Genomic DNA, 66,467 nt, shown 5'->3' on the forward strand with positions numbered 1-66,467 from the left:
GTAGGAGAGATGCTCCAGTCCCCTCATCATCCTCGCAGCCCTCCTCTGGAGTCTCTCCTGTAGCTCCTCATCTTTCTTGAACTGGGGAGCCCAGCACTGGACACAGCACTGCAGATGGGGCCTCACCAGGGCAGAGCAGAGGGGGAGGAGAACCTCCCTCGACCTGCTGCCCACGCTCCTCTGGATGCACCCCAGGATCCCACTGGATCATGTTCTCTTCCTCTCATTTGCACAGATGAGATATGTTTGGGGGCTTGCAGAAAACACAGGGGCTTCACTGAATGAATCCTCTGTGCAATTTGTTGTGGGAAGAGACAGGGCACAGGGCTGAGCGAGGTGGTGTTGCCTACGGGAAGGCCCCAAGGTGGAGCAGAGCCTGGAGGTGGGACAGGTGCTGCAAGGAGGAGCAGGGACAGCTTGGCTCAGTGTCACCAGCCATCGGCCAGCATGGATGTGTCTCCCAGGCTCGTGTGATCGGAGGGGAGATGCTGTGGACAAGCTGTGTCTCTGCATGCTGGGGGACAGCCAGGGGTGGCTGGTGGGGAAGATTTAACAGTCCAACCTGTCTAATGCTGGATGAATAATTCACTGTGCGAGGCAGGGTGCGGTGATCTTCGCCCCCTCTTGCATATTAAGTGCTGCAAGGTGCAGAGAGCTGTCACTGGCATGACAAGCAGGGAAGGGGGACAGGATGGTGGGGACGGTCACGGCGGAACTGTGGTCCCTTGGGCACAGCTGCCCCTCTCCTGCCGGTGCCATGGTCCGGTGTGCCAGGAGCTGGGTGCTGCAGGGCGAGACGCCTGTGGGCACGGAGGCGTGGGGTGATGAACGTCTCTGGATCCGTGTGCCAGGTAGAGATCTTGTTTCCAAACAGTTTTTCCTTCCGTCGGGGACGTGGGTGGGTTTGTTGCCTGCAAAAGCGAGACACTAATAACGCTGGCCGGATGCCAGGTGCAGCATCAGTTCTTCGCTCCAGCGCTGATGCTCCCCAAAATGCTCCCACAGCCCCACTCTGTGCCAGTCCCCCACCCCACAGCCCCCCCCGGGAGCAGCCCCGATTGCACAGACCCCAGCACCGAGTTATCAACAGCCGAAGGAGAGTGTTTCTCCCGCAGCCCCCGATGCGCTCACGTCTGGAGGAGGCTGCCAGCGGTGCTGTAATTACCTGCCTGGCTGCAGGCAGCCGTTAGCGGCGAAGCCAATTCCCTCAGTGCTGAGCTGGAGGAGTCGCTTCGAGCCCCGGGGCTGTGTTCAGCCCCAAAGCGTCACTCGGCATCAGGGCAGACAGAGCACCCTGGCACCCGCTCCTGGTCCCCCGTGGCAGGTAGAAGGGATGAGGAGGGATGTTCTGGCAGGCGAAACATTGCCAGCACTGTGGAGCTTCATGCATGGGCCAGAAGAGGCTCAAAACAGCTGGAAACAGCTGGATTCCCCAGGGCAGGAACTGCCATCTTCCAACGCCCCTGGAGACCAACACATGGAGGGGGGATGATCCCACTGGGAAATTTTAAGCTGTTTCCTATTAAGAAGTTTCCTCTTTAAAACCTGTTTCCTAACCATGACGGCCTCTCCTCCCTGTCCTGCAAAAGTCCAGCACTTCGGCAAAGGCTTTAAGCTGGTCGATACTAATGTGCTCGTCAAAGAAAAGTTAGTTTCCCAAGTCTTCCCGGTTACTAAAGAATTCGTCAGCTATCTTCCATCTCAAATTAGACCTTGCAGACCCACCTGGCTTATGAATCAGCTCTACCATCGCTTGCATACCAGCATAATTTGTCGTGTCTTTCAATATAACAGCTCTCATCCCACTCAGAGGACGTGGAGCAAAAGCAGGCAGCCAAAAAAAGCAGGACCCTGTGTGCTGGGCTCGGCAGAGCAGTAAAAGACCGCAGCTGGGGGAGTTTCTTCCCTCATCATCTGGGTTCATGTTCTGGACGTGGTACATGTGGGAACAGGGAAGATGGAGAAGATTGCTGGGGGTGGCACCGTGCTGCGATGTGACCTTGACCCATGAAAAGGACTGAAAACGGCCCAGGTGGGCAGAGATGGGGCACAGCAGAGTGAAGAAAACCTGGAAAGCCTTCTATAAGAAAAAGGCCAGAGAAGTGCCTTGTCACCATCGTCACCTACCAGCTACCTCTGGACGCGGCAGAGTAGGAGAGGAGCTGGGCAGCTGCCTGCTGGGAGGGAGGAGGTCACCGAGCCCAAGCCGGTGCATGGGTGGTCTCCTCTGCACGCTTGGTGCTTAGAGCCAGTTCCTTCCAAACAAGAGGAAAACCCTGGCAATGCCTGGGGACGTGTCCCAGACCAACTTACTCCAACGTGCAGATTTTCTCACAGGCCAGTGTCTTGAGGAGTGACCGGTGGACCAGAAAAGCTGCCTAATTAAGAGTGAGCTATTAGAAATGGGTGAGGAGGACATCTCCTGGCCCATGCTCCCAGCAGACCCCCAGGTCCCCAGCCCGGGCAGTGACCTCCCTCCTGCCTGCGTTGCCAGCACCCGAGGTCAGCGAGCACGCTGCGAACCTCAGCATCCCTGCGCGGGAACCGGGCAAGGGGCATCCCGCAGCAGAGGTGGGCACAGCTTTTGGGGTTCTATTGCCGCTGCGCTACACGCTCCGCTCACGCGGCTCTGTTCAGACTGGCTGGGGACAAGGCTGCCGTGACTCGTCTGCAGCAGCCCCATCACCGACCGAGAGCCAGCAGCTCCCAGAACTGTGAGCAGACACAGCCACGGCTTGAGCTGATGAATGAAGCAGAGGAGAACCAGGTCTATCTGCATTAAGCGTGAAGACAGACGCTGGGGTCGCGGGGCCATGGGGCAGAGAAGGCACTGGGGACAGTTTCCGTCTAGCAGGTGCCAACGCCGTGTTTGCCGTCCGCGGCACCGCGGTGCCTGGAATCCTAATCGCCTGCAAAAACAGCTCTAATGATATTTGGCAATGAGCTTGGAGCTGCCGGGAGGGGATCGATGCCACGCTCAGATAAAGGCAGGCAGGACGCGCGCGCGGAGGGAGGGCGAGGAGACGGGGGCGGGGAGCGCGTTTTGCAGATGCAGCTGAGTGAAGGGAAATGTGGGCTGAATTTCATCGGGAGCAATTTCCTAGCAGGGAGGGAGCGAGCAGGCAGCGGAGCGGCCGCCCCCAGCTCTCTAACAGCGGGGAGCGCTGGGATCCCACCGGGCAGGGCTCTGGTATGAACCCCTGCACTTGTTCAGGGATGGAGAGGCGATCTTGGACCCTTCCAGCAGCCATCGTTGTCTTTGCCATGAAGAAAGGAGGTGAAACAGGCAGCATCTTGCAAAAAACTGCTGTGCCAGCACTGGTCATCACCCCTTCTCCTGCCCGTCTGCAGCAGGACGGCCACACTGACCTGCAACAGTGCCCCAGCAGACCCCAGCCCACATTTTGGCCAGTTCTACCGGCTGCATGGGCAGCTGCTGGATTTGCTCCTTGAGCAAGGATGGCATCTGCCACCTCTGAGCGGAGAGCCCACATGGCTCTGCTGTTACAGAGCCATGGCCGATGCTTTGGGAAGGGACGTGCACTGCCTGTTCACTCTGGTGCGGAGTGACTGCAGTGCTGACTTCTGTGCCCAGCCCTTGGGGGACCCCTGAGGGACCCAGTGCTGTAGAAAGATGTGGTTTGGGTTTGTCAGCAGAGACAGGTGAGCTGGGAGAAGCATTTGGAGCGGCCATGCCTGGCTCTCTGCCTGCCCTCACCCTGCAGCCCAGCCACCGTCTCCCCAGATGCCCCAAGCTGTGGTCATGCCCTGCTGCTGTGGGCAGCTGCACTCAGAGGTGGGTTTAGAGCCTGAAATTTCCTGCTCCCCGCTGCTTTTGGGTCAGGTGGGGATCCCCGCACAAGGTGGTTCCCTGGGCCTCAGCAGCTGGGGACCCTCGGGGACGTGGATGGCTCTGCAGTCCTGCGTGGCTGGGTCGGGCTGGGCAGCAGCAGCAAACCCCGCTCCGGGGCTGAGGATCACAGCGGGAAGGAGGAACCAGCGCAACTCAGCTGGCGGTGATTCCACTGTTGATGTATCCTGGTACCCACAGCACCTTCCTGGATTAGCAGGGCAAACAGAAACCTCTCAGCTGCCAGGATGAATAAATGAGGTGGGCAGTGCCAGGCTCACCTGCAGAGGGGAATAAATCATCGGCCCTGGGCTCTGGACTCAGCTGCCGGCTGCAGCGGGGCTGAGAGCTGAGCACCGGGGGTGAGCAGCCCTGGGCTGTGAGCACACAGCACCCGGAGCACAGGCGCTTCCACGCCGGGCAGCGATCAGCTCCGTGAGCAGACATCGGGACGCGGGTGCTGTGCGAGCTCTCCTGCCCCACAGCAAAGCGGCTGCGGAAGCGGTGGCCTTGCAGAGGGGACCTGGAGCGGGCTGAGCCCCACCACGAGCATCTCACCGGGTGCCGGGGGGGGAGATGCAGCCTGTGCTGGGGAAACGGAGATAATTTGCTTTATCCTTCTTTGCAAGGGCAATAGGTGTGCTGGGTTTGAGGGCTGCTGTGCGTGCGAAGCTCCTGCTGAAGCCAATTGCCACTGGTGACTGGTGGCTCTGCAAAACTGGGCCACGGACCTTAAAAAAGGAATTGGGGTATATCTTCCTGCTTCGGGAGTTTGTCGCCTTGGGCTGACTTCACTGCCAGAAGGGACACCTTGACCTTGACATAGCAAAAGGGATGACTTGGGGGCTGCTAAAGGCAGCCGGGAGCGAGGGCAGGTGAGGAGCCGAGCGCCAGCTCTCACCATCTCCTGTCCACTGTCACGGGAAGCCCTGGCAGTCGGAGGGGGGAAAGGTCCCTCTCCTTCCCGCTCAGATTAAAACCTTTCGCCTGATGGTGTTTCTGCTGGGGACAGCTCGGAACAGCAGGTGCTTGGCCAAAGAAACTTTCATTGTAGTTACCAAATATTTATTAAAAGTAACTAGGATTAGTCATCGGCTCAGGCTGTGTTTGCAGAGAAGGGACGTATGTCCGGTGCTTTGTAGGTAAATACAAGGGTGAGATGTCTTCCCTCAGGGGTTCGTGCTCTGAAGCAGATCAAAGCCTCAGACACAGCAACATCGGGGTCAGGGCAGAGGGAGCTGGAGCAAACGGGCTTTGTAGGGAGAACAACGCCGGCTCCGTGAGGAGGAGGTCACGTACGCCGCTTGCAGTGCGGCACCAACCCTGACCCGAGCTCCCCAGGAGCGGGGGCAGCTGGCCATGCCTCTCCATCTGCGTGCTGGAGTCTGCCCAAGTGGCACAGGCTGCATTTTGGGGTGCCGATGGGGGACCTGGCCAGAGCGAGCCCATGGGACCTCGCAGCTGGGCGGTGCAGGGTCCCACCCTGGGAAAGGGTCGCTTCAGGCTGGGAACCTGTGGATGGAGGTGTGCTCCTCCAGCCCTTCCAGCCAAAGGAGAGGACAACATGGGGCGGTGTCCCTGGGGCACCCAGGCCTTGCTGCCTCCAGCCATGCGGTGTCACTCTCCACTCGTCTTTGGGTCCCTGAGAAGCCTCCAACCAGCACAACTACCAGGAGAACAACCTGGATGCCCCAGGAGCCATCAGGCACCCAGGAAAGAGGCACCACAGCATGAACCAGGGCATGGTTCAGCTCCGGCAGCGTCCGTCCCAGGGGCACAGGTCCTGGGGACGGTGCTGTCCCCAGTGCCTGGGGTTTGGCTGGCTCTGGTGCTGGGGCATTTTGGGGCTGGGGGGTATCGGGGCTGCCCTCCAGCTGTGCCGTGGGGATGGTACCCTGCCAAGCAACCACTGGATCCCCAGCATCCCCGAGCCCTTACGGCATCCGTCCGGTGCCAAAGGAGCGCTTGGTGCGCTCCCCAGCCACCCAATTTCTGCAGGGTCAGACACCGGCTCCTTCCAGATCCGCCATGAAGACCACGAGCCCTCCAGCTGGCTCCTTCTAGCAGTTCGTCAAGGTTTCTGTTAGTCAAAACTGATGGCCACCAAGAGTCTGTAGTCATCACGTGGCTCCCACTGCTGCATCTTTGGAGGGGGAAAAAAAACAGCGGCTGTCAGCGGAGCTGGCAGTGCCGGAGTGCTGTGTTTGAGCTGGCAGGGGACCAGGGCGTCCGGCAGCGCGGGGGGCTGGCCCGGGCCCCCCGCCTGCAGGGAGAAGCCCTCACCCCTGGGTGCAGCAGGGAAAGCTCCCGTGCTCCACCACGGGAGAGCAAACTGGGAGCAAAAGGGAGTTTACCTCTCTGTTTATTGGACAGTATGGGGGTTTTTTTTTCCCCTTGGCACATTTCAGCCAAAACCTCTATGGGATTTTGAGCGTGTGCCAGCACAGCTGTGAGTTTTTCATTTCTCTCTCGAGTTTGGGGTTTTTTTTTTAAAAAAATCATTTTGCTGAGTCCGTGTGAAAATGCCCCAGAAAGCAGCAAAACTTGTGAAGACGCTCCCAGCGCCGGCTCGCTCGGAGCAGCCCCTAGGAAGGCAGAGCCCTTCCCCAGAGCGTTGCGTGCCGACAGCCCCAGGGCCCTGCCGCTCCCGGGCTTTCACCCCCGAGGTGGGGACGGGGACACCTGGACCGGAGGAGGTGACGTTGGGTTCCCCTCGGAGGTGACATTGGGGTTCCCCTCGGTTCACAGGGGAGAGCTGAGGCCCGGGCAGCCCCTCTGTGTCCCCAGTCCCGATGCTCAGCAAGAGGCAGAGTTTGGAGGGATGTGGTTTTTGGATCCCAATCCCAATGGCGGGGGGGGGGATGGGTGTATTTTGCGCAGGGCCAGGCTCTTGGGACAGGGGTGGCAGGTGGGGGTAAAGTCCAGGGGACCTAAGGAGGGGACCAGGTCCCATCTCAGCACCCCAAATGCCACAACCTTTGGCAGGGAGCTGTCTCTGGGTGCGCAGAGAACAGGGGGGCCACTGGCGTAAGATTCTTTTGGATTAATCCTAATATTGAAACCAATTTTAATTAATTGGAGAGCAAGACCTAGGGATACTGCCCCTGGGCTTCTCCCATGTCTAGCGCGGGGCTGCAGAGCTCCAGCTTGGGGAAGCAGAGCCGTTAACCTCAGCCTGGCAGCTTTTCTCCACATCTTCGTCCTGTTCTTTCATTAAAGCCCAAAGCGATGCCAAAGGGGCACCAAAGCTACCGGGAGGAGGTGGCAACCGGGGTGCACCCAGAGCAGGAGCCGGGCCGAGCTAAAACCCACCTCCAGGGCTTTAGCCACCACTTGCCTTGTCCCTCTTCCTGGGCAAATCACTTGCCCATGCCTTGGTTTCCCCCAAAGTAAAATAATGGTATGAGGGGGACACGGCAAAACATAAATTAATTTGTTTTTCTGGGAAGAGGCTTGGGGAGAGGACAAGGACAAGGTGGCCCCCTCTGACCTGGGCTCCCCCAGCTCCCCCCGCTGCAGTGCCAGCACTTGGCCCCCCCAAAACCAACGCTAACCCTGGCCGGCGGCAGGAAAGCATCTTCCATCAGACAAAATCAGATCAGCGCTTGGCTCCCAGCGGCAGGAGCACGAGCCGTCTGGATGGAGCAATTCCCCCTGTCCCTTGATTAATAACAAGGCAGGCTGGCGGAGCGAGGGCGGGGGGGATGCTGTTTAATTGACTCCGTGTTTTTGAAACAACAGCTTAATGACTGGGTTCAAATTAGCCAGAATCACCTTTTCATCCTGAGAAAGTGAAATGAAATGTGGATTGCTCCGGCACTTCCCCACCCCCACCCCACCCCCCTGACGCCGGCCTCTTAAAAATACATCTCCAACTAAACCACTTGCATTGCTCATGCTGGGATTTTTCATCTTTTATTAAGCAGATAAATCGTTATTGTTTAAAACAGCTACGAAATTCCTTCACACCGTGTAAATCTCCTGGTTTTAGCTGCAGATCCACGGATAAGGCTGGGGATGAAACTCCAATGGGAAAGCCTGAGACGCTTGTGCCTGCAATGAAATTATAAATCCACATCCCGGAGCAAACGAGCAGTAGGAGGCAGCCAGAAATCTCCATCAGCAGAGGCGCTGGGCTGCAGCAAGGGATGGAAGTTGCAAGTGGAACCGAGCAGGCACCCAAGCCGGGAGAGCTGTTGGCATTTCTGCTGGCAACACCCTGCACAAACGGAGCTAATTCAGGCGAGAGCATCTAATACGGGAGCTCACGGCATCAAAGCAGCCTGGGATTCAGTGCCGTGCCCTGCTCCTTACCCCTGATTTCTTCCCTCAGTTTCCCCATCTGTAAAATGGAGGACACGCTGCCAAACTCTGCTTGAAAACCGCTGTCAGATGCAGAAAATGTAACCGAATCGCTCGGGTGATGCTCATTGGCTGTCACGCAACAGATCAAGGGCACAGGACACTCCGCTCCGGCAGCCCGCGTCCCCTAAGCCCTGGGGCCACCAAGGCTAACCCCAACCCGGACCGAGCATCGATGGATAGAGCAGAGCAACAATTCTGCCCTGGAAGGAAGTCAGCCCTAACGAGGGAGTTGACCTCGCTCATCCTCAAACCCTAATTAACCAAATCATCCTCATTTGTGGGAGCAGAGAGGGGCAAGCAGAGAGCACTCGGGGAGTAATGGCTGATGGTGAGTGCTGTCCCCACGCGGGGTGTGGGTGCTGGTGGGGTGCATAGGTGGATCGTGATGTTGCCCTGTGAGCTTGGCATCGTCCCAGCCCTGCTGTGGCTGCCCGGGAGCTTGGCACCGCTGCGAGGGATGGCGGGGCTCTCTGTGGGGGGCACAAAGGCGGGGGGCTGCACACGTTCCTGGTGTTCCGGTGCTCTTTGTGCCCTGTTTGTCCCAGTTTCCTTGTTTGAGGGGGGTGATGGCCGTGCTGGTCCATGGCCACGTCCGTGGGGTAAGCCTCCAGCGCAGAGAGGGGAGCTGGCAGCGAGGTGGGCACCCGGACCCTGTCCCAGTGCAGGGTGACACGGGGTGGGGTGCGCGGGGTGCCAAGCAGGCTGGCGTGGGGCGGGGGGAGCCGGGCAGGGTGGCGTGGGGGTACCCGGCCATGCGGGCGTGGGGTCGGGGCCCCAGGCAGGGTGCTACAGGAGCTCCCCCCCACCTTGGGCACGGCAAAGCGGGGAGGGGGGGGTGGAGAGACCCCCGCTCCCTCCCCTGCGTTTCCCCGCCGGCTCTGCCCGTTCCCCCGCCCGCAGCGCAACCCCGGGGCGCGCATCGTCCCCGTCCCTCCCCCGCGCTCCCGGGGCGGGGGGCGACGGGGGGGGGGGCGGCTCCCACGCGCGCCACCGCCCCCGGGGACGCGCCGGGGCCGGACCGGGGTCCGACCGGAGCTGGGGAGCCGGGGTCTGACCAGAGCTGGGGGGCCCGGGCCGGGGTCCGACCGGAGCTGGGGGGCCGGGGTCCGACCGGAGCCGCCGCCGCTGCCGCCCCCGGGGCTGCGGCTCTGCCCGCGCCGCCGCCGCGCCATGGGCAGCCCGGGAGCGGGAGCCGAGCGGTGAGTGCGGGGTCCCGGGGGGCGGGGGGGGGGGGGCACAGCCGCCGGGCCGGGGGAGGCAGAGCCCGGCGGGGCGCACACGTGGGCGGGGGGGCTCGGCGGGGTCAAGGCCCTTCCGCTCCCCGCAGCTTCCCGAGGTGGGGGGGGTGTGCTCGGTGGTGGCGGGCAGGGCTGTCGCCCCCCGCTCCGGGTTGGCACCCGGGGGGTTTAAACGGCCTTGAAGGCGGAGGGCTGCAGCGGTGGGGGGGGGGGTTTCCAGCCTGAAGCTGCCGGGCTCCATCCTCCGCCGCTCGGCCCCGGTGCTCCGGGGGGGGTGGGGGGGTACCCGCAGTCCCCCCCCTCTGCCGGGGCCGCTGCTCGCAGCCCCGCGCAGCCTTTCCCTGGCAGACCTGAGCGGGTCTGGACATCGGCAGGGTCTTCCTCCACCTCGTATCGCTCCTGCTTCCCCCCCCCCAAGACCTGCAGGTCCTCGCTCCTCGCCACCCCAGGGCCCTGCAGCCGCCCTCGCAGCATCCTCGGTTTTTAGGGCTGGGCGGATTCTCCTGTCAGAAATCCCAGGGCTGGCTGAAATGTCAGTGTCACCGGGTTGTGTTTCTCGGGGAAATGGGAGCAGGCAGCAGTCGCAGCGTACGCGGCTCCTGTCGCCGTTCTGGAATAGCTGCCTGCCTCTTCCTACTCCAGATCCGGAGTACTTTGGTGCCAGTTTCTTAATCCACTTGCAAAGTGGATTGAGCTAAAACCTGACAAAAGGTGCTCTAATTCCCACAGCGCTCGCGCAAGGGAGCGGTTGCAGGAGAGCAGCTGCTCTTTAAATCGGTGTCCAGCCTTACGCCGAGATGAGGTTTTAGGAAGGAGAAGAGCAAACAGGAGGAGAGAGGATAAGAGAAGCAGGCAGAGCACCTGCAAAATAGACGGAGAGCTGCTCGGTGCGTGGATCCGCAGCCTGGGCAGCACCCAGAGCATGAGCCCATCCCTTCGGAGCGAAGAGCATCCGCTGTGCCAGCCGGAGAGGCCGGACGGGCCGGGATTGGGGATACTTGGTGAGGACCAGCCTGGGCCTTGCAATGAGCTCCCACTTGCTGCTTAGTTTCGTGGCTCAGTCTGGGCTGCCAGCGCGGTGCTGCCCGCTCTCGCCCTGGCTGGGGATGCGGTGCCGGCGGGCAGGGGGCTGTCCCGCCCGGAGCAGAAGGGCCCCACGCGTGCTGGTTTGCCCAGGTCCAGCCCCGCTGCCAGGGAGTCACCGTGAGAAAAGCCGCATCCAGAGAGGGAGAGGTCTTACGAATGTCTCTCTTAATCAAATCACAAGGAATTAAAAAAAAGAGCAGAGTTGCCCAGCAGCTTCCAGCAAGCGAAGCAGCTGCTCAGTGCGATATATTCCTGTGTGGCTTTAAAGCCAGGGCCGGGTTCTGTTGCTGGCCTTAAAAATGCAGAAATGCAGGTGGTGAACCCCACGATAAGCCCTCGGTAAAGGGGGTGGCTTGGGGCTTTGCACCCCAAAGCTCTGCTCTCCGCTGCTGCTTCATCATCCCTGACGCTGCAGGGTGGAGACGGGGGGATGAGGTACCCGCTGCCTGCACCCCTGACCCCCCCGCGGGGCATGGCAAGAAACGGGGCGCGCGTGCTTTAAACAGGAGAAGAATCCAAGACGTGCTGGGGAGCTGCCAGTTTGCCAGCCTGGGACTGATCTGGTTTGATCTCAGCTGATGTGTTTCTCATCGGCGTGTCTGTGGCGCGTGTTAAGGTGGGGGGGAGGGAGCAGAGTTGCTGCCTCTTGCTGCTGGAGGACTGGCCGTGCCGGGTGAGTTTTGGCCTGGGCAGCTGGGAAAGGTGGCTTTTGACCCCCCTCCACATTTCTCGGGGGTTTTCAGAGGTTCCAGACTCTCCGCTGAATGTCTGCAGCCTTTCCCAAAGCCCGTGGTCCCCGGCTGAGCTGAGCTCGGGGGAAGATGCTCTCAAGCACAGCAGTGCCCGCGAAACAGCCAGAGAAGCACCCCGAGAGCAGGCAGCAAACGTTCCCACGGCCGCGGGGAAGCAGGAGGCAAAGCAGCTTCGCAAAAGAGCTGGGGTTTTTGGCTTAAAAATCAGCAGATTTTGCTTTTATTCTGCCCTGTTGGGAGGAGGGGGCTGAAGGACCAGAGAAACGGGGGCCGGGTTGCATCTCGCCCCTCTTGGGCTGCGCTTCTGAGCTGCCCCTTGGCATCGATGCCTGGGGTGGGAAGCGGCCGCGCCAGGCTGAGCAAGGGTCTCGCTGCGGTGCCAGAGCCGGGGCATCTCCCAGGCACGGCCGGATCCTGCACCACCTCGCGCTGCTGCCAGGCTCAGCCCTGCCCGGGGGACGCGCTTGTGCTGATCCCTCACTGAAAATAGCAGGGCCGGGGGCTTTTTTTCCTATTTTTCTTCTTTTTTTTTTAGTGTTTTGAGCTCAGGATTGTCTGCTCTTATTAGCTGTGTTAATCCTGCATCGCAAGATAACGCATCCCTCGCTCCGAGGCCCAAACCTAATCACTGAACTTTCCCTCCGAGCAGCAGCATGGGCCCAAATTAAACGCTGAATTTGAAGCCCGACGGTACGGACAGACAAGAGCACCCGGCTGTATTTGTGCTTGGCATTTAAAGGCTTAAAGTTGATGCTGTTGGAATCGATTTTTATTTTTTTTTTTTTTTCAACTTCTGGTTGTCGGCTCACCACCTTTTCGCCCGCGAGTGTCCCAACGGGGCGCGGGTGGCCCCTGTCCGCTCAGCGGTGCGGGGAACCGAAGCTGCCATGAGGCAGAAGGAGCAGGCGGTCGTGGAGGAGCTGAGCTGCTCCAGCAGGTACGAGCCACGTCGCTGTTGTGTTCGCGGCCCCGGGACGGGAGCGAGCTGTTGCCAAACCCCTGGGAAATAACATCGGGAATGCAAAGCGCGTGGACGGACGCGTTCTGCGTGGGCAGTGGTAATTCCCGCGCTGCCGGCTCGCTGCGGTGTGGGCAGCCCACGTGGGCTCAGCAGCATCTCCCCGAGTGCCAAATCCCACATCTCGGAGCTAAGGGAGCCAAGGGCCGAGCAAGACTGTCCTTGAGCTTGTCCCCTGCCGTGCTGAATCCCCAAGTGGCTGTAAAACATGCAGCCCCTGCCTCAGTTTCCCTGTCTGTCAATGGACGTAGTCCAGAGGTCTGGGCTTGTAGGTTTCTGTGCGCTCTCAGCCGGCCAAAATCCTGCTGCCTGCCTGTGTCTGCAGCTGCAAAGCAACGATCGAGTTGGCAGAGAAGGGCGGAGGGGCCATCACGCAGCATCTCTCCCGTCCCCGGGCAGGGGCTGCAGCGCGGGGGCAGACGGAGCTGCCGACGGAGCCCGAAGGGCCGTTCTGTGAGTCCTGGAGAAACACCAAAACGAACAGGCGAGGGCAGAAATGTTCAGAGCGGAGATCTGAGAGGAGATGAAGGAAAGCAATAAAACTCGCGAGAACGTTTGGAAAAGATGCCGAGAGCCGCTCCGGCTCGCCGGCCGTGATAGGGAAATTGCTTGGGCTCCGGGCGTTATCGGTTGACTTTTCTGGGAGCGTGGGTGGCAGAGCGGGGAAATGGCGCTTGTCATCGGAGAGCAGAGCCCTCCCCACCCCCGAGCAGGGGCTGCCCTTCCCTCTGCTCTGCAGAAAACGGGCAGACTGAGGACAGGAGCGAACTCACCCCGGTGCGGTCAAATAACAGGGACTTGGGTGGATAATTTGGGCAAACTGCAAGAAACGGCTTCCCTGTGGATGAGTTTTAAAAAGCTAGCCACGAAGGGTCTCGGGTGCAATCCCCGGGCTGCCACAGTGCTTGGGCACCCGGTGGCCGGGATCCGGGGTGCCAGGCTGGGGAGCAGAGGCAGCGTCCGTCTCGCCAAGCGGCGATGTCGGCTGCAGCCCCGGCACGTGCCCTGCTCCTGCCTGCGCCGTCGGGCTCAGCCCAGCTCTTTCCTTGCCCCCCCCCCGCCCTGAATTTTTCACGCCACTGTGAGCTTCGCTGCAGTTCGCAGCCCCGTCCGTCATATGGGTTTGTTTTTTAAAGCCGCGTCCCAGCTCTTCACGGCTCGGATCTGGAGCGCCGGGGCTTCTTGTTCTGCTCCCGATGTGCCAGCCAAAATAGCAGCGGCCGCGCAGCGTAGTGGAGAGGAACAAGTGTCACTGGGAATTAAAATGACAGATCCCAGCATCAAGGTCTCCGAGGGTTGGTGCTTTATTAAGCAACAGTGAGTTCATGGGAAAGGACTTTCACCCGGAGCACCGGTTGTGTCTCCAAGAAAAGAGAGCCGGGGACTATATTTAGGCTCAGGCGTGTGATGGGGCAGCAGGGCCAGGCGCTGCGGAGGTGAGCTGGGCATCCTCGGCCCCGCGAGGGTGAGCCCTGGCCCTGCCGAGCCCGGGGGGGTTTGGGGGGGATGTGGGGACCCGGCGATGGGAACTGCTTGGCTTGGAGATGCCGCAGGGGGACAAACCGTGGTGTTGGGGGGCAGGAGAGCCGGAGGGTTCCCCTTGCCTGTGCAATGGCCTGTCTGGGGTCTTGCATGCCCAGACCCAGCCATGGCCAAGCGCACGTAGCGTGGCCAGGAGAGCCCCTCCGAGCAGGATTCACCCCGCCAGCAACTTGCTCATGCTCAGCATCCGTCCTGCCACCGGCTTAGGAGAAAAGGGGGGGCTGCGACCCTGAGCGTGAGCTGATGTGTGCACCCGTCAGTCCCTGCCTGATGCTGCATGGTCCCTCCCGTGGTTCCCTCTTCCGAAAGTGTGGTTTCGTGGTGATGGGGTTATTTGATAGATCAACGTTTTATCTCTTTGCCTTAGGGTCTCCTTCTTCCCACCATCCCCTCCTAGCAAAAATTCATTGTTTCTCCCAGATCCTGTTGCTAGAGGGAGGCCGGGAGAAATAAAGCAGGTTCTTGAAAATGAGGAGGGAAAATATTTAATAGGAAAGGAAGAGAAGAAACGCTTGAAACAAACATTGCCCCTCTTTCCCCCTCGCTGCCCTGGGCACGTTGGAGCTCAAGCGCTGTCCCTGCCACATCACAGGACCCCGATGCTCCCAGCAGACTGGAGGAGGTCGGGTGGTGGGGACAGTCCTGCCTCTGCCAAGGAACCCATCGCCGGGGGGGTGGCCAAGGCCCCGCTGGCTTCAGAGCTTGGGGACGTTGGGGCTGTTTCACGCAGCAAACGAGAGCAGAGGGAAGAAGCAGTGAGAACGTGGACCTGCAGCGAGGCGAGGGATGCGCCTGTCCTCCGGCTTGTCTCCCGTCCTCAGCACCACCAGAAATAATCCCCCGGAGACCTCCCTCGCTTGTCCTGCTTGGCTGGGACGCTGTCTGGGTGTGGGGGGATGAGAGGGTCCATGGGCAGGCTGAAATAACGTAGAGGGGCGTTGGTGGGCTGCACGCAGCGGGGCCAGCTCCCCTGGCCCTGCGACTCGAGGAGCTTCGGCTGCAACGCGGAGCCGTCGGGCAGCTGGAAAGCGGCTGGAGTCACCGGAGCAGCAGCGTGCCGCTCGTGGGGACTGACCGTGGCTGGGACGGGGAGGACCCGGGCGGGCTCGGGAAGGTGCTTTCCGTCTTCGAAAGGCCCGACGAGCGCGGCTCTCACGGGCTGTAAGCAACAGGGGTTTGCGGCATGGGGTACCCAAAGCCGCTCTGGCCAAGCATCCCGACCAGACTCCATCAGCCGAGCCTCCGAGGTGACTCTGGTTTGTGGATACTGTCACACCTCAGATTAGGTGGGTGGTTCTGGTTCCCCTCGGGGGAGCGGGAGGTATTGGGCTCTGTGCCCAGAGCCGTGCCCTGGCTGTAGTTTTAGACCCAGTACCGGCGGCACGGCCAGAGGAGCAAACAGTGAGGGTGGTTGGGGCTTCTGCCCTCTTTTTCCGGAGGGTCACCCGGTCTGACCTTCCCCGTGCTCAGGCCAGCTGGGCACCAACTCATCAATAGTGCCAGAATGAGCTATTTTGTATTTTTCCATTTAAATCTCATTGCAAGGGAAGTCCATCTGGTTCCCTTCGTGCTGCCAGAGGAAAAAGGCTGCTCTCAGGTCAGCTTTCTGCGGGGCATCTCCTGAGGGATGATGTTTCTGAGGGACACTTTCCCTGATCAGTTCAGGGAGCGGTTTCTCTTCTTACCTTCAGGGTCACTGTCTTTGCATCAGGCACCAGCCCCTGGACGGGGGACAACCATGTGGCAAAGCTGTTTCCAGCTTACGAGGTGTCCCAGGACTCGGGGAGTGCCCACCGCAGCATGCGATCGTGCCGTCGCTGCCTTGCTCAGCCTGGCACCAACATCTGGCAACCTCTGGAAAGTCAGGCCCAGGTTGGTGGTTGTGGCAAATGGGGTTGTGACCTGATGGATCAGTCTCATCCATCACCGGACACACTCCTGCCACGCCTGCCTGGGGTTTTTTTTTATTTCCATGAATTTGCCCTGAAGTTCTCGCTGGGTCGCGGCGGTTGCTGGTCCCTGAGTTACGGCACGCACCGGGGTGTGGGCAGAGACTGCTCGATGCCAGGCTGGGCTCCGACGGTGCCGCTGGGATCCAGCTCGGCTGTCTCCATCTCAGTGGCTTCCCACTTTCCCAAGACTCCTAAGAAACAGGTCTTTTCTTTCTTCTGTTTCATTTTTCAACAGCTCCGTCCTGTCTCTTCATTTCTCTCCCTGGGATCGTTTCTGGCTGTGCCCCCCTGCCAGAAGCCGGGAGATGCCGTGTCCTTGCTGGGCCGCTGCTGTGGACGGATGGAGCTGAATTTTTCCTTCTTCCCCAGTGCTTTTCCAAATTTTCCTGTTTACTTTTGCAGAAAGATACCCTTTGGGGCCACGTCACTAGGAGAGAGGATTTCACTGAGGCTTTCAAATGAACAGCCCGTAACACCCCCTCCACGATAACGCATCGGGTTTGTTGTTCGTATTTCCATAACTAAAGGTCAGCCCTGCCTGGCTGGGAAGTCTGATGGTAATTACACTAATGAGCAATAATATCTGGCTTGCTGCTCTCTTGGATGCTGGGGCGGCGTGCGGTTGGCTTGGCCGGACCCTGGGTACCGTTGGGTGCCCTGCAGCAGCTTGGGGGTGTTGAGGGGCTCCTCGGGTCCAGGTGCCGTGCGGGTTCGGGGGGGCTGCAGGTCTCATGCTCTGGGAGGAGCCGTGCATGTCTGCAGGCTCTTGCTGGGAGAGCTGGTCTGCACATCCCAAGGGATGCTCCCGCCCCAGAAGAGCTTGGCTTGGGCGTGCTGGTCTGGTCCTCTGACGGTACAAGTGTCTCTGCTGATTGCACAGGACCCTGGGTCCCAGCTGGCCTTTGGATTTGCTGCCAGTTTTCTTCTTCAAGACGCTCCCGTGCACAGAACTTGCACTGGGGCCTCCTGATGAAGAGGTAGGTCCCATGCGGTACCTGGGGAGAGCAGACTCGTCACCCGGCCCTCCATCAAATGGCTCGAGAAAAGAGTTAAAATACAAGTTTTAAGTATATATGCCTTAAAATACAAGGCACAAGGGCTAGAGGGTGGCAAGTGGTCTGGTGGTACGAGCACACGGAGGGCTGGGGAGTTGTGCCGATGGCAGCGCGTGGGACCAGAGGAGGTTTTGGGCCACTTCACCCATGTGCTGGTGGGTCCTGTTTCACAGAGATTAAAATGTATTTGCTGAAAAAAAACCTGAAGTAACCCGAAACGGGTGTTGCTAAGTGACGCAGGAGCTGCCAAAAGCAAATGCCAAGACCATCAGCTGAGACCCTGCGCGTCCAGAGGGCTGGGAGTGACGGGCTCACGTAACACCTAGAGGGGTTTGATAAGCCGAGCCCAGGCAGTGTCTCAAGCGAGCTTAAACGCTGCACTCGACAGCAAAGTGGGCTCTGTGCAGGCAAAGCCGCTCCGTGCTTCGCTGCCTGCAGGGAGGGCAGGAGAGGGGCCGGTACGTGCAGGGAGTTGAGCAGATTTTGGTTTACTGCAATTCGGTTGCAGCATGTTTGCAATAAATATATGGGCATGTCTATGGAGTTCAACACGGGCAAGGGCAGGGTCCTGCACCTGGGGAGGAACAACCCCAGGCACCAGGACAGGCTGGGGCTGACCTGCTGGAGAGCAGCTCTGGGGAGAGGGACTGGGAGTGCTGGGGGACGACAGGGTGACCATGAGCCAGCAGCGTGCCCTGGGTGACAAGAAGGCCAATGGCATCCTGGGGTGCATGAGGAGGAGCGTAGCCAGCAGGTCAGGGAGGTTCTCCTTCCCCCTCTGCTCTGCCCTGGTGAGGCCCCATCTGCAGTGCTGTGTCCAGTTCTGGGCTCCCCAGTTCAAGAAAGATGAGGAGCTACAGGAGAGACTCCAGAGGAGGGCTGCGAGGATGATGAGGGGACTGGAGCATCTCTCCTACGAGGAAAGGCTGAGGGAGCTGGGCTTGTTCAGCCTGGAGAAGAGAAGGCTGTGAGGGGACCTTAGAAATGCCTCTAAATATCTGCAGGGTGGGTGTCAGGAGGACAGGGCCAGACTCTGTTCAGTGGTGCCCAGCGACAGGACAAGGGGCAACAGGCACAAACTGAAGCAGAGGAAGCTCCAGCTGAACCCGAGGAAGAACTTCTTCCCTCTGAGGGTGACGGAGCCCTGGCCCAGGCTGCCCAGGGAGGCTGTGGAGTCTCCTTCTCTGGAGATATTCCAGCCCCGCCTGGCCGCGGTGCTGTGCAGCCTGCTCTGGGTGACCCTGCTTGGGCAGGGGGTTGGAGTGGGTGACCCCCAGAGGGCCCTGCCAACCCCAAATATTCTGTGATTCTGTGATTTGTATTAAATTTTGCTTTGTCTGTTGCCGGTAGCTGGAGCCTGGGCTTCAGGAGCAGCAAGCCGAGCTGCTCCGTTGCGGTTGTACTTCACTTTTGGATGGCAATGCCTCCGAGCATCGCCTGCCGTGCCTCCCTCGCCCCTGCCGAAACGCCCGGAGATGCTGGAGCATGCCAGGTCCTGCACACATTGCCGCAGTGCAAAATAAATCCACTTCCCTCCCAGTTATCGCATCGCCTGGGCGTTGGAGGAGCCTCACCTGCTCTGCAGCTGCCAGCACCCTGTAGCTGACACAGATATTTACGGGTTGACACCGTGAAGGCTGCAATCCCTCGAAGCACATACGCTGGATTGACTCACTAGATAAAACCTTGGCTGAATTGCGTCACATCGTAGCTGCTGGTGGGGCTGCAAACCTCCCCCCGCGGGCGCTGAGGGCAGGCTGTATCCCCACAGCAGGGCTTGGTTTGGGTTGCGCTCGTTTTTATTTAAAGTACGGGGTCTTCTATTGAATTCGTTGTTCCGAGTCGCCTCCGCACGCGTGCGTCCATCGGCCGCCCGTGCTGCAGGGTCCTGCGCGGGGACGTTTCCCGGCTGGGGAGGTGGGATCGTGCCCAAGATCTGCGCTGGGCTTTTCCCAGCCTGCTGCCAGCCCCGGAGCGCTCGCTGTCCCTGCCGTCCCAGCCGTGCTCAGGCATCCCCTGGCTCCACCAGCAAACCCCGGCACGTCCACGGCGGGAGATTTCCTTGCTGCGATTGCTGGTGGGGGGGATTTTTAGCACTGCTCCTGCTTTGCTGGGGCGCATCCTTGCCGGGGCCCTGTGCAACGCACAAACTGAATTGGGTGAGTGTGCGTTCCCACTGCTGACTGCAGAGCGAGAGCGTGGGGAGGATGAGGCGAAGGGCTGAGTGTATCGCTGGTGATGCTGTGACCTTCTGGCAGCTGGAAACGTGGGTGCCTGCCTCCCCCGGGGAGAAGCCAAGGCTTCTCAGGCAAAGCAGATGAGAACAAGGTCTGCTGGAGCAGGGGACGAGGTGGGATTGTCAGTCACCGGTTGAAGCCCTGCGGCCTCGCGCTCCCCGAGGGGCCGTACGTGACCCCAGCTTAGGGGTGCCCATGGAAGCAGAGCCCTGAGCTGGCCAGGTTTTAGGGGAATCCCTCCGCCTTTTGCATTCCTGGAGGAATTTTAGCTTTCCTGAAGTGCTGCGTGCTGTCAATTCTCCGGGGACCCCAAAAGTGAGGTTTTGCCCACCCATAAGCAGCACCTGGATGGCTCCAAGGCAGGAGCATGCGGGGAGTCTGTGGGGGACAGCCCTGCCCAGGCAGGGTCACCCACCCTCCTGGGGTGGTCTCTTGGCTCCCCAGTGTCACCGGGGATGTCCCCCCCAAGCACTAACGGGGTGCGAGTGGCTGCAGAGCCGGCTCCTGGTTTCTCCGCCGAGGGAAAGCTCCTTTGGCTAAGGCTCCCCAAGCCTCTCTCAGCAGGAATTAACCTCCCGGCTGCTGCTGCTGCCCTTGGGCAGCCCTGGGCAGAGACGGCTCGGGGTCTTGAGCAGCGATCAGAGCAGCTGCCGAGCTGTAACAGCATCGTCTCTGTGCCGGTGTAGCTGAACAGGACCTGAGCCTGGGACCGTTTGTGGTCTGTTAACCAGGAGGAGCTGGATTTCCCCCGAAAAAGGAGGTATTTAAATTCCCTCTTTCTTTGTTTCAGACAAATTAAAACCTGATCCAGAGAACTCAAAACACTTTAGCAAAACTGTAGGGAATCATTTGCTTGCAGGTGAGTGTTCTGCGTCGCCTGCACCAGCCCTCAGGGCTGGGAGCGCATCCCTCCACCCCGCAAAGTGCCCGTGGAGAGGGATGCAGGACGGGGGGTCTGGCCAGCTGCACTTCTGCTTCCAAATTTAGGTCAAATCTCCCAAAATAAGAGGACTCCTGGAGAGCTGGCTGTGGGCACCCGCTGCGTGGGAGCAAGACTAAGGATGCTTTCCCTCTCTGGGAGGTGTCTGGGTGCCATGTCCTTGGGCATTTATTGGGATTTCTGTGCCGGACACTGTGGAAAGGTGATTTACAGTCATCTCCTTGTGCTGTTTTGTCCAGAGGAGCCGAGGCTGGCTGTGCCGGACACTTTGCCATTTAAATATCCCCGGTCTCAGATGCCACAGCAGACCCAGATGTCGGTGCGGCCCCGGACCTGCAGAACGGTGAGCGCTCCCCGGGCTGGAGCAGGGCGAGGGGGAGGTTGGCATCATCGCTGCCCTCCCACCCGGTGGGGTTTGTGTATTGGGACGCTTGAAATCCAGCTCCTTTTTAGCTCCTGGCCATGCCTGCTTGGTGGCATCAGCTCCCTCCTCATCCCCACCCTTCTTCTGCAGCGTGGAGTGCTTGGTACCGGCGAGCGGGAGGTTTCGTGTAATGGCAGAGAAATCTCTTGCCTGTTGCCACAACCCCCAAAATGAGCAAGAAATAACTCAAGCGGGGACGTGATGCGAAGCTCAGGGCTTTTAAGCTCCGGTACTTGCTCCGAGGTTGCTGGCAGACAGCGGCAGGGACCCCAGCCTTGGCCGCAGCGGGACGCGTGCGCAGCATTGCTCTGGGGAGCGGCGGTTCGGGGTTCGGATGGGTTTCGTGGAGAGGGGGTGGGGATTCGGGCATCCGCCGGCTCAGCCCTGGGAGAGGGGCTCTGGAGGCTTTGCCCTTGCTCTGCTGCCGAGATGCCGGACAGGGAGTTAAGCAATTTGGCCTTGCCATCCCCTTCCCCTCCCGCCACGAAGACTCACTTTTGGAAGCCTCTTTGGGGCTGCACATGGAAAAGGAGATGCTCTCCTGGTCCCACAGCCACAGCTGATGCCCCGAAGCTGTGGATCTGGGGACCGACGCCAGCGTGTCTCGCTCCAAATGTCACCGCTCGCTGCAGTCTCCAGCCTGGAGGAGATGTGGGGGAGGCACAGCTGGACCCCCCCGAGGCCAGGCTGTCCGCCTCCGAAACCTGAGCGGCGAGGCTGGGAGGGCTCTGCTCTCCGTGGGGCTCTGCTCTCCGTGGGGCTCTGCTCTCCATGGGGCTCTGCTCTCCGTGGGGCTCAGGCAGGGCTGGGATGAGTGCCCTGTCCCCCTCCCCTCTCGGGGGGTAGTTACAGCAGGGGGTTTGGTCTCACTCCTGCCTGGCAGGACGAGGTATAGATTGCAACGTCAAGCGTTATTTCACCCTGTAATAGCATTTTGCTTTCTTTGCTTGCAGCTCCCATGATCATAATTGAGATGGCAATAAAATTTCCAATGCAGCAGCTGTAGACAGGTCTTAAAAAATGCATTCAGCCCAGAATTGATGCTGAGCAGAGCTGAAAGGCAGAGGAAAGGCTGTCGCCCCGCGCTCCCTTTGCCTGGGATTCCCACTCCAAGCAGGGTTTCCAGCGGATCAGGGGCTCCGTATCTGCACCTCTCAGCCCTCTGTACCCGCAGAGGTTTGCTCACAGAGCTGCAAGCTGCTTTTCCTGCAGAAAGCTGAGCAGTCCTGCCAGGACTGGGTTGTTTTCCACCCATGGCTGCCTCTCCCACCCTGTCCTCGGAGCAGACATCTGTCCATCAGTCTGGCCTGTCAGTCTGTTCATCCTGCCCACGTGTCCAGCCGTCCGGTTGAGTTAAAGCCTCCCAAATGATGCATCGCCCTCGCGAGGTGCGGTGCCCGGGAGCTGGCAGCAGCCTGGCACGGGTCTCTGGGCTCCCTCTCCGGAGGGAAGCTGGGCTCGCCAGCGTGCTGGGGACCCCTGCATCCCCTGCTGTGCACCCCATGGGACCGAGCCCTCAGGAACAGGATCCTTTCTGAGGGTCAAGCTTGGAAATGGCTGTCGTTTTATCCGTGAGCCTCGGAGAGGTGGCTGGGACTGCCTTCATTTCGTGCAGCGCCTGGCACCATGGTGGGTGCACCAGGGTTCAGGTAAGGGATTAAGAGTAGACTTTGCCATCGAAGGTCCAGCGCTGGCAACTAGAGGCATCGATCACGGTGTGATTTATGTGCCAGCCCCCCAGGGGCCTGGGGCCAGCATCACCGAGATGCTGAGCTTAATGAACGACTTAATCTAACGAGCGCTGGCGTGCTGGACGAGGTGGACAAATGAGGTCGTTTGCTGGGGCGAAGCCTGCGGGGAAGCAGCTGGCACTCGGGCTGCTGCGAATCCCTCGGCCGGCGGCGCGGGGAGGGCTGTGCCGGGGGCTGCTGGCCACACCGGGATCGGGGCCGGGGGCGGCTGCGCGTTGCCAGCCCCAGTGCTCCGCACGCCCCCGAGCAGCGTCATCAATCAGCTTGCCAAAAGGTGGCTAATTACAGCGTATGTTATGATTATTAATCAACCTGCTCCTGTAGTTCATCTATTGCGGAGCCGCCTGGGTTAGAGGAGCGGAGGCACGGGGTCCCTTCGTGTGACGAGGTGGCACCTTCCCCCTGCTGCCTGGGAGCCCCTTTGGGTGATGTGTCTGCATGACATGGGTGCTCCCAGCGTGGGGGGACAGCACGGGGCGTCCTGTGCTCTGCCTGGGGGTGTCCTGCTTGGCCGGGCTCCAGTGAGCCCCCCTCGTCCCCTTCCTCAGGGCCCCAGCCAAGCGTGGCACGCTGGCTTTGGTGCTCTCCTCCGCCGAGGTTTTGCTCCCGGGGTGTTGCTCCCAGGCTGCGTTTTGGCAGCCCTGGCGCAGAAGGGAAGTGATGAGCTCGTAAAGCGGCCGCGTGCTCCAGGAGGCAGGAGGGGGAAGCAGCTGCGGGAGAAGGAGCAAATTCCCCTCTCTCATTTAATGATCTTTATTGTGTCTCCGTGGGGGCAGGAGCCCTTGCCAGGAGCGCAGCCCTGTTTTCCGAGATGCTCTGCTCGTAGCCAGGATACGTGCGTGCCTGACTGTGGCATCTGTGCTGGCCGGGGCTGTTATGGGCTTGTGTTGTGTCAATCTCTCGGCAACGTCGCGGCGTGGGCTTTAAAACCGACAGATGCCAGGGGACACTTCCCGGGGGCTCAGGTCCCTGTCCCTGCTCCCGGAGATGGGCCGGGAAGAAACCTGAATACAGGCAACCCTTGGGCCCTGGGTTGGTTCAGAGCGGGGAGCTCTGGTTCAGAGCGGGGAGCTCTGGTTCAGAATGGGGAGCGTTGGTTCAGATGGGGAGCGTTGGTTCAGAGCGGGGAGCTCTGGTTCAGAACGGAGAGGTCTGGTTCAGACGGGGAGCTCTGCAGAGCCCAGAACCCGTGGGCTGTGTCCTGCCCTTCGGTGGGAGAGGAGGAGGGTGGTTTTACAGGAGGAGTCTCCTAGACCCGGGCTGCCTCTGAGCTCGTTGCTGGGTCCCCTCCCAGCTGCGTGGGTGCTCGGGGACAGGGACACCACAGGGGTTGTGGCCAGCAGCTGGTCCTGGTGACAGAGAGTGATGGCAAAACAGCAGGGGGAAGTCCCGGGGATGTGGGCTGTCAGCCTGCATTTGCCTTCCAGACCCTCATCGCCTTGCCCACGACGTTAACGGACTTCTGCAAATGAGAAGTTCTCACTGTGCAGCAGAAAGTCGCTGGGAATCCTCAAAAAAATAACCGCCGGTGCCCGTCCGGGGACCACTGCCACTGCCTAAAGCCAAGTTCAGCTCAAGTGTTTCTGGTGGGTGCTGGTGGAACAGCTCGCTTGCAACAAGGTGGTTTTGGGCCCAGTTGAAGACAGGGAGTGGAGCTCAGCCTTAGTTCCCAGATGGCCTGGCAGGTACTGAAGTTGTTGAGATCCAGGTCAGGTTTGCTCTCAGCCAACATTTCCCAGCAGCAGCTGAAATTCAGATCTGGCTGGAGGAAAAGATGGTTCTGTCCAACTGCTTGGGGCAAAATAAGAGTGTAGGACCCACTGCTCCCCCTTTGCTTGTTTTAGAGGAGCTGTTCACCTTGATAGAGGAATAAAGATGCTCATGGAATATTAAATACCTCCCCAAAGCCACTGTTGCTGATGAGTAGCTTCTGCGCCTCGTTCCCTAGTACATGCAGTGACCTTTTAGAAATGTTGTACGTTGTGGTCGTATCTAAATGTCTTCTCTCCTGGGAGCATCTTGTGGAAATAGAGATTCAGACATGATGTCTATCAAGAAGAAAAGCAGATTGCGGCCAATCTGTGGCTGCCTGCGCAGTATTGCCTGGGCCACGTGCTCGAGAATCATAAGGTTGTCTCTAAAAATAAGCGGTGGCTTCTTTTGAGTTGTCTCCTTGGTGTCTTTGCTCATTAGGGAATCCTCGTTTCTGGGTTTTCACAGCATTTGCGAGGGCTGGGAGTTTCCATGTGGGAAGAAAGTGGAGAGTCCTGTGGTCGCCGCTGCTGAGGACTCGGCTAGGACTCAGGATGGGGTCACGGGGTGGGAAGACGACTCCGTGAAGACATCAGTCATGGCTTTTTGTGGGTAGAAAGGGTAAATCTGCCTCCACTAAAAGCTCACACAGTCTTGCTGTTCCAGCATCGTCTCGGCTGACCCCGAGACCTGGGGGGCTGTTGGGCAGGGGAAGACGCGTGAGATGCAGCAGCTGCCAGTCACCAAAATAACTCCCTTCTATATGAGGTGCTCGTGTTTTTCAAGCTGTCCCTTCAAGTTGTGCTTCGGGACATTTTCTGCAGTGCCCTGGCGGGAGCCTATCTCCTCGCACAGACATCTCTCCTTTTGTGCTTTCTCTCCCCGTTTCTGCGAGCTGTCAGGAAAATCTGCGTCTGCTTGAGCCGGCTCGAGAGGGACACACAAGGGTGACTGTGGGGAGCACAGCGGCCGCAGGTCCCAGCCCTGCTGCTGGGCTCTGCCGTGGCTGGTGGGTGCAGTCGCTCGCCTGCCCGGTGCCCCGGGGACCACTGGCCATCAGGTCCCGCAGGCACGAGCCGCTGCGGGGTGGGGGGCCCACGGGACGGAGCCTGCTGGGTGCCCGCCGCCCACCCAGCCGCTCGGTTCTCCCCTCCACTCCTCCAGCCTCCGCCTGCCCCAGCTCGGCTTTGCTGGGAAAGGAACCGGCCCAGAAAAACCTGCTCCGGGTGTGCCGAGAGTGGCAGAGCCGGGAGAATTTGTTTCCCAGCCAGACTCTGATGGGATTAGGAATAACTCTCAGCTAGATAATTCTCCATTAGGTTTGGTGATTGATTTTCTTCCTTCCTACCCCCAGCTCTCTCCTCCTCCCCCTGTTTCAGCTGGATTATTCTCACGCTTGGTTTGCTGGTTGCCTGATCACCAGAGCCTCGTCGGAGCGAGGTACAGGCACATCACTGGCCTCTGACCCTCCGAGGTTTTTGCCTCTTTGTTTATGCCTCAGCTCTGATTTAATCTTCCCCACACCCCCGCATAAGCTGGGTTGTTTCTGCTGCCCTAAGCAGAGGAAGAAACCTGCTGGTGTCACCCCCGGAGCCAGGGAAAGTCCTGGGGATGGCCCTCAGCTCCTCCCCAACGCCTCCACCCTCCCCATGCCCCCTGGTCTCTTCTGGGGCCTTTCCAAGCTCAGCGTGGCCACTGGTTTTGCAGACTTGAGGCAATGGAGAAAATAAAGCCGCAGGAGTCACAGGTTTATTTCTGGATGGTGGCACGAGAAACCTCAGAGACGCTGAGCAGCACAGGGCACCTTTTTGGTCCTCATTTCAGGGCCCCCAGAAAATGTCCCTGGTAACTATGCTTTGCTGTGAGCAAAGCCACCCACAGCGGTGGCTGGAAAAACAGGGTTCAAATCCCTGACTTCACATTTGGGTGTGGAAATTTGCTCTGTCAGCCCTGAAAAATGCCTGGAAGTCCCCCCGCACACCCGCATCGGCCCATGGGTGCTGCTGGTCGGTGTCAGCGGCGTCACCAGCGAGCACTGAGCTTGACACAGATTTCCCAGGGACCCTGTTTTTCTCCTTTTGCAGCCCAAAAACCATGGGGAAAGGGCTTTGGTTTTGCGAGTTGTTGCATGGCGTCATCCCGCGTTTGGGGTTTTCTGGCAGGGAGGTGGGAGCAGACGTCTGGACAGGCTTTGGCACAGGGCTGGCGAGCTGGGCTCGTTTTCTGGTCCTGAAGAGCTCTGTCTCGTGGCAGCTCTGGCTCCGGGCTTCCCCTGAGACCCGAGCCAAGGCTCCCAGCCTGGGGGTAGAGCCTGGGGCCAGAGCTCAGCCTGGCACTCACCCGTGGGAGTTGTTGGCGTCTGCATGCAGGGCGTCCGTCCTCTGCTCCAAGCCCGTGCCAGCAGCTCCAGGTGCTTCGAGTCCCAGATGAGCCATCGAGCCAGCTTGATGCAGTCATATTCCCATTCCTGGTAATCGAGACCTCGTCCAGTCGGTACCCCGGGATGGGGGAGCACACAGAGCTCGTGCTGGCGGGGAGTCCGGCACGCTCCCCTGAGCAGTCCTGGCAAGCTGTAGATGAGCCAGGGGAAATATCGCTCCGCTTCGGCGGGGGATGCTCGGCCGCTCCGTCCACCTCCCAAATCCCCCCAGCGCGGGGACTGAGCGGGGCGATGGTGTCTGCGAGGATGCCGGCACGGCCCGCGGCAAGTGCGGAGCGGCGGGTGCTGCCGGCTCTGCAGAGCCGCTGGCACGGAGCGCGGCGCGGGCTGCGGAGAGCGGCCGGCGAGCGAGGGCAGGCGGCCGGGACGCTTCGCTGCCAGGGCAGGGCTGGCTGCCGGCTCTCGGGCGGGCATCGCTCGGGGTGTTTCCAGCAGCGCTTGGCTGCTGTTGGTGTTCGTAGGAGCCCGCTCCTGTCTCCTGCCAAGCTTGGGATGTGCTGGCGCTGGTACAAGTCGCTGGCACGGCCACCTCCCTGTCACCCCTGCATCAGGGTGCTGACATTATCCCCCTGTCGGTGTTTTAACCATGAGCCTTTCCAAAATGCAGGGGGTCTCAGCATCACTTTCTGCCCTGTTTGCTCCCTCCCTATCTGAGGGTCTCCACCCTCCCCTGGGGTGCCCTGCATCCTCTGGGAAGGTGGAGCAGCATCCAGGATCCCAAGCATGGACCCTCTCCAGGCAGAGCCTGTGAAGGAGGGGTAACACAGGCTTGGCCTCCAGCAGCAGCGGTGGGATTCTTCAAGGAGAATCACAGAATCACAGAATGGTCGGGGTTGGCAGGGCCCTCTGGGGGTCACCCAGCCCAACCCCCTGCCCAAGCAGGGTCACCCAGAGCAGGCTGCACAGCACCGCGTCCAGGCGGGGCTGGAATATCTCCAGAGAAGGAGACTCCACAGCCTCCCTGGGCAGCCTGGGCCAGGGCTCCGTCACCCTCAGAGGGAAGAAGTTCTTCCTCGGGTTCAGCTGGAGCTTCCTCTGCTTCAGTTTGTGCCTGTTGCCCCTTGTCCTGTCGCTGGGCACCACTGAACAGAGTCTGGCCCCGTCCTCCTGACCCCCACCCTGCAGATATTTAGAGGCATTTCTAAGGTCCCAAGCAGGGACCTTATAAGTGAGTACTTGAGGTTTAAGCAGGACCATTTTGCACCCTGCAAGTCCATGGAAGACTGGAACAAGAGGTTGCTTTGACTGAAGTATTTGTACTTGCACGATGTCAAAACAGGAGAACCTAGAAATGTCGGCCTTGGCTTATTTTCGGCTCTTTATTCAGAAAACGGGAGAAATAGCGGCTAAGGAGCGATCGCTCTTGGAGGAGCTGAGTGTGCCAAGCGTGTGCCACCGGAGCAGGTGCCATTCCAAGGGGATGGGAGAGACCTTGCCACCTCCTTTTCTCTCAGAAGTAGTGGCACGTGGGAGCAAAACCCACCTGCGAGCCGGTCGGCCAGCGGCTGAGCGTCCGAGAGCCGGGCGGTCGGAGAGCGCCGGTTCCTCCGTGCTGTGACCTCTGCCTGCCGGGAAGCTCCGTGCTGCCGGTGACTGGGACAAAATGGGCTCCGTGGTCGGGACAAGACGGGCTCGGCGTCCACGTGTCCTGTCGAGGAGGGGGGGAAGGACGGGGCTGTTCCTGGGGGGCTCAGAACTGCTCAAAGTCGGTCCGCTCTGCTTCCCCCCGCCGTGCCGCAGCCCCTCAGCCTTGGGCTTTCCTGGCTCCGTTCCCCAGCCCTGCACGCAGCAGGCGTGTTATTTTTAAAAATAAATTAAATGCGAAGAAGAGCCTCTATCTAGGCCTTCAACTAGAGTCTTAATTGGCCTCGGTCTCCAGGGACCAGGCGAGCCCCGGAGAACGCCGCGCTATCGCAGTAATGAGCTATTAATAAACGGCTCGGCTGGGCTCTGTGCTCGGCTCTGCCCGGGCAGGACGGGGACCACGGGGCTCCGGTTGTCACTGTGGGGGCCCGGGGTCCCCGGCTACTGCAGGATGTCCTGGGGCCAGCCTCGGCCACCTCAGGTCCTTGCTCCAGAGCTTGTATCTGCCTGGGTTTGCTGGGAGGGGGCTCATCCAGCCCCCATGGGTGGGGGCTGTGGGGCAGCAGGGGCGGCCGATGCTCTGCTCCGGCTGCGGAGCGGGCAGGAGAGCCCGGGGCTGTGGCTCCCGCTCCCCAGCTGCTGGGTAAGACAACGCCAGCGAGTTCGTACCTTTGTTTAGAGGATCGGGTGGCTGAAGTAGTAACCAAAAGTGGAGTATGGTTACCCCAGGCTCATTCATAATGAACGTGGCAGAGAGCCGGCGTGCTCGCAGGCTGCCTCGGCACGGCGGCCGTGGGCAGGGGAGGGGAAGGGGCCAGATCCCCCCAGCCCAGGAGGGGAGGTGATGGTGATGGTGGGAGACCGTTAGCCTGGCAGCAGTGCCTGGGTGTATTTATTTAGCATAGAGACGCTAAATGAAAAAAAATAAGGGTCACAATAAATTGGGAGGGACTTTTTCCTGTGGGTTTGCAGGTCGTGCCTGGGCACATCCTCCCCATCCAGCCCCACGGTGGAGCAGGATCAGAGCCTTCTGAACCAGGGGAACCAAGCAAAGCCGGCCACCCCTCATCCTAGAGCTGGCTCAGGTTCCTGAGGCCGCCAGCCAGGCAGAGCCGTTGGCAAAATGGCTCTTGGCACGGCTGTGAGCAGCCTCCTGGAAGGCAGAGCCAAGCAGGATCTCCAGCTGCATCCCCGCTCCGGTGCTCAGGTGGCATTTGGGGACCCTGGTTGTTGGCCATGGGGGGCTCAGGACATGGCGGAGGGGTCAGACGCAACACATGAAGCCTGAGCAGTGCTGGAGAGAGGGGCTGCATGGCTGGCGAGGGGGAAGGAAGGGGCTGGGGTGCTTGGTGGGGGCAGCAGTGGGGTCTCCCATCCCACCCCACTGCCCCTGGCAAGGAAAGCCGATGCTGCATCCCGCCCGGCCGCTAATCCCGTCCCCGCGGGTGTGTGAAAAACGACAGCGTTTCCCTCTCGGTTTGATTCATTGGAAGAAAAAGGGAAATGTGGCAAAATTAAGGCATGCACCAAAAACAAAACAAAAAAAAGTCTGTAAAAGATAATCTCCTGCGGCTCTTAAATTGCACCGAGCAGTGGCTTTACTGCCAGAGAATTGCTCAGCTTGGGTAAAAGGATCAGAGCGGGAAATTATCTCAAAGCAGGAAATTACATGTGGAGATTGCACCCTTCCCCGCAACGTGGGCACCCCCGGCCCCCCGAGGCTGTCCCCACATGCCACCAGCCCCTTGGGGACGGGAGGGAGGGTGACAGCAGCCTTTGGTGTCCTTTGTCAGTACGGTGGCTGTGTGGTGCTGGAGGTGCTGGGACCAGTGTCACCTCTCGGGGGGTGGGTTGGATCTGGGGTCCCCATCACTCGTCCTGGCGGTGCTGACCCCGGGGCAGGGCTGCTCGGAGCCAACGCTCTGAGAGTGCGAAGAAGGACGGGGAAGGGGGTGACAGGAAACGGCGTCCCCAGGGCTGGGGTGCGAATGCTGCTCGAGGGACGGACCCGGCTGGGACAGGCACGGGGCACGGGACGCGGCCGGGGGCTGCGGTGCCGCGGGAGAGGGGGTTTCAGGAGGGTTTCGGCAGGTTTGGGCAAAGGGTGGCTGCTTGGTAGGAAGCAGGGGGTGGCTCAGGACCCCGGGATGGGGACCTGCGTGTCCTGCCCCACCGTCCCCATGGCCCTGGGTGCTCTCTCCTCTGCGGTGCCCCTTGGCAAAGGGACAGGGATGAAGGATGCAAGGGAACATGGAGGCTCATGCTCTCCCCACCGTGAGCCTGCCCCAGCAGCTCTCACCATCCCTCCTGGTGATGAGCAGCAGCTCCTCCTTTCTCCCTCCATCACCCCTAAACCAAGCAGCCTTAAAGCCCGGCCTTTTCAGAAGCTTTGGGGCAGTGAAGACGTGCGGCAGCACCAAGATGGGCTCAGACGTGCAGCAACGCCGCGAGGGGCTTGAGCAGCCACAGACATTGTGTCCTCCTGTCCCGTCCCCACGTCCTGCCAGGCTCCGACGGCTGCTTTTGGGGTCCCCATCAGGCCCAGAGGGACAGAAGGCAGCATGCATGGAGGGCTTGGGCAAAAAACCCCTGAAGCTCAGTCCAGCACTTCTCAGAGCCACGGCTTGGGATTCCCCAAGGGAAAAGGGCTGGAACCAGCCTGGCTGTGGCTCGGGCACCGCACCCCAGTTTGCCCCAGCGCGGTGGCAGTGATGGGACATGGCCATGGAGGGGTCAGTACCCCTCTGCCCTTTCAAGCCATCGATCTGGCCATGCTGGGCTCTTGAAAATTTGGATAACGGCAGGGGCAGGGGTCCGAGCCGGTGCGTACGGAGATGTCCCACAGGCGGGTGGTTTTGCCGTGAGAAGCAGGGCTGGCACAGCTGGGGCGGGCGGGACGTGGGTAAATGCTGTTGAGAGAGAGCAGATGGGGAGAGGGATGCTCTTGCCTCCTGCCCATGAGGTGCAGCGGCCAGGAGACACCAGGGAAGGCACAGAGCAAATAAATCCTGGCAGCAAGGAGGTGGAGGACTTGGGGGTGGAAGAAGAGGAGCAGGAGGAGAAGGAGGAGGAGGAGGAGGGGTCTGCTGGGACATGGCGAGCATCTCCCCGTGGAGGCAGGCGTGCTGGGTTGGTGCATTGCCTTGGTGGGCACCCTGCTGTGGAGATGCTCTGCCCAGGCTCTTTGGGGGGCTGCTTCGGGGGCGGGGGATGAGGACCCAACCCCAGGAGATGCTGAACCACTTTGGGTCACATCAGTCGGCCCGTTTGGGGTGTTTTCTCTTTACGCCTTTCACCACCAGCGCGGGGCTGAGACCTGCCCCGCTCACTCCACCTCCGCAGGGGTGGCTGGAGGGGCTCAGCTCTCAGTACCCCCCAAAATGCCCGCGTTCCCTCGCCGTGCCCAGAAACACCCCACAGCACCCTGACCGAGCAGCTCTGCCACTTAATGAGGTTAATGACAGTGCTTCGTTAGGGAAAGGCAGCTGATGAGTTTGCACTGGCACTGGAAGGCGCATTTCCAGGCGTGCTGGCAGCCCAGCAGATTTGGGGCACAGGGAAGGGGAAACAGAGAAAAGGGAAAGCGGCGGCGGCGAAGTGCTAATCCCTGGAAAGGAGGGCAGCCGGGGCACCGCGCCGCGCAAGGTCGGTGTTAATCCCTCATCTGCGAAGATTGTGCCCGCGGCCGCCTTAATCTCCGCTCCGGGAGGACGATGCTGGGGATGGGGACAGGAGGACCAGTCCCTACGTGCGGTGCTGAGCGTCCCCCGTCCCGTGGGACCTCGGCGAGCCCGAGGCCTGGGAAGGATTTGTGCCACGGGGTGAGACCTCACAGCAGCTGCACAGCGAGCAGAGGGGATGTGGCATCCCACCTGTGTCACGAGTTTGCAAGGCCTCTGGCTGCATCTCTTTGCTCCTGTGCTGCCCTGGGTGGGGGGGGGTGTCTGTGTGCCCGTTATCCCTGGGTGCTCGTGCTTGCGGTCCCCTTTGCCTGTGCGTGCACCATCAGCGGCACGGAGGGGGTGTGAGCCGGCATGGGGGCAGGGGCTGAGCTCTGAGCCTGCAGCTAACTGTGTCTCCTTTCACAAAGATCTCCCCCTGCCTCAGTTTCCCTGCTCTCCTGACAGTCCATGCAGGCAGTGAGGCTTGTTTAGCCCAGGTTTGCATAGGGCATGGTCACCGAGTCACACGTTAGGTGCTGAGAAGGGGGTCTGGAGGATTTCCTGGCGGGGCTGGGACCTTATCAGGGCCATGGGCCACGGTTTGGGGAGCATTTTCCAGTCTCAGCCTGCAGACGGGTGATTTGGGGCTGGGTCGGACTTTGTAAGGCTCTGCTGGACTCGCCGCTGACTCCGCATCTCGCTCTCTTCCAGGCACATGGGAGTATGGTAGCGAGCCCGTAAGACCATGCTCCACACAATGACATGTTGGCTCCCGGTCCTGGTCCTCCATTTGGTCCTCCTGAGCCCCCCGCGCGTGGCAGCCTGCCCTGCCCGCTGCGAGTGTGCCCCGCAGATCAAGTCGGTGGTGTGTCACCGCAAGCGGCTCACCTCCATCCCCGAGGGCATCCCCACCGAGACCAAGATCCTGGAGCTCAACAAGAACCGCATCCGCTGCCTGAACCCCGGGGACCTCTCCCCGTACCCACTGCTGGAGGAGCTGGATTTCAGCGAGAACATCATCTCCAATGTGGAGCCAGGCGCCTTCAGCAACCTGTTCAACCTGCAGACCTTGCGGCTGCGGGGGAACCAGCTCAAGCTCATCCCCCCGGGGGTCTTCACCAAGCTGACCAACCTCACCCTCCTGGACATCAGCGAGAACAAACTCGTCATCCTGCTGGACTACATGTTCCAGGACCTGCGAAACCTGAAGAGCCTGGAGGTGGGTGATAACGACTTGGTGTACATCTCCCAACGGGCCTTCTCGGGGCTTCTTGGCCTGGAGCAGCTGACCATCGAGAAGTGCAACCTGACCTCCATCTCGGCCGAGTCACTCTCCTACCTCCAGAACCTGGAGGTACTACGGCTCCGGCACCTCAGCATCTCCACGCTGGAGGACCAAAACTTCAAGAAGCTCTACAACCTGCTGCAGCTGGAGATCGACAACTGGCCGCTGCTGGAAGATGTCTCCCCCACCAGCTTCCAGGGCCTGAACCTCACCTCACTCTCCATCACCTACACCAACATCACAGCCGTGCCCGCCGCTGCCTTGAGGAACCTGGTGTACCTTCGGTACCTGAACCTGTCCTACAACCCCATTAGCACTGTGCTGAAGGGCTCCTTTAAAGACCTCATCCGGCTCCAGGAGCTCCACATCGTGGGTGCTCTCTTGATGTCTGTGGAGCCGCAGGCTTTCTCCGGCCTGAGACAAATCCGGCTGCTCAATCTCTCCAGCAACTTTCTCTCCACACTGGAGGAGAGCACCTTCCACTCTGTCAACACACTGGAGACGCTGCGGGTGGACAGGAACCCCCTGGCCTGCGACTGCCGCCTGCTCTGGATCCTGCAGCGAAGGAAGACGCTCAACTTCGATGGGCAGCAGCCCATGTGCTCCTCGCCACCCGAAATCCAGGGCAATGCCCTGCGCGACTTCCCGGACTCCGTGCTCTTCGAGTACTTCACCTGCCAGAAGCCCAAGATAAAGGATCGGAAGCTGCAGCACGTGACGGCCCGGGAAGGGCAGTCCGTGTCCTTCCTTTGCCGGGCGGACGGGGAGCCGGACCCCTCCATCGCCTGGGTGTCCCCCCAGCACCGCATGATCACCACCCGCAGCACGGGGCGGGCGACCGTGCTGCCCGGGGGCACCCTGGAGATCCGCTTCGCCCAGGTACAGGACAGCGGCACCTACATCTGCATCGCCAGCAACGCGGGGGGCAACGACACCTACTTCGCCACCCTGACGGTCAAGGGGCGCCCGGCCGATGGCTCCCACTACACGAACCGGACTTTGTACCTCAGCGAGTTCAACGACACCTCCCACAACGACACGCAAGTCTTCTTGAAGTTTACGTTGGACCTCAAGACCATCCTGGTCTCCACGGCCATGGGCTGCATCACCTTCCTAGGTGTGGTGCTCTTCTGCTTCCTCCTCCTCTTCGTCTGGAGCCGGGGCCGAGGGCAGCACAAGAACAACTTCTCAGTGGAATACTCATTCCGCAAGGTGGATGGTCCCACCACCACCACCGGCCAAGGAGGAGCCAGGAAGTTCAACATGAAGATGATCTGAGCCTCTCCCAGAGAAGAACCATTGTCTGCTGCCCAGTCCCGGGCATGGCGGGACGGGGCCAGGGGCGGGGTGTGGGAGCACTGGTGACATCCCGAGGCTGGTGGTGAGACCTCGCTGTGCTGGGACGCAGCCAGAGGTGTGCCGGAGGCCAGCAGGGTCAGCACCACATGGACCTCAGGGCTGGGAAGCAATGACCCAGCCCCATGGTGAGCCCTCGGGGCACAACGGCTCAGGAGCCATCCCAGCTCCAGGGGCTCCCAATGTAGCCGAGATATTTGCTACCAACTATGCATTTCTCTAGCCAAGAGATCAGCAGCGTTTGGGCCTGGGGAAAAAAACTGCTTCCTTTTTCTCCCCCCCCTTTCCCTTTTGTTTTTTTAAGAGACTCTCTGGAAAACTTTCCTGGTGGTAGTTCATGGTTCTCCTCTTTTCTTCTTGTTGGGTTTGGGTTTTTTTTTTTGGTCCAACAATTTTTTTTTTTTAATGAATTTCCAAGAGAAAAGTCTTCCGGGGTGATGCAGGACTGGGGCACCGGGGAAGCTGTGCCGAGCTGGGGGTCTCCCCCAGCCCCTTGGCAAAGCCAGACCCCCCCCAGGGCATGGCCATGCCTTGAGAGCTTCCCATCGGCGCACTTCAGAGGCGGCATCTGCAAACGTGGGTGCCCGGGGACACTCCTGCACAAGCAATAATAACCCACCTGAGGCCAGGAGGAAAAGAAGGGGGGGGAAAAAGGCAAAATGGGGCCAAGGTCGTTCAGATCAAGAGGAGCAGCCCTGGGACAGTGCAAGGTCCCAGCTTTGCATCCGCCCAAGCCACCGCAGGAGCGGCGGGGATGAAGGGGTGGGGAATCAGGATTCGTACGGGTGAAAAAAAGCGCTTTTGGGTCTGTTTCTTTTGGCTCGCGAAGTCGAAGTCTGTGGGAGAGCAGGAGCTGGCTCGTCCTGCGCGGGGAGGCCGTACAGCCCGGGAAAGCAGAGGAGAGAAAGGCTTGGGACAAGCAGCTCGGGACCAGACGCTGGGAGAAGGTCCTGGCCGGCACCTCCATCGTGTCCGCCTGGATCCTGCACCCTCCGGCGCTGGGGACCGCGAGTCGGCGTCCCTGGGGCTGTGCTGGAGGCAGGAGGTCCCGAGGCGTCGGGGCTATGGCCCCCCCATGAGCTTCACTGGGGCACAAGTGAGAGCGGCTCCCCGGGTCGTCCCCTGTCCCCCGTCCCGCTCTCGCGCCTATAGGTGCCCGCTGGCCCCTGGCTGAGCCTTCATGGGGAGATGGGCAAAGGAGCCGGAGGGCTCAGCACCCAGCCCTTCTCCCCAAGGTGCTCCCCAGGCTGCAACCAGTCACTGCCAGGGTCCCCCAGCATGGGGGGTGCTGCCCATCTCTCCCCAACCCTTCCCCACCATGGGTCCGGCCATCGCCCGTGGTCCCTTCGCATGCCCGGTGTCCCCAACCCCCCCACCCCCCAAGCCGTGCATGCTGTCGTACTGGGGGTCCCACCGGCCTCGCCCGCGCACCCTTGTTCGGTGTCTGGGGGTTTTTTACGTGGGGGTTGGGGAGGGGGCTGGGCACGGACCCTTACAGCCGAGAGCGAAGGCGGGTTTGGGCAGCGCAGACCTGGCACAGTTTTACATGTAATGAGCATGAGAAATATATTTGCGGGGAAAAAGAAAAGAAAAAAAAAAAAGGGACTTTTGTGGCTCATTGGGTTTTCCCCCTCCCTTATCTTCTCCATGTGCCTCTAATAAGGAAAGCCAAGATCAGTGGAGAAAGCCTGAGCGGGGCTGAGCGCAAGCGTGGAGCTGAGCAGGACCCAGAAAGGGCGGTCAGAGCCGCTCGCACCATGTGCAGGATTTGTGCCTTGGTGTTCTCCAGGCCTGCTCCAGCCCAGTGCAAGCCCAAGGGTGTCCCGGGCTCCAGGCAGACGTTAACCTCCCTCTCCCTGAGTTCTGCTGGGCTTTGCAGCCCGTCAGCTGGTCATCACCACCGTCAGCCCCGCAAAACCCTTCATAAACAGTGCTAAAACAACTGTCAGAGGGTACCAAAGTCCATATTAATAATTAATAAATGATTAATGCGCATGTGTTAACAAACTACGGCTGCTATTAATCTATTATTAATTATTAATAGAGTGTTTATGAGGATGCCCTTAAGCTGAAGGGTGCAAAGCCAGCACCTGGCCTCCTGCTTGCACGGAAATGGGGGGGGGGGGGGGGGGGGGGGGCGTTAAAAGGGTTCACACACACATGAGTTACACACAGGCGTGCGTGCACACGTACACATGCAGAGCCAAACCCCTCCAATGAGACTGGAAATCCGGGCACTGGGGGTCTGCACTGCAGCTCTCTGGCTGGGGAAACTGAGGCACAGAAGGGCACTGCAGTAGGGCCAAGGGGCAGGAGTCAGCAGAGCTGGGGGGGGCTCTCTCTTCTCAGGAAGACTGAAGTGACCCTCTCGGTCCCCTTTCCCATCCCTCCAGCCTCAAGGGACACCCTGGTGCCATGTGAGGCCGTCACTGCCCTTGGTGAAGCTGGCATCACCAACCCCACAAGGCGCTCGGCCACCCCGGTGTCCCCTTGCCCATCTGCCTGGGGACCATCTGGCCTCCCATCCCCAGCAAAGGGGCTGCAACATCCACCCTGAACCCCCCCCATTTCCCTCCTTCCAGGCTCACAGAATCACAGAATAGTAGGGGTTGGAAGGGACCGCTGTGGGTCATCTAGTCCAACCCCCCTGCCGAAGCAGGGTCACCCAGAGCAGGCTGCACAGGACCGCGTCCAGGCGGGTCTTGAATATCTCCAGAGAAGGAGACTCCACAGCCTCCCTGGGCAGCCTGGGCCAGGGCTCCGTCACCCTCAGAGGGAAGAAGTTCTTCCTCATGTTCAGATGGAACTTCCTGTGCCTCAGTTTGTGCCCATTGCCCCTTGTCCTGTCACTGGGCACCACTGAAAAGAGCTTGGCCCCATCCTCCTGACACCCACCCTTTAGATATTTGTAGGCATTTATAAGGTCCCCTCGCAGCCTTCTCTTCTTCAGGCTGAACAAGCCCAGTTCCCTCAGCCTCTCCTCGTAGGGGAGATGCTCCAGTCCCCTCACCATCCTCGTAGCCCTCCACTGGACTCTCTCCAGTAGCTCTTCATCTTTCTTGAACTGGGGAGCCCAGAACTGGACACAGCACTGCAGATGGGGCCTCACCAGGGCAGAGTAGAGGGGAAGGAGAACCTCCCTCGTCCTGCTGCCCACACTCTTCTTAATGCACCCCAGGATCCCATTGGCTTTCTTGGCAGCCAGGGCACACTGCTGGCTCATGGTCAACCTGTCGTCCACCAGGACACCCAGGTCCCTCTCCGCAGAGCTGCTCTCCAGCAGGTCCACCCCAAGCCTATACTGGTGCCTGGGGTTGTTCCTCCCCAGGTGCAGGACCCTGCATTTGCCTTTGTTGAACCTCATCAGGTTCCTCTCTGCCCAACTCTCCAGCCTGTCCAGGTCTCGCTGAATGGCAGCACAGCCTGCTGGTGTTATCAGCCACTCCTCCCAGTTTGGTGTCATCAGCAAACTTGCTGAGGGTACATTCTAACCCCCAATCCCGGCTTTCCCAGTGTGGGACTGGGATGGGGACTGCGAGCCTGCGGGGTGGTGGAAGCAAAGGCAAGCCTCTACCTGTTGGAGAAAAGGGCCCTGGGCTGGTTCCCAGCCTCTGCACCCCAAAATTCCACACCCCACTGCTCCCCGGGGAGGCTCCCAGCATCTGCCTCACCAGCACAGAGGGTGGCCCTGGTTGCTCAACAGCCGGGGTGCTGCCAGCATCCTGGGCCCCCCGCGGCTGGGGCAAGAGCTGCCGTGGGAGTGAAAGAGGAAATTGGGGTTTTTCTCTCATTTCCTGCATGAGAAAAAAAAAATATATTGCATGGCACAAGAGCGCTGGGGAAGTTACGAGTTGGGGTTACAGTTCACGCCTGTGCCAAAGGGTCTGGGTGCGCCGTGGCCTCGGGAACACCCGTGGGAGCCAGGGCTGAGCCCACCCGCTCCTTTGGCAGCTTTTGGGGGCTGGGAGTTGCCGGGACTGAAGATGAGGAGAAGTCAGCTCAGGTGGTTTCAGCGCCCGCTGTGCCCACGCCGGCCCGGCAGTGCCACAGGTATCGCCCCGACCTGCCCCGAGTCGCGACGGAGCATCCCCGCAGCAGCAACGCAACGAGAGCAACGACAACAAAAAGACATCACCAAAAAATAAAAGACAATTAGAAAAACGCCATTTTCCAGCGGGTGCATTTAAAGATCTTGTCGCCCGCTGGGAAGAGAAACCAATTTCCTTACAAATTAAAAAGGCTTCAGCTGACTAAAACTTCCCTGCATGAGTTCCCCAAATCCCACCCCTGTGCAGCTCGAGGGGAGCAAAGGGCTCGGCACCCCCAGACCAGAGACTGCGATGGCCGTCGGTGTCCTGCAGCCAGCGGCTCCTTCGCTGCTTTGCCAGCCCAGGGTGGGCAGGGGAACCCACTGGCCGATTCAGTGGTGCCCCGTAGCTTGGAGAATCATGGAATGGTTTGGGTTGGAAGGGACCTTAAAGACCATCTGGTTCCAACCCCCCTGCCATCAGCAGGGCCCCCTTCCACCAGACCAGGGTGCTCCCAGCCCCATCCAACCTGGCCTTGAGCACTGCCAGGGAGGGGGCAGCCACAGCTCCTCTGGGCAGCCTGGGCCAGGGCCTCACCACCCTCATGGGGAAGAATTTCTTCCCAATATCTAACCTAAATCTGCCCTCTTCTAGTTTAGAGCCATTCCCCCTTGTCCTGTCACTACACACCCTTGTGAAAAGCCCCTCTCCATCCTTCCTGTCAGCCCCTCCAGGCACTGGCAGCTGCTCTAAGGTCACCCCAGAGCCTTCTCTTCTCCAGGCTGAACAGCCCCAGCTCCCTCAACCTGTCCTCGTAGGAGAGGTGCTCCAGCCCTCAGATCATCTCCGTGTCCCTCCTCTGGACCCGCTCCAACACATCCATGTCCTTCTTATGTTGGGGGCTCCAGAGCTGGACGCAGGACTCCAGGTGGGGGGTCTCACGAGAGCGGAGTAAAGGGGCAGAATCCCCTCCCTCGCCCACTGCCCACGCTGCTCTTGATGCAGCCCAGGACACGGGTGGCTTTCTGGGCTGCCAGCGCGCATTGCCGGCTCATGTTGAGCTTCTCAGCCACCAGCACCCCCAAGAACTTCTCCTCAGAGCTGCTCTCGAGCCACCCTCTGCCCAGCCTGTGCTTGTGCTTGCGATTGCCCTGACCCACGGGCAGGACCTTGCACTTGGCCTTGTTGAACCTCATGCGGTTCACGCAGGCCCACCTCTCCAGTAAAGAAGTAAAATCAGCGTTTGCTTATCAGTCCTGCAGTGCTCAGCAATATAAAATCACAGTCCCTTTTAAGGGCTTGGGTTGCTTTTACACTTGGTGTGGTCTCCTTTATTATAATAAAATGCATCAGGAAATTTGCAACTAACTTTTCTGCAGAAGGCGATTCCTGCCCACCCATCCGGGCTCCTCCGGGCTCGTGCCGCCTCTCGCTAGCTCGGTAGGGTCACACGCATTGCGTGAATTCTGTAGTTTTATTCCTAATGGTCTCCCGTTTATCATGAAGGTAACATTACTCATTGGGGAAAGATACTGATGCTGCTAATAGATTTACTGTTGCTTAAAACAGTTTATAGTACAGTCATCAACACAAATGACTTGCTGGGACGAGGGACATACATACGCTGACCCTGTCGCTGAGCATCATCGATAAGCCCGGGATGCTGCTGAATCTTAAAAGCTCCATTTATATCCTTTATTTTTACAGCGTTACGGCCCTAGATGACGTGTTTAGGGAGCAACCCCAAGCCAAGCCTCGCCGCTGGGCAGGGATGGGCTGCGGTGCCGGGGCTGGGGCGCAGGGATGAGCAGCCCCGGCAGCAAAGCAGGCAGCAGCGTGGGCAGGGCGGCGCGGGTACCGACGCAGGCTGCCAGCTCCCAAAGTCTTGCACATCCTCGCCGAGCCAGCGCCAGATTCAAACATGACTCAGCCCCAAGACGTATTTTTATCAGCTCTAGCATACGGCGTCGGCACGGCAGAAACGGCCCTCGGCGAGCGCCGCGGGCCAACAGACACAAACCCTTGCTTGGTGTTGGCAAGGAAATAGGGATTGCAAAATACAGGGCGAGGAAACCACGGAGGCGGGTGGTCTCCTCGCTGGGCTCACCCGCTGAGCCCCAAACCAGCCCCCCAGAGCCCTGGAGAGATGGCCGGTCCCACGGGTACCCGCCCCAGTGCCGAGGATGCACGGTCCAGCTCAAGTGCTGGAAACACGGTGGATGCTTCCACTTTTTTCACGCAAATCCACATCCCCCAAAGCCTGTTCCTCCGCTGCCTCTGTGCTCCCAAGAGAAATCCCTGAAGCTGGCTTCCCGCAGCGCTCGACAGAGGGGCTCACCCACCCACCCAGGCCAATTGCTAATGAGTGCCAGTAGTTATTTGCTAATAAATAGAGTATTTCAAAGACTGGGTACAAGGGAGGAGACATTAAAATGTTTTTGGTTTTAGAGTGTTAAAAGAGAGACTTTATGCTACAGGGGACAGACACTGATGGGGGGATTTTTTCTGCAGCTGAGTCGTGTGGCTTCACGCGCTCTCAGCGCCTGTAAAGCTCTGGGAGAAAAAAAAAAAAAGTGTTTTCTAATGATTGGGCTCTTCTTGTGCAACGGCTGCAGGAAATCCCAGCAAAAACCATTATAGAAAACAAAAAAAAAGCCACCTCGCCAATCCATCTAGAGTAACGCAACCTGGAGAGCAGGGAATGTATTATGTGGTTTGGGGGGGGGGGGTTACCGCAGAAATCCCCCCTTCGATACAGCTGCCGTGCAGAAAGCAGCCCGGGAGGAGGAGTGCGAAGCCTCCACGCGCAGCTCCGGGGAAGCAAAACCCCTTGCAGCAGGTTGCACCGAAGGCGATGCAATTGCTGCGGCCGCAGCAGGAGCCTCGGCGAGCAGCGTGCGGCCCCGGAGCGGCGCCGGGGAGCGAGGCCAAGCCTCCGGCTTCCTTTAAGCTTGCGAGAAGCAGGTTTTGAAAGAACATCCTCCTGCGAGCGGGGTTGCAGCCAGTTGTGCGAGGCGATTCCCGACGCCATGGCCAGCGCCGGGGGAGCCTGGGACGGGGACCGGGAGCAGCTGCCGAGCCGGGAGATGGAGCTGGAGCCCCGCAGGCCCCCACCGCTGCCAGGGAAAACCCAGAGGTAACGAACTGCTCTGCAAATGGGGCCTGAAAAGGAGCTTCCCAGTAGCATCCCAGCAAGGCTGCTTCAGTCCGACGCTTTGCACCGCAGCAAGGGGCAGGGCGATAATTCCCGGTTCTCCAGGGGTTAACAGGGACCGATCAGGGCCAAAGAGGGGCCAAGCCATAAGCTGCACAGCAAATGATGTTCCTGGCAGAAAACGGAGTTTTTAAAGAAAGCCACTGTGGTTTCAGTACCACGTGTGGTGGCAGGGTCAGAGCTGCAGGTTTGCACCGAGCCTGGCCAGGACAGGGAAGCGAAACCCCAGCCGGGGCTGCGGATGGTTCCTTGCCACTGCTCTCGTCCTTATGGGCTCTGCTTCCCCCCCCACCCCCCCACAAAGACCCCCTGTCCTGCCCCCCCAGACCTGCACTGGGGATGTCAAAGGCTTTTCCCGCTCTCGTTCCACACCGCTCCCACCGTCGTGTCACACTCACAGCCACCCAACGGGGACTGCAGGGCAGACACGAACCCCCCCCTCACGAACCCCCCTCCTGCATCCATACGGGTGTGCACCAGCGCATGTGAAGCCCCCAAGGCAGCCCCCACCCCTGGGTAGCACCCTCAGAACCCCCCCAGTGCAGGAGCTGGAGTCACTGGGCCACCAAACTCCCTCTCCTTTGCCCCAAAACCACACAGCCAGGGCTCCCCGCGACACCGCTTCCCCTTTCTCCTTGTTCTTCCCCTGAGCCGGCACCGAAAGGAGCCGGAACCCCCCCCGGGGGGGCAAGCGCTGAGTCCCAGCTCCGTGCAGGGCCATCATGCAGGCACGGGACGGCATCCGCGCCCGCTGCAGCAGCCTGGACCTGGGTACCCCCGGACCACCCGCCTCCACGCCAGACACCCTGGGGTGCTGCCCGCCTCGACCCCCCATCTCGGCCCTCATCTACAGCAACGTGGGTGAGTGACGCCCCAAGCCCGCTGTCCTCCCCCCGGCGAGGTGTCAGCGGGGCATGAACCCCACTGCTGTGCCCATCCTCCTCCTGCAGCACCCGGCTGTCACCCTTCCAGCCGGCGCCGGGCATCGCTTTGGGGCTGGAAATGCGCAGTGGAGCAAATAACAACGAGCTCGTACCCCTGTACCGCCTCGTCTCCCACTTTCTTCCCCTGCCTCAGGAAGTCTCAGCCCTGCTGTGTCTGTTCCTTCTTCCCCAGGAGAGCTGCGGGCCCACCTCGTCCCCCGCAAGGCGAGCCGAGGGGATGGAGCTGGGAGACCCCCCTCTCAGCCCGACCAGGACCCCCTGCCTCCCCCACTGCCGAAAAAGCAGCTCCAGCGAGCGGAGTCCCTCCCGGAGCAGGGGCCATCCCGGCACTGTCAGGGTGATCCCACAGCATGGGCCAGCAGCATCCTCCACAGCATCCCACCACCCGATCTAGAGCACAAGGAGGGGGCTCCCAGCACCATCCCCCCGCGGGACAGATCCTCCTGGGGACCCAAGAAGCCCCTGACCAAGTCCCAAAGCCTGGTAGAACCGGTGGTCCAGAGCAGCCCACAAAAAGCCCCATCGCCCAGCCCAGCGGAGCTGACGTTCCGGACGGCGGACGGGGAGCTGGGGCAGCTCCTGGAGAGCCCGGCCGGCGTGTGCGGGGTGGTGGTGGGCTGCCAGGCGGCCGCGCTGGCCCGGCTCTCGGCTCGCATCCAGGAGGAGCTGGTGGGGCCGGAGGAGCGGCAGCAGCTGCTGGAGGCAGAGCTGGTGGGGAAGCGATGGGCAGCGCTCAGCATCCTGGACCGGGAGCCGTGCTGTGAAAGCGGGGACGCTTGGTATTTCCGGGTGGGCTTCGCTTTTGAGCAAACCCAGCTGGTGTTTGCAGCCAAGGTAAGCGGGGAATTCGGGAAAACGCAGAGGGAGCTGGCTCCCGGGACACGGGGAGGGGGCTGCAGTGCCACAGGCAAGTATGGACCAGGAGCGTTGGCTCTTCCAGTGACCCCCGTCACGTAGGCAGTTCCCCTTTCTGCACTGACTTCTGCATTTGCTAACTGAGACGTCGCTGCTGGTGCGGGACGTGGAGGCAAAGTCGACAGCTCCCACGGGGTCCAAAGGACACGTCACGGAGAATGGCACCACTGGGGAAGATGCCCTGGCAAGTGGTTCCATGGAGCCAGCAGACACAAAGTAGAGGCTAGAGCAGAGCTGGCTCTTCAGGCAGTGCAGGATGAGACCCACCGAAGCACCTTTGCATCTTGCTGGGGGGTTTCATCTTACCCCCATTCCCCTTTCTTGCTCAAAGTCATTCCAGCAGGCATCAGTGTCTTGGGAGGGTGCGGGGGGATCCCAGCACCATGCGTGGGTCGGACCAGGGCTGGTGGCCCTGAGCTGAGGCTATGGCCTGGCCCAGGACAAGGCCCCCCACGGCTCCGTCCCCATGCAGAGAGCTGTGTCCTTTCTCTCCTGGCAGGTCCCCAAGCCTGGCTGCGCCAGCCGGGTGGTGCAGAGCTCCCTTGGGGCTCACTGCAGCATCCAGCACCTGATCGGCCACTTCACCGACCGCCTCCCTCAAGAGCTGGTGCTCCCGGGGAGCCCTGGGGAGCAGAGTTGGTCCCGTGCTGGAGAGGAGCCAACCTGTCTTGCCACCCGCCCTGTCCTTCTTTCTCCTGAGGTTCCCTACCAGACCCTGGCGGGCTTCGTCAAGGGATCCCATGGTTTGCACCGGACCAGCCCCGGGCACTACGAACGCCTGGCTTGCCTCCTCCTCCTGCAGGTGTGCATGGGGCTGGAGCACCTCCGGGTGCAGAACGTGGGGCAGGGGGACCTCTGCCCTGAAAACCTACTGCTGGTGCGGTGCCCGTGTCCTCTCCGGAGCCAGCAAGGCAAGGAGGCATCCCTGGGGCTGTCCCTTCCAAGGCTGCTCATCAGCAGCTTCTTCAAGGTTAAAGACAAGAGAAGACCTTGTTCTACCAGCCAAGAGCAGGACTTGACCGAGGGGCTTGCTGCACCACCCTCCCCGGTGGCAGATGAGCTGAATGTAGGCATGCTGATCTATCAGATCTTGCATGTGGACATCTCTCTGGAAAACGCTTTGGGGTTCAGAAGCAACAGACTTCCTGAAATCCCCTCCCTGTCCATTTATTCCACGGGACTTAAGTGTCTGGCCATGCTGCTCCTCCACAGAGACCCCTGCAAGAGGGTCTCCATCGAGCAGGCAAGGTGCATGCTGCAGGTCCTGCTCTGGGGGCCTCGCCAGGAGCTCTTCGCCAGGAGCAAGAAGACCCTCGCCCTGCTCCGGAGCTGGGTGGAGGTGAAGAGGGCTCTGCTGCTCCTGAAGTTTGCGGAGAATTCGGCTGGGGCAGGGGCGAGCCCTGGCCTCGAGGACTGGCTGTGCTGCCAGTACTTCAAGGAGGTCACCGAACACACACTCTACCAAGTCACCCAGGCTCTCTACACTCCCTAAAATTAAGCTGAAGTTGAGTCCTCCCAGGAGGTCTCCCCAAAGCCAAGAGCCCGCGGGGACCTGGCCAGGTCCACCAGCTGCCATCTCCCGCAAGGAGCCCAAGCTGGTCCCGGCCGGGAAAACTCTGCAAACCCAAACCCATTTCCGCCGCAGCACAGGAACGATGACGCTGGGACCAAACCCCCACCCGTGGCTCCCACAACGCAGGGTGTGTTTTTACACCCCTCGGCTGATTTTGTTTGCTGCTGTGAGTCCAGTTTCTCAGAGCACCTCAGGAAAGGTGGCTGGATCGAGGACCAATTTCGTGGCTGATTATCCCGAGTAGAGTTCACGGGGCTTAGCCTCAGGCCAAAACCCGCTCCGACCCCTGCTGCAGCCGGGAGGCTTTCGCTCTTTTAAATAACGACGCGAAGCCGCACATTACAGCTCCCCTTAATGCGCCGATAGCAAAGGAGAAATACAACACCTCGTAGAGCCTGCTCTTCTTAAAAACAGTTTGTGGCATAGTCACAAATACAAATGGCATTTTAAAGGGGGAAATACAACAGCCACACGGCTTCAATAAAACCCAGAGCTGAGCCTCTCAAATACTGGTCCTTTTTGTGCTGCTTTGACAGCATTACGCACCCCGGTGATGTATCCAGGGAGAAACACAAAGCCAGCCCTCACTGCCCGGCGGGGATTAGCCGGAACAGCCTCGGTGGCATGTGGTAAATGGCTGGGGACAGTTTTTGGCTGGGGACAGTTTTTGGCTGCGGCACCCGAGGACAGGGCTGCGGGGTCGGGCTCTGGCTGCACCGAGGCAGGGCCGTTGCGTCTGCTGCTCGGTAGAAAACACGCAGCGCCACGTGAGATCTGCGCCCTGGTCCCCAAACCCACGCGATGCCGAGGGACCATCACAGGGGAGAGCTGTGCAAGGCCCTGCTCGGGTCATTTGTGTTATTACTAGTTAAGCAATTATTAATCCACTCGCAGCTATCGCCTGACAGCAGCAAGAGCAGCCTCCATGCGCTGTGCTCACAGCAGGATGGACCTTCCCAGCGTGCCCATGGGCATGGGCAGTGGCACACCAGGCAGTCACCAGAGCCGGTGGCACGGCTGGATCAGAGACGAGTCCTCCCAGGAGTCCCTGAGCTCAGAATAACCCCTGGTAAACCAGAGCTGCGACCTCCCCCAAGATGATACCACAGAGCAGCATGCTCCCAGCTCCCCCGGTCAGTGGGTTTCTGCCCCCCAGAGAATCCCAGAATGTTGGGGGTTGGCAGGGCCCTCTGTGGGTCACCCACTCCAACCCCTGCCCAAGCAGGGTCACCCAGAGCAGCTGCACAGCACCGCGTCCAGGCGGGGCTGGAATATCTCCAGAGAAGGAGACTCCACAGCCTCCCTGGGCAGCCTGGGCCAGGGCTCCGTCACCCTCAGAGGGAAGAAGTTCTTCCTCGGGTTCAGCTGGAGCTTCCTCTGCTCCAGTTTGTGCCCGTTGCCCCTTGTCCTGTCGCTGGGCACCACTGAACAGAGTCTGGCCCCGTCCTCCTGACCCCCACCCTGCAGATATTTAGAGGCATTTCTAAGGTCCCCTCGCAGCCTTCTCTTCTCCAGGCTCCCCCAGCCTTTCTCCCGCCCTGCCCACTGAGCTTGGGCAGGCACCAGCCTCATCATCCGGGCTGAGGACCCAGCCCAGACCACACCTCCTAAGTGTGAGGCTCCGTGCACCATGGGGGACCATTCCCTCCCTGAGCAGCACCCAAACCCAGCTGTCCACACCACAGCTGGATGAGCAAGGGGGGACCAAACAAGCTCCCCAGCCACACAAACCCTGACATGGTCACCACCCAAGCACAGTCGGTCCGCAGAAACATCATTCAAACTTCGGTATGGGCTTTTGGGCCAAAAACACGAAGGAAGGGTTGTCCTGGGTGAGCCCCAGCCCTTCAGCCCACCCCCCCCCTCTCCTGTAGTATCTTGTGTGGCTACAAGATGGCAGTAAAGCCCGTGGCACGGCAGCAGCTCACCCAAAGCCACCTTGGGCATCTGATCCTAGAAAAACAAAGACGAAACCTGCTTCTGCCAGCACCTGCAGGCCCACCCCAGCCTCAGGCCGGCACACCCTGCACCCCTGTTGCTGGTTTCCACCTTGGGTGACCCCTTCCCCTTCTGCCAGGAGCAGCCTGGAGCACCCAAGGTCAGCGTAACACCTACAGAGGACCACAGCCTTCGACACAGGACCACGTACACCTCCACACTCGCACATCCCTGCAGAAAGAAGATCGCAGTGCAGGCACAGCACCGCAGAGGAAAGCAAGAATTTCTCTAGAGAACCAGGTTATCAACTTCAGAGCTTTGCCAGCCTGTTGAGCAAAGGAGGAACATCCTCTCCCCAGTTGTGCCCACCTCCTCTTCACTGGCCTTCGGCACACCAGCAAGTTCATAGCTTTCAGAAAAACCCATAGGAGGAGCACGAGTGCATGGCCACAAAAAATTTGACAAGAGACCTGTGGGAAGGAGACCTCCCGCACTCACCAGCCAGGAGCCTGGGTCCCAGCAGAGGTGATGGCTGTGCTACGAGCCACACGCCGGGACCCAAGGAGCAGAGCACAGCCCAAGCTGGGGCAACACTAGCGAGAGGTCGATATAAATATCTGAAGACAATTAAATAGACCATCAAGAACATCCACCTCCCACCGTGCTGCCAGTTTAACCACAGGTCCTCTGGGAACACGGTGCCATCCCTTGGGTTACTCCGTGTTGCAGATCCCACTACGGGATCCGCTCCCTGCCGCACCTCCAAGCAGAGAAATTCAGGGATTACATTTTGGAGTATTCCATGCAATTCCCACACCGCTTACCCCAGAACATCTGCCTGGGATGACCTGCGGGGCGATCCTTAGGCACCCTCACTTCCATACGTTTCACAACATGGAGCTCCTGAAGCCAGGCTTGGCGGGGACGTCGGGCCCCGGGCAGAGCACACGCTCACGAGGACTACGTGCTGCTCTTCACGCTGACTCACAGCAAAGCCACCTACTAACACAACCCAGCCCGGGCTTCGCTGCTCCGAGGTTTTACAGGATAGATCAGCTCAAATGGTGCCGAGCAAGCCTCCGCCGCTACAAGTGTTAAGCACCGAAAAAAAAATTGAAATACAACGCTTTAAAGCACAGCCCTTGAGAGACTTCTCTCTGGTAACCTCAGCACAAGCTTTGCTCATGCTAGCGCTATGGAAGCGGCCATATTCCCTTCCGTAACGGATCCCTGTGGACCCAGCAACAGGCACTGCTCAACACCACCCCTTCTCCTCACACTTCAGCCCCAGTCTGTCTCCCCAGGAGAGTTCTGGAGGCCGCCCAGCCTCCATGAAAGCGTGCTCCTGTAGAGGTGCCAGCAGCCTTCCCAGCTCACAGCCAAAGAACTCCCCAAGCCACCCCACGTCCCCAGCACACACCAGCATACGACTCCTCCGTTACTGGTCTGGGACTTCAGGTGTCAGGTTGAGTATGTGACACTCAAAGCCACTGGAACCTCAAGGCTCCCAGGAGCTGTGCTTCTCCCCACTACACTTGTGCCTTTCCAACCAACCGCATGCCTTGAAGCATCCTATGAAAACACAGAGCAGGGATGCAGTGATGCTAATTACCAGTGGAAACAGACAGCCTGCTAACGATTTCACCAAAAGCTGGCTTTCACAGGATTGCCAGGTTATTTCCAGTCCTGGTAGATCGCAGCCATGAGTTCCAGTCAAGCAAAGAATGACCAACGCCTTTCCGTACCTGCAGCTTTAATGGTTGAGGCAGTTCCAGAGCCACCTCTCCAGAGTGCAAGTCTTAAACAGCTTAAACCAGCAATAAAAAGTAAAATATAAATTTTTATTTAGAATTAAAGCAAATACTTCAGTATCACAAACACAGTATTACACTTCAAGAAATATACTGCTAATTTGGAGGGAGCATTTATTTGCACAACCACAACATGCGCACAAATCCAGAAAAAGATGTGGAGTCTGAAATTCTCAACATCTCACCGCCAGAGCAGTTGGTCACAACGTTTCATACAGAGTTATATGTACTGTAATAGATGTTGACAAAATTTCTACAGAATCATCTTTATAGACAACAAGAAAGCTCTAAGAGGCAAACATTGCAATCTATTCTTCTTCTGATGAGTCTCTCTCAAAGGTGTAGGCCATGAAGCAAGCATCTGGTCTCTTGGGGACAAGGGGATGCCCTGGTCTCACAATCTCAAAGCCCAAAAAGCTGAAAGTACGGAGCAATGCAGCTAGGGGAAAAAAAAAAAAAGCAGAAAACAAGTTTCATCCATTTGATACTGTACAACAGTTAAAGCATCCACCAAAACCAACTTCAAATGCTGCGTTGGTACCTCTAGAGACAGTGCTACAAGTTCACACCTACCTCTATCATCTCTGTTCTTGTGGAAACAAATGAACACATGATCAACTCGAAGCTGTTCCTCAGCAAACTCTAGAAGAACTGCAAAACTACAAGACAAACACAAGGTGTTCAATGCACATGAGCCAGCACTTCCTTCAGAGATAGCCTGCAAGGCCCCGCGAGGCAGCGTGCACGTGAATTCACAGGCTTAAGGGGCTAGGGTTGGAGCAGATCCCCAATCCTAGGTGTAACTTGAGGGCAGAAATCTAAACCTTCAGTAACACAGAAAATACATTTTTCTGTTGCAGCTGAAGGGAGAACTACAGTGACAGACTCAGAACCAGGCTGGTGTTTTAGGTGGGTAAAGGTAGCTACCAGTGACTGAAATCACCGACCTTTTGGGTGGTTCTGCCTGATGGAACAGGTAGAAGCAGCCCTCAGACCAGGATCACTTTGTTGCAGCCTCTTACAAGGGAGCATCAAGCACCGTATTTGGACTTCAATTTCCAGAACAATGGAAGCAAACAACAGTGAAGTGTTACGCCACCCTACTGACAGGCCTTCAAGACAAGAGGTAAGTTAATCCGCAGCTGCATTTCATTCCACCTACCTGTCTTTGCTCCCTTCAGGCAGAGCACCACTGGGAATTTCTATATAGAGGTTGTTGTTGTTCAGCACTGCTCTCCAACTAATGTGTTTGGCATCTGTAAGCCTTGACTGGACATTCAGAATTCTTGTCCTGTTATTAGATGTTAGTTCTTCTGTTACATTCAGCCGATTATCCTGTAGCAGTAAAACGTGCAAAGTTATTTCCAATTCATTTTGGAGAAGGGATGACTCCCACTAATGGGCTTGAGGCAAGAAACGTATTCACGCTCACTATAGCAAGCTGCTTCTTATTATTCATACTCACCGAATAAAATAAATTAGCTGAAAGATTGTGATCCCTCTGACTATTCCCTCGCCCACCTGGGATCTTCAGGGGTGGGTGAGGGACATCAGGAGCACCACCGAGGCCCCGGACCGAGGTTACTACAGCAATTGAAGGGAACCCTGGAACTAGAAAGGGATCACAGTTAGAGGGGCAAACAGGCAGTATTAGACAAAGCCCTGTGAAGGTTTTAAATCTGGCCACCTGATCACTGTTTAAAAAAGTACCCGAAACCGAAGCAAAGGGAAGCCCTCCCACTGCAACCTAGGGATGTGGCAAGACAAAGGAACCTCCAGACCAGGGACAGGAACACTGCCTCGCGCCCAGACTCGCAAGGGTCAGAAAGCTACTCCTGCAGTATTCTGAGGGAACAACTAACTTGGAAATGAAAATACTCTCACCTTGAAGTGACCAGGGTGTATTTCTACACCAAGGCAGCAGTATGCTTGACCTGGTCCCACGAGAAGAACCATTCTATCACATATGCAAGACCCCATTTTCTCACCCACCTTGTTCTCCTAAGTTATCGGGAGTATACTGGCCCAGCAAGCTAGGGATCATTTTTCCCTGTGATATACAGCCCTTACACCTATATTACCTTATACCCTATATTACCTTAGAGCTCTGCGTCAGCACTCTTGGCTTGAAGTCAGAAAATTACATGACAATCTCACAGATGTCACTACCTCAAATGTTTTCACTTGAGCTCACCAGAGCTCCAAGACCCCACCTGAGCATTTGAAAACCTGCAAGCCTTTCTGCCAAATTCTTCAGAGCAGTTTTCCACTGCTCGGCTGACTTCAGTACTTAAGGTTAAGAACGTTCTCCTCTTGAGATGTGAACCAGATTTCTTGGATACGAAACATATTTCTTCTTAAGTTTTACCCCATCCATGTAAGCTCGCTTAAGCGAATAAGCCTCCCACTGTAGGAAGAGCAAGGGCTGTGCTGGCTGGCCCCTCCCTCTGCACCATCCTTCACCCTGCAGGCTCACTCTCGGGTTGCGTCATCTCAGCAGATGCAGCAATCGAGGCCCTTAGGGAAATTTTCACAATCGTCCTGTCTGCGAGTGCCAGCAGCCATTTGCAAATCCGAATAAACATGTACAAAATAATCCACCATTTTGCACAGTTTGTACGAGTTTAATTTTTTTTTTTAAGGAGCTTGAAACGTGATGAATAATCCCTATTAGCAAGGCACTGAACGGCCATATAGGTCAAATATTATACACTGGAAGGCATTAATAAGCATAGCAATTGCGAAGTTTTATTTTAAAAATTAAAATTTGCACTCCCTCAATTAAATGAGTCTTCAATCCATTATTTTAGGCTCTTTGAAAGACAGCCACTTTAGTACTATCATTAGATACTTATTTTACTTCAGAACTATTGTGGAGCTACTGATTCCTTATCACAAAGCCTTTAAGCGCCCTGTTCAGAAGCGTGCAGCCGCAATCCTTTATACAATTTCACCTTTCGCCCAGTGAAAGGCAGTGCGTAATGGCTGCCCACAATCCGCACTTGAAAATATATTTTAGAGCAATGTTTGCATGCACTTACTCCTCTTCAAAAAAAAAAAAAAAATCTTTAAACGGCAGTCAAGTACCAAAACGGCTTTCTAAAAAAATTTCAGAACTCCTTTCCTAGTTCACAGACGAGGTCTACCCACGGCTTCCTTCACACAAGGCAGACTGATGGCCTACACTTCCATCGCTCCACACCGGTCACCCTGAAACCCAGCATCTGTCGGGATTGTTTCATCTTTTGATTAAAACAAACAGCTAATCTTTTGATTCGTTTTCAGCTAACAGCTCTCCTCACGTCCTACTTCAGGCTCAGCACCCTCGACTAGCTTTCAAGAATATCTACGCTTACGTAAGGGGATAACGGCTCCCAATCCTTTGGTACCTGATCGCGGGGTTTTTTCCCCCGGGTAGGAAGAGGGCACCCGCGGCCCTGCCCCCAGCCCGTCATCCGGCTCGGGAGCGGCCGCGGGACCGGGCTGCGCGGGTCGAGGCCTCCTCCCCCGGCTCCGGCAGCGGACGTGGCACACGGCGGGAGCGGCCCGGCCCGGCGGCCCCTCACACCGGACCCACCCGGCGCTACAGAGCGCAGGCACCGCCTTGAGCGTTCAAAAAAACCTTTTCTTTCTGTTTTTCCCCCCTCTTCCCCCCCCCCCCCCTTCTCTGCGGAGGAGGAGGCCTGGCCGCAGCGCTGAGGCGGCGGCGCGGGCCGCCCCTCCCACAACCGGGCACCCCTCCCCCCCCGGTCACGGGGGAGGCGATCGGCGCTGGAGCGAGGAGGAGGAAGACGACGACGATCAGGGCTCGGGCCCTGAGGGGAAGGGAAGAGGCGGCGAGCGCCCAGCGGTGCGAAGGCTGAGGGAGGCCCCGGGCCCTCACCTGCTCTGTCCGGTACTGAGGCTCAGCACAGCGGGCATGATGGTGCTTTTATTCCCCTCTTTCTCTCTAGCGAAGCAGTGACTGTTGAGTATCCGCTGCAGGGAGGATTTCACCATCCGGCCGCTCTGGTCCGAACCCCGAAACCCTCCGCTGCCTCCCGGCGGCCGCTCTCCAGGCGCTGCTACACAAAATGGCGCCTCTGCCGCAGTGGGTCCTTATACACCCTGTCCAGGCCACGCCTCCCGCCACCGCAACGCCCCGCGGAGCTGGCCACGCCCCCCACCGGGAAAGGGCTCCCGTCCGGTGAACGGCCCGGTTGTCCCTTAGAAAGTCTCCCCTCCCATTGGCTGAAGGGAGCGCGGAAGGCGGAACTCCAGACTCTTTTTCTATTGGCTGGCAGCGTGAGGGGTTTCGCTATTGGTTAGAAGGGCGCCAGGAATCGGGGGGGGGGGAATAGCGGTCTCTGATTGGCTATCCCTGTTGTGGGTGGGCGGGGTTCGGCCGCCTGGCTTCGGTGCGGCTCCCCAGCCCTCACTTCCCTTTGAGCCCCCGGTTCGAGTCCCGCGTCCGCACCCCGCCTGGCTGAGGTAACCGGCGGCGGTGGGGAGGGGCCAGCCCCGGCTCCGCGCATGCGCCGGCCGGGGAGGAGCGGGGCGGTGGCGGGAGGGAGTGAGGCTGGGCCACCGGGCCGGGCGGCTGGGCGTGAGGGCTGCGGCGGGGGAAGAAGGACCGGGATCTCCGTACGGGCGGGCTGTGCGGCCTCGGAGCTGCCCGCTCGCCGGTGGAGGCAGCGGAAAGGCGGCGGCAGGGCCTCCTGTGGGGAGCATTTGGCCCGGGGGGCATCACTGCCCTCCCAGCTGCCGCGCGAAGCATTTTTCGGCTCGATGCTGAGAGAAACTTTAATTAAAAAAAATAATTAAAAACTCCCCCGAGTAGTGAAGGGGGTCCCTAAAAGGGTGGGCTGGGGTTGCGACACGGTGCTGGGGTGCCGGTGCTCCCACCTCCAAAGGTAACGTCTCCCAGTTCGCCCTCAGCCTGCGTGTGCTGCCGTGAGTCACGGCTTCGGCTGGCCGGGGAGCGGGTCCGTGGTGAGCTTGTAAACGGGAAGAGGCTTTGTGCCTCACGAGGATGTGAACAAATCCTGGTGATTTCCACGGCAGAATCTGGGCTGTGTCCCCACCCCCATAACGAACAGCCCAGCGCTCGGTGCTTCGTCTCCTGCGTGGGTTTGCGAGGCTTGGAGACAACGGTTGGGTCTTTCTGCAGCCCCACGGCAAGGACGGGGTCTGGGGGAAAGGATGCAAATTTGAAAAACGAACACCCTGCTTCTCTTTTGGACAATAGAGAGGAAAACAAAGGTTCATCCCTGGGGGGACTGGGACAATCTTCAAAATTCTTCTTAAAAGCAGCAAATGTGTACAAGAGGTGAATAGGTTCTAATTTCCGTGGCAGGAGATCTTTGAGCCGTTTCTGAACATTTCAGCCTATGGCAGCATGTTAGGTGAGACCAGCCCTCTTCTGCAAACCAAGTCAGAAGCACATCGCAGGAGTCAGGGCACATCCGAAGCAGTGGATCTTATCCTGTGAAAGCTCAAAATAACGATTTAAATGACGCTGAGTCCAGTTTGCAGTCAGGTATGCTTGGTAAATTAAGTGGTTAAAGGTGTTCATAGAGCCAAAGAAAACTATTAAAGATATGCTATAGTGATTTTCAAACTCATGGTTTTCTTAAAAAGAATTGTAAATGGCTGTACTTCTTTTTTTACTATTCATCTTGTCTACAACACACCTATTTTATGGCCTTCAGGTACCACAGCTGCATTTGGGCATTTTTTAATTTTGTTACTATCTTGCTTATTTTTAATTGCTTTAAAATATTCCCATCCAGGAGCTCTGAGCACGTGGATATCCCGTTGATTGGTTCCACTTTGCACAAGTGTAAGTGTATAAAGCCCCGCTCACCCTCTGTATCCCTAAACTGCTCTGATTGACCGTGATGGAACAGAGTGTGTTGCTAAAAGAAAACACTGTCTGTTCTCCTGCAGCATAGGTGAGAAGCCTGGCCTGGCCAGCAGCCAGTCACTAGTTTGGGGGTAAGAGGTACAAGAGAAAAATCCTTTTCCTGCTGCAGATATCTGCGCTTAGTCCCCAGAGCACAACAGAACTGAGACATTAGTGCTTGCTCTCACCCCGCTTTCCAGATCTGGCTGTTGGTTTACAGAGGGGAAGCTGACTGCCGTTTAATGCATTGCCCAGAGACCAACTTGAAACAATGGGATAGCTGCAATTCGGGAATATCCGGACCAAATGAAGCACATCAGAGAAGATTTGGCAATTCATGTTGTGCATGTTGGTTTAGAAAGGTTTTCCTGATGGGGGAATGAATGTGTTAGTCGATGGAATGACTGCCTTAGCATTTTGTGATAGGTTGCATTATTCCTAATAATAGCATTTATTATTTATGTAGTAATCCAGCTGTAATTCCTTATAATGGCACTGTGTCAGAGGACATCATGTTTACAGCTGCTTTCCTCTTCAGTGAGGCACTGGAAACAGCTTTGCCCTTTAGATGTCTGTCATCTCAGTGGGCCATCATTCCGGTTTACAGTTGAGTGACCTGGATAACGCTGTGCTGCTCTGTAGTCTGCAAAAAGCCCGATCAACCTGTTTTGGTTTTGTGCATTAAATATCGTGTGGGATTAGTTCCAGCTGCAGTTTTGCTGAGATAGCCTGGCTTCCAGTTCAGCAGTGACAGCGATTCAGAAATCCTTACAGAGAAGCCTCTGACTCACAATTTCAGGATTAGCAGCTGAGGCAGTTTGAGATGTTGCCATCTCCAGCTGTTTTTTTAACCACTGGTTTGCCGTCATTACCCTACCCGTGGCAGCAGAGTAGGCAGAAGCAGCTGTGCGTTGGTGTCTCAGTTGCTCCAGCTGCACTCCTAGCTTGGCATCGCAGTCTAAACCCGTCTCAGTCCCTGGTATTATCTAACACGCTGGGCAGTGAACCGAACAGCGGATGTGTGGGCATCCGTTCCTACTTGCCCGCGTCTGCTGTGATGCAGTAGCTTTCAACACAGAGGCAAAATGGACAATTGCAGATAGGGAACCTCATCCCTCGAAGTCCTGAGGCTCTAGTTTATCTCACATCCTGTGCTGGTGTCTGCAAATATATGATCCAAGGGCCCCTCATTCCACTGGCTCCCAGCTGCCACAGCCTCCCCATCTCCAAAAAATACACGTGGCAAAGGACTGGCGTAGTCCCCAAAGCAGGAGATGCCGCAGGGAGCTTTGGTCAGTTGTCTCCTCAACTGCTTACTGAAGGCTTCGGAGGAGCCCGTGCAACGAGTCCCAGTTGTTCTGTGTTCTTACACAGGCAATTAGGCTGTATGAAATGACCTGGGAAAATAATCTTGTACAGTCTGAGTTACTCAATAACCAGACCTGTTAACAGGGAAAGTACAGAAGAACCAACACACTACATTCCACATTAGGAATCGAAGTTTAAATTGTTTCAGGTTGAGGAAAGTCAAGCAGTTTCATTTTCTAGAATTTCCTTTTTTAGCTTGTTTCAGCATGGTTTTCAGCTTTTTTTTTTTTTTTTTTTTAACAAGAGGTCTCAAACATTAGTCAAAATCACCAGTTGATGATTCTTTGTCAAGCTTTTATAGTTTTCGCTTTCTGAAAGATACTAGATTGGAAGAAGAGTTTGTGGCAGCACAGGACTAAGTTGAAGTCAAATTCAAAACTGGTAGCTGATGTAAATAGATGTTAGGGCAAGACATGGGCAGGATAAGTAACTGTATGTCTTTCCTCTTCGTTGTCTGTTTTCAGGTTTGCAAGTGTTCGTGGTCAGACGACACAAAACTAGTGCTTAGACAGATGTACGGGACCTGCAACACTCGTAAGACTTGTCGGTTCTGAAATCCTGCACGTTGACACCATAGTTGTATCACATCTTTTATTTCGAGAAGGAAAGATAAACTGTTCTGTTGTTCAGGTGATTAAAACATAACTAAATAACATGGCTGCAAACGTTAGTGCCTTGGTGTGTTTTTCTGCCACTGAGGTGGTTATTGGAGATTGGGCTGCTGCCGGCTTCATTGAAGCAGCTCCTGCGTCCGTGTTCTAGAGGAGTAACAAAGCTCCAGTGAAGGTGAATGGAAAAAAACCCGGTATTTGACATGTAGCAGAAACCCCCAGATATTTTCTGCTTACCTGCCTCATGCTGTCATAGCTCTTGTTGAACGTGAAAATAGATGTTTATGATATTTAGCAGCTTCATGGGAATTAATCTCTCTCTGATTTGCTGACTAGGGAATTACAACAGAAGGAAAAACACAAGCTCTCTTTTAGGGAGTGTGCAGTCCTTACATAGCATTACACACTTAGTAACTCCCCAAAAAAGGTAAAAAAAGAAAAATTAATAAATTAATTGCACTAGGCTATACAGTCAAGTCATTCTGATTGCCTTTTCTCTCTATTTCCACTCCAGGAAGACTCTACTTGTTCTTACAGTTTTAAGAGTTATCTCAAGATGTAGCCAAGCACGAAAACAGGGCAGAATCTGAGGCAGAGATGTCCGTCATGATGTGTTTTCACAGAAATCATTGCATGTGATGACTTCTCCATGCTGTAATTTAGCCAGTTTTAGTCCCAGGATAATTTAAATGTTTGTCTTCATCAGCTCTGTGTGGAGAAGTACAGCAAAAGCTGGTGAGGTCACTATCAAAACACTGGACAGTGTTATTTCTAAACTTTCCAAGACCTATAGTTTATAAACCTTATAAAGCAGGGCTCTGAAGTCTACCCATCTTCTTCCTTAGAACTTCTGGTTCATTTCCTTACAGGTAACAGTTAACTACCAGTTATCTAATTTTAAGCGCTCCCCTACTAGCAACACTATTTGGTGTGTTAGAATCTATTCTGATCTTTGTGGGACAGGTAATTAGAACACGTTTTCTAGCTGGAAAACTCTCCTCGTTGTCATCCGTGCGAGAATGACTTGATTTGAAGGTCAGGTTTTCTGCAAGACCCACTTGTGCTGGAAGGATTGTGCATGCCGCTGCGAAGTTAAGCAGGAATTCTTAAATGTTTACCAGCACAGGGAAGAATTTCTTTTCCAAGATCTTTGTGAGATATTGAACTAGAAGAAAGCAGTCACTAGTGCGTCAGGCCAACAAATGTCTGTACTTCTTATGAAAGAAACTTTGGATCTCTGCTTTCTCACTTAAAAGCAGCTGGTATGAAGAGGACCATATATTGAATGCAGATGAGGTAACATGCTTAAAGTGCTTTAAAGTTTCGTTATCTGATTTAGGGGTGTAATCCAGCATAGTGCTGGTCACCTGGTAAGTGCTGGGTTGTTTTCTTTAAGTCTGCAGGATCAAACTTAGTGGGCGTTGCAGTTCAGTTTCCATCTAAAAATAATGTGGGGGTGAGGGGAAAAGGCTGAAGTGAAAACAGGAAATGTAGTCAGCTAGAGAGTGGGCTAGCCGCCAGCACGAGAGACGAGATACGGTCGGAGGATGGCACCTTTACATTTTGGGGGGAAGAAGTGTGCTTGAGCAGTCTGTCGTTACAGTTCTGTAATTTAAGAATAATGCTCCACAAGCTTGATTTTTGTATTGGTTTTTCTCTGGGTGTTACTGCCAGTTATGAACAAATGGTCACGAGGAATTCAGAAGTAGTTGCGAAACAACAAACTGGAAGACATTGCAACGTCCTCACTTCCACAAGCCATTTTCTGTTTCGGTTCCGTTGGGCCAGATGCAGCTCTCCCTCTGCTCACCCCCCCCAAGTAACGAGAGGTGACTGAGGTCCGGTTCTTGCAAAGAGTGCAATGTCACAGAGGGGAGTTCACCTCGGAGAGGAGATCGGGTGCTTTCCTGCCCCCTTTAGCAAGGGGGAGAGCAGTGGGGTGCGCAGCACCTCGCAGAGCAGGGTCCTGAACAAGTGAGCCCCCCTGCAATCACATGCAATCTGTATTTCGGTGCACAGCGACTTTCTGGAGTTCTTCTGTGAATATTTTCTTTCTCTAATGACCTCTTTCCCTCGCTTGCTTGCTGGAGCCTTTGTGTGGAGGATTTATTCGTTTATTGATTAGCCTCCTGTTTCCCTTAGAGGAGAGCTCGGCACCATCTGATGTTTCATTACAGGATGGGCCACTTTCACTTTTCGCTCGAGAAGCCGAGCTGGACGGCGTGGCTTGTTTTTCTTCGGTTCCTATTGTGCTTGGAGCAGTCAACCTTAGGGACGAGGAAGTGCACAGTACAGCTCGGCTTTTGTAACTCGTAATTTTGTTTGGAAACGTTATCAAAACACACAGATGCCAGCAGGATGAGCGTTAAGACCTGTGCAGAATCTGCTCTGTCAGAAACGAGTTCAGAGTCAGCTTTGCCTGCCTAAACGTTTCGCCCAGCAGCTCATTAAAATGGATATATTCAAAGGAGACTTCCCCCCCCCCCCGATTAGATCATTCCTGTGATAAGAGCATTAACAAGCATATTTTCCCGTAAATAAAATGAACCAGCCTCTAGGGCAGGGAAGGTTATTTAGCCTGCAATAAGTTACATGCCACGCTCGTCCTTTAGAGAGTTGCGAGTAAGGGAACCAGTTCACCCCTTTGCAAGCCTGCGAACGGCCTCTGACCAGCAGAACTGGCAAAGTGGGATTTCTCCCAGCTGCGCATTTGTTCTGCACGCTGCTTTGTTTTGGGTGTAATCCCCGTGGATTCAGCGCTTAGCAATGTCGCTGGCTGGAGCTCACCCGGAGCTGTGCGAACAGCCAGGGCAGCCCTCGGGTGCCGCAGGAGGGGCCGGGGAGGTGCTGCCCTGGTAGCAGTTGCTTTTGCCAGGCTGTTTGTCTGAGCTGCCTGTAGCCTTGTGCTTTTGCCCATGAGCTATCTGTGATTGAACCAATATTTACTCGTGGCTTTGTGTACCAAGGTAGGCAGCAATCCCTCTGAGTGAGAGTGGAGCTGGAGCCAGCCATCAGGCCAGCTTAGCAGCTCGGGTTGTTTACATTTTTTTTAAACATACTCTTGAATTTCAGGCTGGTGAAGGGTGGCAGCTTGACAGTTCTGGCGAGCCTTTACCCACGCAGCAGGCAGAGCGAAGGCAACGCAAGCTTCCCCTGGAGCATACCCCCTCCGACCTGCCCACCTGCCAAGCCTCTTGAGCCAGGAAAATGCCTCTGAGCAGCGGGTGGGGAGCCGACCCCCGACCCCCGCAGGCCTTGGCATCTCCCCACTGCTTGCTCTGTAAGCAACAAACTGAAATTTGAAGACAACCGGTGCAATCGTGATGTTTATAAAGGATTGACAGCAGACAGGTATCAAATAAGCCACCAGGTTGTCAACACACTTAGGAGTGGAGGCTTTAAATGAAGGCAGCTCTGTGTCATTGCTAGAATTTTCCAGTTTTCCTGAAGGTTTTTATTTATCGAGCCATTCTAGGTACAAATTAACTTGCCCTGCCTCCTGTTTGTTATTAACTCTAGAAGAAGCTGAGGTTTGAAGGGTTCATGGTTTACCCCGCTAGAAAGGTGTAACTCGGTGCAAAGCGCTGCGGTGTTTTCCAGCAGCACTCCTGAGAGCATCGTGATGGCTGTCCCTGCGTTTCCGAAGTAACCAGGCTTTAGGGGAGCTGTTTATTCCCGCGTGTCCTGCTGCATGTAAGCCCAGCAATCTCGCACAGACACGCTTAACTTGACCCATGGGGCTTCCCGCTGCAGAGCCAGGATAACCCAGGTTGGACTAGATGACCCACAGAGGTCCCTTCCAACCCCTAACATTCTGTGATGCTGTGAGTGCAAAAGCACACCTCCACGCAGAGCTGAGCATGTGCTCATAATTCTTAATAAGACCAACAGATTTCCTACAGTACTGGAAGATAAAGAGGTGGCATATGGAAGGCAAGAAACCTTGAAATTACTGTTCTGGATTGGACCGATGACCTAGTTAAGTTTGATTTCCTGCTTACAGTGACTTTTACCAAGCACTTCAGATGACAATCTGAAAACCTACTGCTTCAGAGTGTATGTGAAGAAAGGGAGCGGTTGTGATTGCAGAAAATATACTGTCTGGGCGGGAGTTAAGAATTGGTTCCGAAATTTTGTTTTGGGGTATTGTAGCTACTGAAGATATTTCTTCTGTTCCTCTGGAGATCTGATTGCTATAGCAATGTTTGTCCTTTCTTGGGTTGCCTAGTAGGGTATGTCCTTCTCGGATTGCAACGCAGATTGTAACGGTGCCCTGCCTTCTGGTGCTTCCCTGGGCTTTTGGTCTACAGCACATGAATTTCTTGGCTCGTGGTGCTTTATTCCCTGTGAAGTTTCCATGCGATGTTTGTTTGGCTTCACACACAGACACATCCTCGATCGCTGACTGCCAGCCGTCAGGCAGCAGTGGAAGCCAAACATCGTGTACTATCCAATTGTGCAGTCTCAGCCCATGTTCAGACTCATTGAGCTCGTTAGGGAGGAAAATGTAATCAGCTATCCTTCAAGGAACAGGATGTGGCAGGAAGCAATGAAAGTCAGCAGGTCAGTCCTTAACAGCTGTCAGAACAATGTACGCAGCACGGCAGCTCTGTAGTTCTGCTAAATCAACTCATGGGCTTAATGGGCTGGAGTACGCACGTTCAGACTGATCACCACAGAGATCAGTGTGTCATGGCAGCAGCAGCAGGTCCTACACCATCCCTGTGGTTGCTTGTGTTGATCAGACAGTGAAAATAGGCTCCGTGGTTTACATGTTTAAGCTTCCAGTGCTGCCCCTGTGTCCTTGCAGCCCTTGTGCTCCCCTCGGAGACTGTGACTTACTGCGCTGGTGTCACTGTGGGTTGGGAAGCTGGGGCAGGGAGAAAGGACCAGCCTCGGGCTGCAGAGAGGCAGAGCTGAGATGGGAACTGAAGAGGTCTCGTGCCTCTGCTCCCTTCAGGCTGCCTCGTCTGACCTCGAATCCTACCAGACTAGGGGGTTTAGGTTGCTTTTAAAAGTCTAGTTACCTCGAAGAACCTTTGAAATAAGCAAAGTGTTCTCTTGAACCTAAATTATCTTTCCTTATCCTGTCTCAACTCTCATTGATAATTCTCTTTGTTGCCTTTAAAAATATTTATGGGAGATTATTCTTTGGCAATGATAGTCATGTTTAGTTCTCTTTTCTGTTATACTGGGGTTTCAATGGTTTCCTGTTGTCTTGCTGTTTGGTATTGTTAGGTTTATGTATTGTGGGTTTTAGATTTTAAATGGGTTCAGAAATATGCTTGCTTGTGGGAAGCAGATATTTTTCCCCATGAACTGTTACAGAGGTCCCCGCAAGATATCAATTTTTAGAAAACTATGTTTTTTATCGTGGCATTCTCATGGTGATGCCGATTGACATGACCACCACGCTGGGCCTCTGCGCGGCTCTGACCACCATCGCTGCAGCTTGTGTCGTTGTCAAGCAACACCAACGCGATGGCACTGGAACATCACTGCTCTTGCGTCGTTACTCTCAGTGTCCCTGGGACTTCTAAAACTCTTTGAATTTTAATGACAAGCCTTTCCTCAGCCTTACATGCAAAGCAATGCAAATAAAGTTTAATAATACATAAGGCTTGGTTAAGCCTTCATTGTTCCAGTTCAGACTGTAATACTGCAGGCTGGGATCGGGGTGTTCAGACCTACATTAGTACTGGCCTCTCCGAGTCGCTGTGGGACGTGGAGGGCCCGTTGGGCTTGTGCTGGCAGCTAGCAGCAGTTCTGCATCCAGCCTTGAACACAAGTGGTCAGAGAGGACTGTGTCATCTTCATCTTGGTGCTGAGCTCTGTATCACAGATCATAACAGTTGCAGTTTCAGAAGGCTGTATAACCCATGCTCCTGCCCCAAAAAAGGATCAACTTTTCAGGAATCATGCCTGACAGACGTGTCTAACCTGTTCATAAAATGCTTCAGTGACAGGGAGGCCAACATTTCCCTAGACAATCCCTTCCAATACTTTTCTGTCCTTCCTACTGCAAAGTATTTGGGCTTTTCCCCCCTTAAATTCATGACTGCTATTCAGCTTTCTGTTACCAGGGGCAAGAAGACAGTTTCCCTTCAGTCTCTCCTCATTGTACGCATACAGGACACATTCAAACTCTTTTTCCTGGGCCAAAATACTTCTCACAGCAGTTCCAATGAGACCTTTTTTTCCATGACCTCCAGGTATAACAGCTGTGACACATTTGTTTGGAGGAAACTGTAAGATTAGGAAAAACAAGCTGTTCTTAATTTTCCTTGAAAATAAGTTATTGTTGTAGCCCTCCAAGATCCGTGCTCATTATAGTACTTTGAAAAGTTACCAATCTCAAGGCACACGCAATCCAAGGAAAGTCAGCTCGTGTATCTTCTTTGATTGACTTTTCATCTGGGAATATGTCAAGAGCTCTTGGCGCAGCTTAATTGGAACATCGAGCACTGGGACTTCCCCATGCTGCAAGGTTTAGCTGCCCAGTTTCAGAGCCCTACATGTGGTCTGCCTTTACTGATGGAGGCACAGGGCTGGGAGAGACCTTCTGAGTCAGATCCAGACCTTCTGTCCATGCATAGTCCGAGGAGCCTGTTCATAACGGTACAGTGCTCCAGTCTCACAGCCTCCAGTGGGACCACTGCCAAGGCCATTCCACAGGCTGAGTGCTCTGAGTTACAAAGCTTCTTTTTAATCCCAGTTATATTTATTTGTAGCCAATTTTTTTCCCAATTGGTTTCATGCCAGTATTGTCCTTATGCTTAAATAGGCGTCTCAGCTCTCTCTTGGGTGCTTTTATGTGTAGCAGTCCTACCCCTTCTGGCCTTTGTTTTGTTAGGCTAAGCAAACAGATCATCTTCTCTAAAAGCTCCCTTTCTCCTTGTTATGCTTCATGTCAAGGAAGTATCTCAGCCATCCGAAATCTTTCCCACGTAAGCTATATATGTAAAGCATCTCTCCATGACCATGGAAGTGCCATCACCTCTTAGCTAAAACCCAACTATTTATAAATGCATTTGCTGGATGTTGGAAAAGGAGCTAGAAAAGCCCACACATCCAAGCAGAACAAGAAGCAAAGAGCTTGACACATCTACTGGAGGGGGGGGGTGTGTGTTATAATTTGTCAAGGATGCTAGGGTGTTGCGCCTCACAAAACGGCTGTTGGAGCTCAGCACTGGATCCTGTGATTCATTTGGTTCTCTGCTTTGATGTTTTGTTGAAAGCCTTCTTCAGTGATCTGGCAGAGGGATACAAACCAGCATTGGTCTGAACCACCGGCTCGGTAGTATCTAGGTAGAAGTAGTTTGGCAAAACCTTACTCTGCACCACAAAAATGTTGCTTAGAGATCTCCCACCAGTCTGGGCCTGAGTCTGTTTAGCTCTTATGTGCTGATCTTTGATAAGGAACTAAGAAAATATCTTTTTTTTTTTTTTTGTGAAAACTAGTTGCCTTTCATCTTTCTTCACACTGGGAGCTAAAGGTCGTCTTGACATGGTTCCCGCAAGACCGTTGGTATTGCCCCTTCAGCCCTATGTGCTCCCAGCAGGTTTCTGAGGTTGGTGGGTTTAGTAGGCACCACTCTGGGAAGAGATGCCAAAAGGGGCTCAGAAACAATGCTGTGACTTGATGTGCAAGAGCAGTGAAGCTTCCAGCCACAAAGTTGCACCCTGCTGTCCTGCAGATCCCAGAGATGGACATCTAAAAGCGCTTTTAGTTGCAAAAGCCTGGAGCTCTTATTTTGGGTGGATCTGTGCTATAAAAGCCAGTTGCGCTTTTCATAGCCATGTGTAGGTTTGAGACCTGGATAGGGGACATCTGAGGGCTCAGACCCCATCCTCCTTCTTTCTGAGGGGGCTCTGGGTGATGCTCAGAGCCGAGGAACTCCTGGCTGGTGACTGAAGGGTGTTCCTCCTTCAGTCAGTGGGGATGGGAAGGGAATCAAGGACAAAGAGGAAAAAGGATTGTGGCTAGACTTTGCTCGATTTGGGGTTCGCTTTGCTGTGCTTCAGGGCTGCGGCTCCACTCCCCAGTCTCATGCCCCCAGCCCCAGCGGTGCTCAGCCCCCGTTGGGCTGTGCTGTTGGGGAGATGGTGCTGAGGATGCCCACATCCCCCTGCTCCCCTCTAAAGCCTCTCGGATCCATCCTCAGCACAAGCACCCATTCTTCCTGCAGAGAGCAGTCCCGCTGCCGGCTGGTGTTTGCACGGAGAACGGGGAAGGGTCTCCCATGTCCGTAGGGTGGTTGGAGACCCTGTGTGAGCAGAGGAGCTCAGTCCCAGAATAAGCAAGCACTGCTGCGAAGCGACGTGGCCGGCTTCCTCGCCCACCTTCCCGTCTGTGTGCAGAAACAACGGTGCCACACCAGCAGCATTGAGCGGTGCTTCCCCACGCGCTCGTTTGCTCCGTGCCAAAGCTGCCCCGTCCCCTCTCCTCTCCCCAAAGCAGCCCACGTCCCTGGGCAGGGTTGAGGCTGCGCCAGGGCTGAGTAAGGGTGACTCAGAGCCGGGTTCAGCCATCCCCTGCCCGCGCAGGGAGAGGAGCTGGAGTGGGGCCCACCTCGTGGCGTTAGCATCGCTCTCCCCACTCCTCCTCCTCATCACCCCGCACCTCAACTCCTCACCGCCGGCGGGTGGAGCAAGACTAAACTGGTCTCTGCATGCGTATCGCCTTTGTCTGGTGTGGATGAACATAAACTGCTGGAGGGAAGCATTTTAACGATGAAAGCCATGCGGGGCTCAATTGTTCCCTGCATCCGTGGAAAATTACTCCCGCTCACTCTCCCCTTTGCTTGAGCAGTTCCAAAACATGCTTGTAGGGGAGGGCGAGGAGGAGGGAGGTGTGTGTGCCTGTGGGGTCAGAGCTGCTGCTTTTTTTTTTCCCCTGCCTCTAAATGATTTATTCTGAAAGACTCTTGCCTTTGTGTCATTGGGAAAAACACACGGTGATCAGAAAGCGTTTTGGGGCCAGCCATTTAAATGCCACTGGGAAAAGAACAGAAAGAAATGAATCCCCGACATCCCAGCGACATGGCCCCGTCCCCCGTCCCTCCCTCCCCTTCCCATCTGGCACAAGCGAAAACAGATGGGAGAGGTGGCTGTGGCGGGGCTGCGGCGGAGGGTGCTGGTCCCACTGCCCACATGGGCCGTGGTCCATCGCTGCCGGCCCCAGCACCCACCGGGCTGCCCTGCGGCGGGGAGCTCTTCCCCAGGCAGAGCCGTGGGCAGGGGGGTTGGCCGGGACATGGGGACACACGCGAAGGCACAGGGCGACGTGATGGCCGTGGGCACTGCTCCGGTGCTTGGGCTGCCAGTCTCTGCCCTGTGAACCCATCCTGGGAGCTCTGCGGGTCCGTCCGTCCATCCATCCATTGGGATTGACCGGGCGCTCGCCTCCTGCCCCTTCCCCATGGATTTGCTTCGCCATGGTGCTCCATTTTTCTTTTTTCACCTTCCTCAGGTGCCTTTTTCTTTCTTTCACCTGTCTTTCTTACACAATTTTGTGGCTCGTGTGCTCACCCACATCTGTGATTGTTTTCCTTCTCCCTTTTATATTTCTCCCCTCCCTCCACTCCCAGCGCTGCTTTATCTCTGCTCTCGCTCTCATTGTGTTTTCTTTGTGGTCCTGATGACAACGGTCTCAGGTATAAGAAAAGCAAAACCCTGGTGATACGCGGCTGCAAGGCTTGCAGTCGCGATCGGGGCTGACTGGGCTGACTTTTTTAATTCCCTGTGCAAACCATGCCTTCCCTCGCCGCTCTGCGTTACCCCTGCGCTCCCTTCGCCGGCCGATCCCCAGTGCTGCGAGACACGCGCCGGCCCCGCCAGCTGCCTGCGGTTATCTGCACTGCGAGGATGGAGGTGGGAAGGCTTAGGGCAG

At 57.1% G+C, this 66,467-nt stretch overlaps 3 protein-coding genes and 1 long non-coding RNA gene across 8 annotated transcripts; 3 read left to right on the top strand and 1 right to left on the bottom strand.

The window, feature by feature from the left end:
- Nucleotides 1-7,725: 7,725 nt before the first annotated feature.
- On the top strand, nt 7,726-35,981 carry LINGO3 (leucine rich repeat and Ig domain containing 3). Of its 4 annotated transcripts, none has more exons than XM_075444424.1 (3): nt 7,726-8,543; nt 20,275-20,378; nt 32,360-35,981. In XM_075444424.1, exon 3 carries the CDS (start codon nt 32,394-32,396, stop codon nt 34,209-34,211), a length of 1,818 nt encoding a protein of 605 aa, XP_075300539.1. In that variant the 5' UTR covers nt 7,726-8,543; nt 20,275-20,378; nt 32,360-32,393; the 3' UTR covers nt 34,212-35,981. The 4 variants fall into 4 exon arrangements, with proteins under 4 accessions (XP_075300539.1, XP_075300541.1, XP_075300540.1 ...); XM_075444425.1 differs by lacking the exon at nt 7,726-8,543 and adding an exon at nt 9,333-9,414; XM_075444426.1 differs by lacking the exon at nt 20,275-20,378.
- Nucleotides 35,982-41,307: 5,326 nt separating this feature from the next.
- Nucleotides 41,308-45,429, top strand: PEAK3 (PEAK family member 3). Its single transcript, XM_075444166.1, has 4 exons — nt 41,308-41,453; nt 42,247-42,392; nt 42,648-43,309; nt 43,890-45,429. The coding sequence occupies exons 1-4, from the start codon at nt 41,347-41,349 to the stop codon at nt 44,880-44,882; spliced, it is 1,908 nt and encodes a 635-aa protein (XP_075300281.1). The 5' UTR covers nt 41,308-41,346; the 3' UTR covers nt 44,883-45,429.
- Nucleotides 45,430-48,721: 3,292 nt separating this feature from the next.
- On the bottom strand, nt 48,722-52,796 carry OAZ1 (ornithine decarboxylase antizyme 1). Its single transcript, XM_075444332.1, is given in 6 exon segments — nt 48,722-49,151; nt 49,286-49,371; nt 49,875-50,047; nt 50,178-50,264; nt 50,266-50,323; nt 52,596-52,796. Coding segments are annotated over 6 exon segments (651 nt in total). The 5' UTR covers nt 52,712-52,796; the 3' UTR covers nt 48,722-49,020.
- A 340-nt stretch (nt 52,797-53,136) lies between these two features.
- Nucleotides 53,137-57,170, top strand: LOC142364573 (uncharacterized). Of its 2 annotated transcripts, XR_012766292.1 has the most exons (4): nt 53,137-53,182; nt 54,484-54,533; nt 56,429-56,594; nt 57,090-57,170. It is a non-coding gene; the product is annotated as an uncharacterized LOC142364573 (long non-coding RNA). The 2 variants fall into 2 exon arrangements; XR_012766291.1 differs by lacking the exon at nt 57,090-57,170 and having other exon boundaries at nt 56,429-56,620.
- The last annotated feature ends 9,297 nt before the right edge of the window (nt 57,171-66,467 follow it).

The sequence above is a fragment of the Opisthocomus hoazin genome, chromosome 27 (genome assembly GCF_030867145.1).
Source record: "Opisthocomus hoazin isolate bOpiHoa1 chromosome 27, bOpiHoa1.hap1, whole genome shotgun sequence".
NCBI lineage: Eukaryota > Metazoa > Chordata > Aves > Opisthocomiformes > Opisthocomidae > Opisthocomus > Opisthocomus hoazin.

Excerpts from the sequence above, each read along its gene's own strand:
- PEAK3 (XM_075444166.1), top strand. The coding sequence starts at position 41,347 with ATGGCCAGCGCCGGGGGAGCCTGGGACGGGGACCGGGAGCAGCTGCCG. Across the intron at positions 42,393-42,647 it reads CCTCATCTACAGCAACGTGG|GAGAGCTGCGGGCCCACCTC; the intron begins GTGAGTGACGCC and ends CTTCTTCCCCAG. Across the intron at positions 43,310-43,889 it reads AGCTGGTGTTTGCAGCCAAG|GTCCCCAAGCCTGGCTGCGC; the intron begins GTAAGCGGGGAA and ends CTCTCCTGGCAG.
- LINGO3 (XM_075444424.1), top strand. The coding sequence starts at position 32,394 with ATGCTCCACACAATGACATGTTGGCTCCCGGTCCTGGTCCTCCATTTG.